The sequence below is a fragment of the Nicotiana attenuata genome, unplaced genomic scaffold, assembly GCF_001879085.1.
Source record: "Nicotiana attenuata strain UT unplaced genomic scaffold, NIATTr2, whole genome shotgun sequence".
NCBI lineage: Eukaryota > Viridiplantae > Streptophyta > Magnoliopsida > Solanales > Solanaceae > Nicotiana > Nicotiana attenuata.
Genome location: NW_017670429.1, coordinates 297,190 through 369,278, shown reverse-complemented (window position 1 = coordinate 369,278; position 72,089 = coordinate 297,190). Strand labels below are relative to the sequence as shown.

Here is a 72,089-nt window from a genome sequence, read left to right as displayed (position 1 = left end):
AACCAACCCCAAATTACCAAGCACCCTCATACCAAGCTCCACTACCATCTTATCAGTCATCTCCACCTCCTACATACCAACCTACCTCACCCAGATACTCACAACCCGCTCATGTCTACCAAACTTACAATGCTCAACCATCCCATTATCAATCACCCCCTGCACGCCAAAACTTCCCTAGACCCTGACCTAATTTTTATCCCAAACCTCCAAAACAATATACAGCTATCGCTGGACCCATCGACCAGCTGTATGAGAGGCTCAAAGTTGCTGGTTATGTCACCCCCATCCCTGCTACAACCCCTAAGAATCCTTCTTAATAGGTTAACCCAAACAAGTCCTGTGCATACCACTCCGGCATGAAAGGACACACCATCGATGAATGCCGCTCCTTGAAAGACAACATACTGTCTTTGATTGATAACAAGATCATTGTGGCAAAGGAAACCGCTCCAAACATCCGGAACAACCCTCTGCCAAACCATAAGGGTGGAGGTATCCACATGATTGAAGTGGAAGATGACTGGGATCTTGAGGGATCAATCAGGTTGATCGTAGAAGGTGATGACCCAAGGAAATCAACAATTACTCTCAATCCGATCATAGTTCAGATCCAACCGTCTGAGGACGCCTAGGTGAACATGTCTATACCTCTCGAATTTGAAGCAACGCTATCCGAAAAAGCACCGGCACCAATTGAGGCTAAATTCAAGTCTCCGGAAAATACACCCACACCATTTGAGGTTGCAGTCTTGCCACCTAAGGCACATGTTCCATTCAAAGTAAGGATAGTCGCGCCGATCCCAGTAGCGATGTCAACCATGCCACCATTCTATACATATGTTGTACCCTGGGACTATACAGCCGAGGCGAGAAGGAAGGGCAAGGTTAGGATTGAAGAAAATGTCACATCACAAGGTATGACAAGAACTGGTAGAGTCTATACCCCTGAACATCTAGCTGAATCAAGCAAGCAGGCCAACAATCGGCCACCCCTCATTGAGACAGGTCCGGACGACCTTTGGAGGAAAATACATGCCAAGGAATATTTGGTCATCGACCAATTAAACAAGACGCCAGCACGAATATCCATCCTCTCTTTGCTGCAAAATTCCAAGACACACAAGAATGCTTTGTTAAAGGTGCTGAGTGAAGCGTACGTACCAAGTAACATCATCGGCGGGGAAATAGCTAATATGGTGGGACAAGTGCTGGAAAGCCATAAGATCACCTTTTATGAGGACGAGCTGCCACCTGAAGGGCTGGGGCACAACAAGGCACGGCACATAACCGTGCAATGCGAAGACTATTTCATCACTAGGATCCTGATCGATGGAGGCTCCAGTCTTAACATTTGTCCACTGGTAACACTTAAGAAATTGGGCAAAGGGCTGCATGCGATAAAGGATGGAGCGATCAATGTGAAAGCCTTTGATGGTTCTCAGAGGTCCACCATCGGTGAGATTAGTCTATGCCTGCAGATGGGACCAATCTGGTTCGAGGTTGATTTCCAAGTAATAGATGTACCAGCGTCTTACAACTTGTTGCTGGGACGACCATGGATTCATGCTGCTGGGGCCATGGCATCAATGCTGCTTCAGGCAGTAAAATTCGAATGGAATCACCAGGAAGTGATCGTTCAGGGAGACGGTAGCAACCCTATATACAGTCGCCAGACCATTCCGGCGATTGGGGGAAGAAGGAGAAACTTACCACCACATCGAGCGGGTCAATGATGTCGACAAAGACAAATGGTGGGATAACAAAATTTAGAGAATACTAAGTTGGACTGGGTACGAACCTGGCAAAGGGCTCGGTAAGAACCTCCAAGGGATCTCTAAACCCATAAAACTCAAGAAACATGGCACTATCTTCAGTTTGGGATATAAATACACCCGGGAATAATTCAATAGCTGGTCGCCACCATGGTGCGGTCCTTACTACCCACTAGAGTAGCCAATACCGCATCTGAGCAGACCTTCCAACAGGCCGACATTATTTATGGGTCAGATGAAGAAGAAGCACTTGCAGCGGTGAAAAACTTGTTTCTAGAGGACATTGATATGGACTGTTGTGTTATTCTTGAGGAGGAGGGGGAGGAAGGCCCTTCCATACAGGCTGTGAGCAGAGGGGCACATCCCAAGAATTGGACCATCAGGACAATCAAAGCCCGACGAGCCTCGGGGTAGCAAGGCTACAACAAGCACTATTCACTGTTTTATTTACTAAATGATTTTCTTTTCGCATTTTTCAATTTCCAAAATAAGATCTTCAATGTTCAAAACAGTTATTCAATCTATCAAAAGCATGTTTGATTTTTCTTATGAATTGATATTTATTGCTATCATTTTCCTCCTTACTTTACCAATACAGCATTACTATTACTTATCTTGATGAACCAATGACTGTGACATGCAATGAGACAACGCAACAAATGGACATTGATTCAGAGGAAGATGACATACCTGACGGGATTGTCAAAGAAGTTGAGAACTTTGAGAATAGACCTAAGTCCATCATGGACGATACCGAAAATTGTCAACCTGGGAGATACAGAAAGCGTCAAGGAAACACGAATCAGCATTCACCTATCGCCATCAGAAAAGAAAGAATACACAGAAATTCTAAAGGAGTATGAGGACATATTCGCCTGGTCATATAATGACATGACTGGTCTAAGTACGTCCATTGTGGATTACAAACTGCCAACCGATCCAATGTGTCCACCGGTAAAGACAAAGCTCAGAAAGTTGAAGCCTGATATAAGTTTGAAAATCAAGGAAGAAGTCACCAAGCAGATCAAAGCTAAGGTTCTCAGGGTAGTAGAATACACGACATGGTTAGCCAACATTGTGCCAGTAGCAAAGAAGGACAGGAAGGTCAGAGTCTGTGTTGACTACCAGGATCTCAACCCGGCCAGTCCGGAAGACGACTTCCCTTTGCCAAATATACACATCCTGATTGACAATTGTGCCAAGCATGAGCTACAGTCATTCATAGATTGCTTCGTTGGTTATCATCAGATCCGGATGGATGAGGAAGATGCTGAGAAAATGGTTTTCATTACGCCATGGGGAGTGTACTGTTACAAGATGATACCATTTGGCCTGAAGAATGCAGGGGCCACCTACATGAGGGCCATGACTACCATCTTTCATGATATGATACACAAGGAGATACAGGTATATGCGGATGATGTTAATATCAAATCAAAGAGGGCCGCAGATCACATAGCAGACTTGAGGAAGTTCTTCGACAGGCTAAGGAGGTACAACCTGAAACTAAACCCGCAAAGTGCGCATTTGGGGTTCCTACTGGGAAATTGCTTGGGTTTATTGTGAGCCGCCGAGGAATATAACTGGATCCATCAAAGGTCAAAGCCATTCAAGAATTACCACCGCCAAAGAATAAGAAGGATGTGATGAGTTTCTTGGGAAGGCTTAACTACATCAGCCGATTCATAGCACAGTCTACAATTATCTGTGAGCCAATCTTTAAGATGTTAAAGAAGGACGGCGCCACCAAATGGACCGATGACTTCTAGAAGGCCCTCGACAAAATCAAGGAGTACCTGTCAACACCACCAGTCTTAGTCCCGCCCGAGCCAGGTAGACCCTTATTACTCTACCTTGCAGTGTTAGATGGAGCTTTCGGCTGCATTCTAGTACTGCATGATGAAACAGGGAGAAAGGAACTATCCATTTATTATCTTAGCAAGAAGTTCACCCTGTACGAGGCCCGGTATTCTCTATTGGGATGCACCTGTTGTGCTTTGACTTGGGTAGCTCAGAAGCTGAGACATTACTTCTGTGCCTATACTACATATCTCATATCGAGAATGGATTCCTTGAAGTATATTTTTCATAAGCCCATGCCAACTGGCAAGCTAGCCAAATGGAAAATCATGTTGAGTGAATTCGACATTGTTTACGCGACTTAGAAAGTGGCCAAGGGACAGGCACTGGCAGACCACCTTGCTGAAAACCCCGTGGATGGAGGATACGAACCCCTGAAAATGTATTTTCCTGATGAAGAGGTATCATTCATAGGAGAAGACATTGCAGAACCTTACGACGGTTGGAGAATGTTCTTTGATGGAGCAGCCAACTTCAAAGGAGTTGGCATAGGAGCAGTCTTAATATCATAAACCGGTCAGCATTATCTAGTGTCTGCCAAAATTCAGGTTCCCCCTGCACCAGCAATATGGCGAGTATGAAGCTTGCATCTTAGGAATCTAAATGGCCATTGACATGAACGTTCAAGAGCTGCTAGTGATCGGAGATTCAAACTTACTTATACATCAGGTACGAGAAGAATGGGCAACCAAGAACTCCAAGATACTCCCGTATCTACATCACGTACAGGAGTTCAGAAAGAGGTTCATAAAGACGGAATTCCAGCATGTTCCCAGAATCCAGAATGAGTTCGCCGATGCATTAGCTACCCTATCATCTATGATACAGCATCCCGACAAGAATTTCATTGATCCCATTCTAGTAAAAATCCATAATCAGCCAGCTTACTGTGCACATGTTGAAGAGGAAGTAGACAGAAAGCCTTGGTTTCATGATATCAAGGAATATTTGGCAAAAGGAGAGTACCCGGAGCTTGCTAATCCTACTCAGAAGCACACACTTCGGAGATTGTCCAATAACTTCTTTCACAGCGGAGGAATCCTGTATAGGAGGACTCCCGATTTAGGATTATTAAGATGTGTCGTCGCAAAAGAAACATCCACGCTACTAGAGGAAATTCATGTTGGGACCTGCGGTCCACATATGAACGGTTTTATCTTAGCAAAGAAGATACTCCGGGCCGGTTACTTTTGGATGACTATGGAAACAGACTGCATACAGTATGTCCGAAAATGCCACCGCTGTCAGATACATGCAGATATGATAAAGGTTCCTCCAAGCGAGCTCAACACAACAAGCTCACCGTGGCCGTTCGTCGCCTGGGGAATGGATGTTATTTGACCAATAGAGCCTGCTGCTTCCAACAGACATAGGTTTATCCTAGTAGCCATCGACTATTTCACCAAATGAGTCGAAGCAGCATCATACAAAGCAGTGACTAAGAAAGTCGTGACAGACTTTGTCCGCGACCGCATTGTTTGTCGATTCGGAATTCCAGAGTTTATCATTACTAATAATGGCTCCAATCTCAATAGCGACTTGATGAAAGCTATGTGCGAAACTTTCAAGATCAAACACAAGAATTCCACATCCTACAGGACTCAGTTGAATGGAGTTGTAGAAGCCGCCAATAAGAATATCAAGAAGATATTGAGGAAAATGATAGAGGAGTATAAACAGTGCCATGAGAAGTTGTTATTTGCTCTACTGGGATATCGCACCACAGTCCGCACATCAACCGGGGCAACCCCCTATATGCTGGTTTTCGGTACAGAGGTTGTCATTCCCGATGAGGTAGAAATTCCCTCCCTAAGGATCATACAAGAAGTTGAGCTCAACGACGCAGAATGGGTAAAAAGTCTTTATGAGCAATTAGCCCTTATAGACGGAAAGAGAATGAACGCAGTCTGCCATGGTCAACTCTATCAGAACACAATGTCCAGAGCCTTCAACAAAAGAGTCAAGCCAAGACAGTTCTCACCGGGGCAGCTGGTGTTAAAGAAAATTTTTCCGCTTCAAGATAAAGCTAAAGGGAAGTTCTCTCCCAACTGGAAGGGCCCATACATGGTTCACCGGGTTTTGACAGGAGGAGCCCTCATACTTGCAAAAATGGATTGAGAAGTCTGGCCAAAGCCGATCAATTCAGACGCAATCAAGCGTTACTATGTGTAATTTTTATGCTTTCCTTATATGATGTAAATTGAACTACGCCTGACCTGATTCCCATTTAAGAGGGGATACGTAGGCAGCCCTATGGGTTCGGTCACAATTCAATAAAATTTCATTTCCCCACGCAATTGGAAACTGGGGCAGAATTTTTAGGAGGACCCTCGAAATTACGAAGTAATTTCAGCCGATCGTCGCACGAGCAACAGTCAAAGCGTCAACCCATTAAACTGGGGCAGAATTTGGAGGAGGACCCTCAAAATTCCGCAGCAGGAGAGGTTGCAATGTCTTGAACTACGTCACAGTCGTCGGTTCATCTAAAAGCTATTTTTATTTATGCCATACTTTTACAAAATCATGCATGTTTACTATTGAAACTGCTTTGTTTAGCAACGCTACCCCAATGATACAGACGATATCACAAGACCGAAGCCGAATGCGTCAAGCAAAGCCAGCGGGTATACGAACTAACCTTCCCCCTTACAAAACTCGCAAATTTTTTTGGATGCAGGCGCTAGGATTACGAAATCATTGAACATACTGTACGCCCATGGGACAAACATTGTTCAAGAATACGATTCTCAGAACCGTTGCACTTGCTAACATTTGCTATCAGCACACACCAGTGATGTTTCGTATGTCACAATGCTCCCAGTAATCACAACGCCGGAATCTGGTATCAACTAAAAACTCTATTGTCAATTGTTATCTTATTTCTTGCATACGACTACCATTCTGCCTTCCGAGACTAAACGTTGTCTCCATCTGCATTTGCATTGCATAAGGCTACCATTCTGACTTCCAATTTGCATAAGGCTACTATTCTGCCTTCCGAGGTTAAGCTCTACCTCCATCTGCATCTGCATGGCTGAAAGATCGCCACATACTACATCTGCATGGCTGAAAGATCGCCACATACTACATCTTCATGGCTGAAAGATCGCCACATACTGCATCTACATGGCTGAAAGATCGCCACATAATGCATCTGCATGGCTGAAAGATTGCCACATACTGCATCTACATGGCTGAAAGATCGCCACATACTGCATCTGCATGGCTTAAAGATCGCCACATACTGCATCTGCACGGCATAAAGATCGCCACATACTGTATCTGCAAGGCTAAAAGATCGCCACATACAGCATCTGCACGGCTGAAAGATCGCCACATACTCCATCTGCACGGCTGAAAGATCGTCACATACTGCATCCTTCATGGGCTGAAATATCGCCAACTCATCCAAAATTCGTCATCGTTCGGAGGCACCATCTTCATAGCTCGAGAACACCATGTCATGGCCTGAGGATCTCTTTCAATCTTTTGCATATCATTATTCAAAGGCGTCATGGTTCGGAGGCACCATCCTCATAGCCCGAGAACATCATTTCATGGCCTGCAAATCCCTTATCATACAACCCATGGCCCAGGACATCATCCTCATCGTCCAAAGACAACATTCATGGTCCAACGGGAATTTGCATCATGTTTAAATTTATGCACAGTATACGCTTGCATTGCTTCTGTTTGCAGGTGAAACGGCGAGCAACGACTATCCCAGCAGGAGCGATCCCCCTCCAGTTCCCTCAGCCATATCAAACCTAACCATTCCCATAAACCATTCACTCACCCAGTCCTAGATATTACGACCGTTCTTGAAATAGCTTCATCGGTACACTCCGCCGATGGATCCGAAACTACATACGGCCTGATTCTTGTGAAACCAGGGATATGTAGGCAGCTCAGAAGCCGAGGTACAGCCTAAATCTTCCCAAATCGTTTCGCTCGGTCAGAATTGGCCATCGTTTCTTTACCCGAAAACTCTTTCATACTTCGCGGGTAAAGAGGGGCAGCTGTTGATACCCAATTTTTCCCAATATATTTTAAATATGCAAAATACCCTCAAAGTAGCATATATATGCATATATATGCATATATAAGCACGTCCAAGGATTTTATTATTATTTTTTCCATAATTTTAAGGTTTTAAATTGATTTATTTCCTCCCTTTTTATCCATAAAATCCCCAAAAATTATTCTCAAGATTATTATTTTGATAATTCATCTATTTGATTTCTATATTTATGCCAAAATATGGCTAAGGTAATTTTTACATATTTTTGTAATTACATTTAGTATTTTTAAAGCTAAATTTCACATAATTGCAATATTAGCCCTTTTAAGGTTTAATTAGGTTTTATATGCATAAAATTGGATCTTGTATTTTTAAATTGCTAATTATGTATTGTAAATCATTTTAGCATTTTTAAATTATTTTTATAAGTTATCTACTATTTTTTATAAAATTAAATGGGAAAAAATGGCTATNTTTACTGGATCCTTTTGATCTTATGGTTCTCGAAAAATTTGCTTACCTTACTGCCAATGAACTGCTTCCCATTGTCACATACGATCTTGGTCGGCATTCCGAACCGACATATTATGTGGTCTTAAATAAAATCAATAAATTCTTTTTCTTTGACTTTCTCGAATGGCTGAGCTTCAACCCATTTAGAAAAATAGTCAGTCATAAATAATATAAATTGAGCCTTATCGGGTGCCCATGGCAGGGGACCGACAATTTTCATTCCCCATTTTATGAATGGCCAAGGTGACAAGACCGAATGTAGTAGCTCCCCGGGCTGATAGATGGAACCTTATCCACCTTCTCCGGCCATCTCCTGCCTGAATCCATGGTGGTCTCACCACCTCCCAGCCTTATGGCTGCCTCTTGAACGTATGTCATCGTTTTGAGGCCTTCAAGTGAACCAGAGGCGGTTCACTCGCCTCCCATGGTTTCTCATGCCATTTTTCGGCCATCCATGGCCGTTCGAGTAAGATGTATGATTTTTCCGGCTAAAACCGGTAACTTTTTAAGGTTTTCTCACCTTCTCTGGGTTCTCCGAAATCCTAACTTTAATGATTTTTTGATTTCTTTCAGATCCGTTTTAGATCTGTGTATATTATGAGATTTTAAGTGTTTTCCTCAAAGGTTGTTCCCGATTTTTCCAAAATGACTCTTCGTCCTCAAGATTAGGGTTTCTTAACCACTTTTAAAAGACTTCTCCTCTGATTTTCAGTATTGTCATATGATTTTACTATGTTTAAACGGCTTATTTGTGTTTTTCTTCTGCTTGATTCATCATGTGGAAAACCCTAATTGTTTTTGGTTTTATCCGGGGTTCTGGAACTGTCTTTGTTTATTTGATTTGTATGCATACCTGTTTCGATTGAGTTCTTTATGGTTAGATCCTTTTCTTTGTTTATCTTGACTGATTATGAGTTCTTATCGCTGTTTAACTCAACTTTGTTAAAACCCTAATTTCTTGAAGTTTTTTTCTTCACTTGTTACTGTGAGTTTTTAAAGACTTTCTTTACTTGTTTCTGTGTGTTGGTCTTATCTTCTTTACCTGTTGCTGTGTGATAGATTGGTTTCTTCACTATGGTTCTATGTGTTAGCCATGACTACTTGACTTTGCTGATTGACATGCTTCGAGTGAGTTCTTTTGCTACTGAGTCCTCAGCCTACTCGTGTCACCTCTGTATGATTGTGTTCATCTAGTTTATTCCTCTCTTGTGGCTGAGCTTGCATGTCTGATACGCATGTTCATTCTTCTCCATTTATATGTCATGACTCCCTCTTGATTGATCCTGATTTCCTTAAATTACGGTTTGATTGCAAGGTTTTCTTATAAACCCCTAAAATTCTACTCATTTGTTTAGGTTGATTGGTTCCATTCCCTTATTTGCTGTGGTGCTTTATTCTTGCTGAATCCTTTCCCCAAATCAGTGTATTCTGTACTTAGACTCAATCATGTGCTCTATACTTTTACTACCTCTTATATGGTAAAAACAATCTTTCTCAAACTGATTTTCTTTCCTTAGTTATCCCTGTTAGTATCCATTTAAGCTGTAATTCCTTGATTAAAGGAAGTACTTGTATTAATTGGATTCTAATTGTGATTACTTCCATAATTGTGCTAAACCTTTACTTGTCACCTTATTTTCTACCTATTTTCAAAGCTATAAATACTCTAAGTCTTTCATTAACAAGACAACGAACTTGGCTTTCAAAAACCCCTCTCTTACTTAAAGAGAATTCTGTGTTATTCTATTACTATTGGTCGGCTGCAAGCCAAGGCTAATCACCTGCAAACCTTGGTTATTTCACTTTGTTTACCTCTATCTTCACTGGTATGTCCTAGTTTAATTTAAAGCCTCAACAACAACGTGTTTTATTCCTGCTTCAGTTTCTTTTATTTCTGGCCTACTTTTTCTTGTGGTCTTGTTGTGAAGTTTGTATCTAAGCATGCTGACATGGTTCCCCTCCCTTTAAATTCATGTGATTCAAGCATGCCTGAATGATTGTATTCTTTTACTTACTGTGTACTTACCATTTTGTGAATTCAAATCTCCTATCCTTCCTCTATGTGTTTCATGACTGGTTTGTGATTATACCAGTGTGAAACTATCTCTGAGCATGTCCCTACCAGTCCTAATATTCTACTGAGGTCTAGTGTCTGTAGTCAATATATATGTATCCCAATTCCCCACCCCCCCCCCACCCCATGTGTGATTACTGAATTTATTCATTTGTTGTGTGTGGTCTTACCCTGAAGTGTCTGAACTTTGTTTTACCAATACAACTGCTTTCAACCATTTCTGTTATTGATTGCTTTCAAAATGGACCTGCCAGTCCAGTTTTAAACAAACTCTTTCCAAACATGTGTCCTGCACTTTCACTATACTCTCAGAACACTAGGTTCTGCCCCTTTTATGTGAGCCTTGCCTTGGGACCATTGAGCTCCCTCTGAACTTGGACACACGAAAGCTGGCCTTTCCACACTGCACTTACTCTGTCTTGGCTATGAAATCTGGGTGCGAGCACTGCTCGGGATCCCTTGAGGTCCTTAGGGAACTCTAACACACCTAGATATGAGGAAAAGCTATGAAACAATCTTGGCACTTGAGGTGATTGATTACATAACTTAGAGAGGAAGTCCTAATCAGGCTTCCTTTAGTGTAACTTCTTATTTTCATTGCTACTTATGTAATTTATTTCAATTTTGGTCTGTAATAACTTGTTGTAAACAAGTATTGGGGTTGGCTAGTGAAAAGGGATGGGGTAAATATGCATGCTATAGTTGTTAAGGGTATAAAACATGTTATTAGTTTTATGTTCCTAATTGTGCAATAGAAACCATGCTTAGGGTTCAGACATGCATTAGAAATCATGCTCTTAGGTCTCATGTTTATTGTTTCAGCATGTGCACCCTTACAAAATCATGTGTTAAAATCTGCTAATAATTTGCGCTTTACTATTATGTTCTACGCTGCCATGTGCATTTAGAAATCCTGCTCTTAGGAAATTCTGTAATCCTGCCATATACATTTAGAAATCCTGCTCTAGGAATTCTGCATCATGAGTTTTATACATGCATCTTAGATACCATGTTTTAGGATCTTATTCGTATTTGCATACACGCTTAGTGTAAACGGCTGGTTATAAAAGAGGTAAAAATAGGTTCACACTTGATTATCCTGTTTAAAATAACTGGTAATAATCTCTGCATTCGTATCAACTAGAACAGCATGCTCTTAGGGTAAACAATTTCCAAACTGTCTTTTAATAATTCTGAATAACTGTTGCATACTATTTTACGCCTAGGCAAGCCTTAGGTAATCAATTTTAAATAAAACCAGAACCGTATCTGCGATCAGTGTTTAATTATCAACTGTTAAAATCAGTAGGCAAGCCTGATTCAGACTTCTTTTTTGAGTTATGTAATAGATCTGGTTCTGCTGTTGTCACTTAGATACCATGCATAGGGTTTAAATTTAGACTTTAATTGTGTATGAGTCATGCTGTCTATGTGCATTACCTGCGGAGGTGTATTTGAGCCTTTCGTTTATCTTCCATGCTCCCCTTTAATTGAAGTCCTACTTGTTTTGTATGTCGCCTTAATATTTTGCCTTTAAACCTGAGGGTCTGCCTAGAACCTCCTTCTTACAAGATAGGAGTCATAAATTCCCCCGGGACTGATAGGAAGGGACGGGTAACTGCATGCAATAAGGGTTGAGACCAACCCTCGCTTTACTTACCTTCACGGGGCGGGAAAGGGTAGATATGGATATGATGACCGGTGCATTAATACCATGCGTAGCCCCTGTTTGAGGAGTGTCATACCGGATATTGCATTGATGTGATCCATATTATAATCAAACCTAGGACACCCCTTTATATTCGTAAATATGCTTAACTTGTAATCCTTTTCAAAACCTAGCTTTTTCAATTAGTTATTTTCTTACGCTTGTGTGTTTAAAATTAAATCCCCTACTATTTGAGCCATACTTGCTTATATGCTAATTGTACAAATTCACAAAAATTGTCTGGCCGGGAACCACACTAGTGGATCCTGAGGGGTGCCTAACACCTTCCCCTTACGATAACTTCAAGCCCTTACCCTGCCTCAGGTTACCAAAAGTTGTTGTAGATGAACCTTATAGGTGCCCTAACGCACCTTAAATCGTTAGGTGGCGACTCTTCAAAAAATGCAAACCCCTTTCCCAAAAGGAAAGAGTTGTCCCATACAAGAATGTCATGAACCCGATTCCCTCCGCAAGGGAAGGAAAAAGGGGGGCGCGACAACATGTAAGACTGAAAACAAATAGAAGAAGGTAGTCGATAGGGGCAAAGATAAAAAAAACAAACAAAGAGGAACTCACCCTTAGGCCCATCGCGGCCACTCTACGTGACAGTTCGGCGTCACTGACGTTCTGAAGAGCTCCACTTTCTACGGCCAAGCATAGAAGATCAAACTGTGGTACAAAATCCATCGTGTCTTGCAAAAGGTTGAGATCTGACAGAATCTCGAGTATCCTAGGACCTCCCGTCGTAACCACGGTTCGGGTAAAGCTCTCCTCGAACATCCTAATATCATCATGATCGAGGTTGGATTCAGACTCGTAATCATCGACCATGACGCCTTTTCCCCTCTCTTCAGCCGAAGAAGAAGTGTGGTTTGGCCGGGATGTCGAAGGGCCGCTTGAGACAATAATGGCGGCCTCAGGACTCCATCTCTCCATCGAATCGACCTGTTGAACTCTCACAACAGGCGTAGCCTCTATGACCGGGTTGACATCACTGCCAACTTCGGGCGTCGTTAAGGAAAGGCCACCCCTCGACGATGTTTCGGTTTGAGGCGCCACTTCTAGGGCCACTCGTCGTCTCTTTGATGGGGCCTCTCCACTATCGGCATGGGATGACTCGCCCGTTGAGCGGATGGTAGAAATTGGAGTTTCAGGTTGAGGTACAACCGCCACGTATGCAGCTTCGACCGCAGGTGCAGATTGGGTAGCGGTTCTCGACGCAGGCCGGATAGCGGGCCCTCGGCGCAGGCCGGGCAGGTGGCACCGGTTGACGGAATGCGAGTGGATGGGCCCTCGTCCTTCGCGTTCTCTTGCCAACAAAGAAAAATGGTCATATAACGACAAGATCGAACCATAAGGCAAAGAAAGCAGGCCGGCTCACCAGTGAGAGGTTTACGCCCATATTTCTCGTGGAAGGACATCCACTCGCGAATGCCCCTTGTATGGGGAAGAACTACGCCTACCCACTCATGGATATCGTCAACTGGCGGGAGAGGTGATCTCTCGTCTACAAAAGCAAAAACAAGTCAGCAATATCACCCAAAGAAGAACGATAGGCAATCGCCTTGAGAGGAATCGCAATATAAACAAAGGAAAACTTACGAGCGAATTTCCATGTCTCAGGGAACCCTGCCGGGTCCGCCACAAGGTGCTCTGTCCGCACATAAAAATAGATTTCCTAGAAGCGGCGATTAGCCTTATCATGCATCTTCACCACTAAACTCTTGGTTCCTCGGTGGCGCATATGGATCATCGTGCCCCGAAGAAATTGAGGGAAAAAATATGAAACATGTGCCCGAAAGTAATCCCTCGACTGGCGACTCTACATACTTGATGAGCATGAGAAAGAGCTTGTATGCGTATAGTGAGAGCTGAGCCGGGCACACCTCGTAGAAGCGGCAGAAATCTATTACTAGAGAGGGGAGAGGAAGAGTATATCTGACAACAAAAGGATACGCATAAAATGCACAGTACCCCGGGCGGTTCAAATGTGTGATGTCCGCCCCTGTCGTCGGTATCATGTCGATATGGTTTGGGATTCCCCACTTAGCCTTGAGCGCCATAATCGCCGCTTAATCCATGGTGGAGGGGACCGATTCCGGTTCGTCTCTGGCAGGGCTGTTAAAGTCGGTCCATTATTTCCCTGGACGGGGCAGTATCTCAGCCACAGTCGGACACCCATCATCTTCCGTCACCTTCATTCCCTCTCCAAGAAGGGGTACATCATTTTTCGGCACCGGAGCTTTGACGAATCTGTCAGTCTGGGAAGAGGTGCCAGCCATTTATCTAGCTTGATCGAAATAAACAAGAGTGATGAAGAAATAAAGAGGGTGGTCACATCAAATTCTGACAAAAGCATAAATGTGAAATATGGAATAAGGTGGAAGTTTGCAAAGTTCCTCAAGTAAATCGAAAAGCGTAACAATTGAATGGTGGGTTCCCCTATATATAGGAACACAAATGCCCTGAGCGAGAAACTCAAGGGCCGCCAAGAAGTTGAAAGGGCGCGAGAAATCCGTGCTTGGAAACGTGCGTCATAATGACACATAACGGGCATTCATGGTAGCCCGAATCGACGTGACGATCCATCTCTGAATGGAAGTAAAAGTTCGGTAAAGTCCTTAAAACATCACACTGCCACGTCGCCATAAGGACCCCGTCCTCGCATAATGATCAGATTTCTCCTAAATTCTTGAACACACAGGGTCCGCCCATTGAGCTCGCCCAAAAGACGATCCCAACGGGCGGAGGGACTAACTGTATGAGTCAAAATCTAACCACCAGATTGATGTCATTAAAGGAGACGGTAAGAGGCTGACCCCGCCATGGCCGTGCCCACGAGGCGTAATGGCGACGGTCCCCACGGTCCCTACTGGGGTCAGGCCATTAGAAAGCTTATATCGCAGAACAAGCGTAATCTCTTAGGCAAAGAATGGACTCAGTCATGAGAAAGCACGTCGATCAAAGACCATTAGATAAAAGAAAAAATTGTTAGTATATATAGAGAGAGGCAGGAGATCATTAAAAAGGGGGATCGGAGATACACGGGGAAGGAGGATTTCGAGACCAAGGGAAGATCTCTCAGCTATCAACAGCTTTTCTCTTTTCTTCTTCTATGCTCTTTCGATTAAGGCGTAAACCCGCCACAGATGTAAGCTTGTCATTCCCAATTGATATATGATGATCATCTTAAGAAGTATAAAGTCAATTTGCTCTGCCTCCAATTTTGTACTCAATATGTTCAGATCAGGAGTTAATTATATTTGACTAAGATTTACCTTCTTTATCTCAATTAATTAGTTTAACAAAAGGCTTAGTACTCAAATTGTTCAAACAGTTGTTTGCCTTCATGTTTAGAAACTATATGAAGTTTAATTTTGGAAACCATATGAAGTTGAACGCGGTACTTCTGCAACTTTACAATCAATTGAGCTAAATACTCAGATATCTAAAAACTGTAAAAAAAGACTAACTTATTGATGGTAGGATGACATTTTGCAGGAATTGATGAGATCTCAATGTGTATGAATGATAAAAAATTAATCATTATCCGAGCAACTGATCCAGTGAGTGTAGTTCATTATTCGGGAAATTGATCATGTGAGTGTAGTGAGCAAACTAACTGATTTTCGGCCAGCACATATAATCTTATGAGTTGTGGATCACTCAAATTGAGAGTCCGAGAAGGAGGAGCTAGTATACTGTATTCTGTAAAATAATTCTCGAGAAGAAAAATAACGTATAAATAGAAATGTAGAAGAAACAGAATTTAATCTGAGCCCACTGAATTCATAGTGTTTTCTTAAGGAAGTTAATCCCCTCCTAGTACACGAGGTTGTGGATTATTTCTCCCAGGATAGAACAGATTACACACTGGTATAGCGGTACTTCAAAACCCAGTGTTTCAGTGAACACAATGATCGGTAGCAAATCACACTTACTGTTGCTTTCTTTGTAGTTAAAACAATGCAGAAGAAAGGAGGAGAATTCAGAATTTCGAATAGAAAATCTGAGAGAATGAACTGCAATTTATAGCTAATATGTTGGGTTCAAACGAAGAGGTGCAACTCTTCAGAAGTCATTTATGACTGTTCACGTAAAACGGCCATAACGTAATTGACAATTTGCGCAAATTAAAACGGGAATCCAAAACGCAGAGGAAAATTAATTTTCCGTACAAAAAACGGATAATTTGGATTTAACATTAATTTTTCGTTACAAAAACGGATATTTAATAATATTACGTTAATATTTACTATTAACAAATAAATTTGTTCCAAAAATTTAATCAATCAATTATTTGACCGAAGCCGAGCAACGACGACAGCGCGAGGCTTGCCTTATTCTTAACTCTTTAAGAGCTAGAAGAAGAGCAATTGTATATATACCTATCAAAAGTCTTTTCCTCTTTCAATATAGGATAATGTCCCTTTGTCAAGTAGGAAAACTCAAATATTTCATTTTGCCTCCATTTCCCGTTTATCCTCTTTTAAGCTAAAATAAGTTTAAAAAAACCAAACATGAGGAACTAAAGAAAGAAGATGGCAAGAAAGAAGAGGATAACGATGAGGAGCACAAGAAAGAAAAAAGCACCAAAAGAGGGAGGAACTAAAAGGAGCCTGAAAGGAAAGAAAAGCTAAGAAAGAGAAATCCAAAAAAACGAAAACCTGAAAAGGAAGAAGAGAAAGGCAGAATTACAACCAATGCCAGTTTCATTTTCATTCTTACAAATCAATCTACTTGAAATGATTAAGAAAAATGATCGAGTTCCAGAGCTCCTCCAATGGAGGTCTCTGAGCTTTCTAGAAGAGACTCGAGAGAGAGAAAGAGATATGTTGAAAATTTTTGATTAATAAAATGAAAAATGAATTTCAACCACCTGTACATGGTACTGTTCAATGTGTATATACACATGTGATACTAGCTACTAACTACACTAACTATTGCTGACTCAGCATACACTTGTACAAAGATAGAAATACAAAGATAGAAAAAATATAAATAGTTAGTATCTCAATACCCCCCTCAAGTTGGATGTGATGAAATCACTCCCAACTTGCCAAGAACAGAGCAGTGCTTGATCCCAGTGAGAGCTTTAGTAAGCACATCTGCAAGTTGTTGTCCAGTCCCAATGTGGTGCAAGGAAATGAGTCCTTCCTGGAGTTTAGTACGCACAAAATGACAATCTACTTCAATGTGTTTGGTCCGTTCATGGAGCACAGGGTTCCTAGCAATGTGTAATGCAGATAGGCTGTCACAATGCACAGGTACTAGTAAACAAACTGGTACAGTAAGCTCTTCAAGTAGTCTTGATAACCAAACAAGTTCCCCAACAACCTTTCTAAGAGCTCTGTATTCTGCCTCTGCTGAAGAAAGAGATATGGTTTCTTGCTTCTTGGATTTCCAACTGATAGGGCTGCCTCCTAAGAACACAACATAACCAAACACTGATCTTCTAGAATCTGGACAAGCTGCCCAGTCAGAATCACAATAGGCAACCAATGAAAAATCATCTGAATTGCTGAAGTATAGTCCCAGGGTAGGGTCCTTCTTTAAGTATCTTAGCATGTGGTAAGCTGCCTGTAAATGAGGCTCCCTAGGATCTTGCATGAACTGGCTGAGATGTTGAACCCCATATGCAATATGTAATCTGGTATTTGTGAGGAAGTTTAGCTTTCCAACTAGTTTTCTGTAAAGGGTAGGATCAGACAGTGGGACTCCTTCTTTTGCTTTCAACTTTATTGTAGGGTCCAAAGGAGAAGTCAATGCTGGGGAGTGGAGACATTCATATTCCTTCAGTAGGTCCAAAACAAATTTTCTCTGTGAAATGAGCATACCATCTGGTTTATACAGGATTTCTAATCCTAGGAAATAGTGTAGTTGACCTAAATCTTTGATCTTGAATTTATCATGAAGAAAAGCCTTGAGCTGACTGATTTCCTCTGAGTCAGTCCCTGTGAGCAGCACATCATCTACATACACTGCCACAAAAATAATAGAAGGACCCTGTTTTCATTGAAACAAAGAGTAGTCATGCATAGAGTGTGTGTACCCCCTTGAATATAAGACCTCAGTCAATTTAGCATACCATTGCCTGCTTACTTGTTTTAGTCCATAAAGGGACTTGTTCAACTTGCAAACCAAGTCTGGAGACTGCACCTCAAGCCCTGGAGGAGCTTGCATGTACACCTCCTCATGCAGATCCCCATGGAGAAATGCATTGTTTACATCCAGCTGAGAGATTTGCCACTTTTTCTTTGCTGCTATGGCAATAAGTGACCTGACAGTGGTCATTTTGACTACAGGAGAGAAGGTCTCTGTGTAGTCCACCCCAGCCTGTTGAGTGTATCCTTTTACCACTAACCTTGCCTTGTATCTTTCTACACAACCATCTGCCTTATGTTTGACTTTATATACCCACCTACATCCAATAGCTTGTTTCCCCTTAGGCAGGGGGACTAAGTCCCATGTGTTGTTAGTATGTAAGGCCTCAAATTTCTGTGTCATGGCACTCTTCCAAGCAGGATACATAGCTGCCTCTTCATATGAAATTGATTCTCTATCACTACAAATGTTATTTACAATATGCTGACTATCAGGATGTAGAACATCAGAAGTGATGTGGTGATTGTTTTGGGAAAACATGGCATGTAAAGAGAAGTTAGAGTTAGATTTTAGGTTTGGTATATTGCAAACATAATCACTCAAATGTGAAGGTAATTTATGTTCCCTTTGGGACTTTCTAGAAATTGGTGGTCCTTCTAGGGATTGATGGAGGACACTGTTATCCTGAAAGTGTTCTACTGGAAATTGTGTTTCATTTGAAGAAGAAACAGGTGAAGAAGTATTTGGTAATGCATCAGAACTTAACAGGTCAGTATTATCAGTATTCTCCTGATTACTGGAGTTGTGTGAAACACAAATATCAGTGTGGTTAGATGGATTTTCAGCAAATGGTGCATTGGGGAAAACAGGTGGAACATTGTTTACAAAAGGATTGAAAGTGAATGGGAAGATTGATTCATAGAAAGAAACATCTCTAGAAACATGTATTTTCTTAGTGGCTAGACTTAGAACTTTGTACCCCTTAGTTCCAAAAGGATATCCTACAAAAACATGTGGAGTAGTTCTTGGTTCAAGTTTGTCTCTTAGGGGCTTTGGCACAGTAGGATAACATAAGCATCCAAAATTTTTTAAATAAGAATAGTTGTGCTTTTTCTTATATAGGAGTTCAAAAGGACACTTGTTCTTTAATAGAGTAGTTGGGAGCCTGTTGATAAGGAAGGTTGATGTCAGTATGCATTCCCCCCAATACTTCAGTGGTAACTTGGATTGGAAAAGTAAAGCCCTAGCCACTTTAAGGAGGTATTTATGTTTTCTCTCCACCACCCCATTTTGTTGTGGTGTGTAGGGACATGTCTTTTGGTGGTTTATTCCTTTTGATTGAAAGAAGGAGGTTGCTTCATTATTGGTAAACTCCAGACCATTATCAAATCTTATGCATTTGATGGTGGTTTGGAATTGGTTTTCCACCATGCATACAAAAACTTTTATTACTTGTAGAGCATTGCTTTTGCAGCTCAAGAGGTGTGTCCAAGTAGATCTGCTATAGTCATCTACTAGGGTAAGGAAGTATTTGAAATTGTTGCGGGTGGCTACATTATAAGGACCTCATAGGTCCACATGGAGTATTTCAAAGATTTGTGTGGTTTCAGTTGTTCTTTTGGGAAAAGGTAGTCTGGATTGTCTGGCCATGGGGCAAATGTTGCACATAAAAGATTGTTTAGCAGAAAAAGTTACAGGGATAGTGGAAATTCCTTTCATCTTACTAAAGGGTACATGACCTAGTCTAAAATGCCACAATAGATCCACATTATTACTAAGAGATGCATCAGAATACAAACCAACAACACTGTCTTCATTATTGTTGCAAGTGGAACTATTTACAATAGGAAAGGGAATGTGGGATTGAGGAAGACAGTGTACAGCATTTATATCATCATTATGAATGGAAAGACAAGGGAATTCACAATTCTTTTTAGGTGTGGGACTACCTTTCTTCAGACACTTGGAGCAGAGGAAGTATAGTCCATCATACAACTTACCAATCTCCAGAGGCCTCTTCAGTGAAGGGGCCTGCAGAAGACAGGAAGTATCAGACAATGATGCAATGCATCTAAGATTTATTGCTAGGGAACTGATAGAGACTAGGTTAAATTTGAAAGATGGAACAAACAGGACTCTATAAAGGACAATCTTAGGTGTTAGGATCACATCTCCAATTTCAGTTACTTTGACCTTGTAACCATTTGGAAGTTTAACTAGTACAGGATATGGCAAGTATGTTATGTTCTGTAGGTGAGTTTTGTTAAAAGTCATATGGTGTGATGCCCCAGAATCTAATATCCACAAGTCAGCTCTTGTACTAAAACACTTGCATGAAGGATTATCAAAGTCAATTGAAGAGGTGCAAGTAATCATACCTGCGAAGTTTACTGATGCCCCACTAGACATATTGGCACTGGCTGGATTGTCTGCAGTGTTTCCCATTTGGAAATGCTGTAACAGGTTGACAATCTGTCCATACTGTTCCCTTGAGAGGCTCATGCCCTGAGTTTCTTCTTGATGATTTAATTCTTCTCTTGTTTCTACATTTGTGACAGCATTGGCCATTGCATTCCTTCCTTTGTTAAACCTTGTATTGTTGTTATATCCCTGAGGGTTCTGCTTGTACTGTTGTGGCCCTTGATTGGATCCCTGTGGGTACCCATGCAGCTTATAGCACTTGTCCTTAGTATGACCTTGTCGTTTGCAGCGGTCACAAAAAGGTCGAGGTCTACTACCTCCACTCTGATTTCCAGTCCCAGTTGTGTAGTTCGTTCTGAAGTTTCTTCCTCCTAGGTTGATATTCAGGGCTGTGGAATCAACACTTAGTTGATTCCTTGGTTTAAACTCCCTCTGTTTCTCCTCCTGTATCAAGAGAGCAAAAGCTTGCGCCATAGACGGCAAAGGGCTCATCATGAGTATACTTCCTCGAACCACTGTGTAGACTTCATTGAGTCCCATTAAAAATTGTATCAATCTTCTATCTTGCTCTGCCTTATGCATGCTTTCCTTTGCCTCACAAGTACATACACAACTACAATGAGTTTTCACGCTGAGAGTGTTCAATTCTTCCCAAAGTTTCTTCATTTTTGTGTAGTAGCCAGTGATATCAAGTATTCCCTGACTTAAATCATTTATCTCTTTCTGAATCTGATAAAGTTTAGCTCCGTTCGTCTGGTCATAGCGGTCCTCCAATTCCTTCCACAGCTCAACAGAATCATTCACATATTCAACACTATCGGCGATGTCCTTCGACAAAGAGTTTAGGATCCATGAAGTGACCATATTGTCACACCTTTCCCACTGGCGGAAGTGTGGAGATGACACATTAGGTCTTCCGCTATCTCCATTGATAAAGGGCCCTGAGCACACTTCTTCTCCAGGAGCGGTATCCAATTCCGTCGAATGGAACTGGAACCAGTGAGGAGCCAGGGCTATCTGAAGGACGTATGTATAGATGGCTTCCGACATCGATCACCGTCTGAGTTGCTGCCGGCGTAGTCGTCTTGTCAGTCTGTTCTGTGATTGCCATAGGGTTTTTGCGAAATCAATTGAATCGAACTTCGTGTAGCTGAGATTTTGCCTATTTTCCAATAGATCGTCACTGTATGTACCCGATTTTAGGTTTTTCCCAAACTTTGGTCGCTGAGAAAAGAGAACCCTAGATTGTTTCTCGATCAGAGAATAGTAGAGTAACGAGAAAGGGTGTGGTCGTCAATCGAACCTCCACTCCGATACCATGAAAAGATTAAGAAAAATGATCGAGTTCCAGAGCTCCTCCAATGGAGGTCTCTGAACTTTCTAGAAGAGACTCGAGAGAGAGAAAGAGATATGTTGAAAATTTTTGATTAATAAAATGAAAAATGAATCTCAACCACCTGTACATGGTACTGTTCAATGTGTATATACACGTGTGATACTAGCTACTAACTACACTAACTATTGCTGACTCAGCATACACTTGTACAAAGATAGAAAAAATATAAATAGTTAGTATCTCAACACTACTCCAGCTTTGGTAGGAACAGTACCAACCCACTTTTTTATCATCTGAACAACTTTTGCTCATGCTAAAGCTGCGGTATAGAATAGTGAAGCCATATTAGTCGAGGTGAATAAGCACCAGCAACAGCAACACATGCACCAATAGCTTGATATGGCAGTAAATTGTGAACAAATTAATTTGGCTAGAGAACTTTCTACTCTCCGTATGTAAAAAAATTGGTACAATTTCCCTTCTTCCATTTTCCTATTTCATTTTATTGCATGAAGACAATAATTAGATTATTATACTTCATAATTTTTCTCTCTTTGTTCTTTCTCTGCCATTTGTAAGTTTGTGCATAATTTCTCAGATCAGTGTTTCCTTCTAAAGTCTCAGAGCCTTTTCATTTCTGTAGAACGGTGTATGTTTTAACTTCTAATTTTTATATTGATTTTTATAGTATTTATCTTTCTTAAATATACTGCTATAATTCACTATTTGATTTTGTTTTCAACCGCGCGAAGCGCCGATAAATTTATTAGTTCGATCATAAGCATCAAATGCGTATCTGAATGAAAGAAAGAACAAGTGCTAGTGAAACATACATGGGAAATTTCAAAATTTTACCCTCTATAGTACATTATACTTGGGTCATTTATGCTTTGTCAGCAAATTGTACTATTTGCCCTTGTCTTTAAGCTTCAACGTGGATTGGATAGACTCAATTGTCAAATAAACAACAATAATAATTGCGCCTTAATCCCAAACAAATTATGGTTGAACTTCAGTTATCAAAATACAAGATCCAAATTTATTCCTCCTACTCTTGGCTATTATTTAAAATTACCTTTCCTTATCTATCTATATCTATTCTATATTATGTTATCTATATCTATCTATATTATTATAAAAATACGAATAATTTATGCTACATGTTGAACGACTAAAATATCCCCAAAACATTGATCGACTTTTATGCCCTTAAATATTTATATAATTTAAGGATCTAATTATAAATTACCTAATGATAGAATTCTTTTTCCATTTTTAACTACATATGTGCGGACCCTACAAACAAATATGTAATTGTGGGAGAATAGGAGATTTATGTAGCGTATTGTAATGTCACGACCCAATCCCCGGTCGTTATGGCGCCCAACACATTGCTAGGCAAGCCCGACCTTTCACCAATATTTCCCACATTGGATGGTTCATAAAATTTCAAAGCACAAATATTAATAACTAAGCCATTTTTATCAAAGGTTTAGAAATACTGAACAATACGCGGAAGTTTAACAAAATACTGAAAACATAAATCCCAAACTAGGACCGGTGTCACGAACATGAGCCTCTAATACAGAGTTTCCACCTAATACAGTCTGTCTAGAATAAAATGCGGAATAGAAGAGAATAGAGATAGGAGGGGGAGACGAAGGCTGCGAACGCCATGCAGCTACCTCAATGCTCCCCGATGCTGCAGTGCTGCTAAATAATCCTCACTCAGCCTGTGATGCACCTAGATCTGCACACAAGGTGCAGGGAGTAAAGTGAGTACTCCGACTCAGTGAGTAATAAGCATAAATAACAGCTGAAGATAAGAACTCACTGAAAAACACAAGGCAACTATAACAGGCAGTACCAAACCTTTAACAGTAAAACCGACAAGTCAATAAAGTAATAGTACAGAAAGAACCATAAAAGGTAACAGGTAAGGAATAATGCCATAATGCAATGCAATGCAAATACCGGTACACTCAGGTACCCACTGCGGCGTGCAGTCCGAGCCAACCATATATTAAACGTCGACGGCGCTCACTAGGGGTGTGTACAGATTCCGGAGGGGCTCCTACAGCCCAAGCGCAAATAATCAAGCCATCTCGTGGCACCAACCAGGCCCTCAGCCTCAATATCAATATAATACTGCTGCGGCGTGCAACCCGAGCCATCCATATATCCAGAAATCAATATAAGCCCCTCGGGCATTTTAAATCAGTAACTCACAGCCCAAAATATCATTTGAGTTTTCAAGTTTAGAAAAAGGGGCTGAGTTTGCAAAATAGTACTGAAAAACCTTAGAATGAGGTTAAACAATGTGCAAAGTATGCAAATCAGTGAAATCAATCCCTGAAGGATTCAAATAACCGGAACGAAGCCCAAATACAACAGTCAAATCCAAGTAACGATGATTTCCAACAAGTTCTAGTAGAAAAACACAGTAAAACATCACCGGGACGGACCAAGTCACAATCCCCAATAACCAACAGCCCCGCACTCGCGCGTGCCTCGCCTCAATATAGCGGTATGCTGTGAAATTCCGGGGTCTCAAACCCTCAGTTCATCATTTACACCCATTACTCACCTCAAGCCGGCCCAAAATCTAGCTCGCTATGCCTTTTCCTCTAGAATTGACCTCCTCGCGCGTCAAATCTGATCAAAACCACAAGGAATACATTACAATAGGCTAAGGGAATATAACCCAATCGAAAAGACTCGAAAAACATCAAAAATCACGAAGTTGGCAAAACCCGAGCCCCGGGCCCACTTCTCGACAAATTATAAAATTCACATCATCGGATTCCTCGTCTCGCCACGAGTCCATGCATATCGAATTTATCAAAATCGAAGTCCATTTGACCCCTCAAATCCCCATTTTAGACTCTCTTAAGTTCAAGCCCTAAACCACCATTTTTGACCTTTGATTCCTTGATTATTCAGTCTAAATCCATGTTTATACACCATAAAATCAAACTCTAAGTCCAAGAGTCCATACCTGATTAAAGCTCTCGAAACCTTCTTCAAAATCGCCTCAAAGTTCTCAAGGTTCGAAGTCCAAAATGTTACCCTTTCAAAAATTCGCGAAGAAGATAAATCTCACTTAACTGCCAATTATTTCCGCTTCTGCGGACCAAATACCGCTTTTCCGACTTCCGCTTATGCGGTCAACGTCCGCTTTTGCAGACATTTCACTTAAGGCCACTTTCCGCTTCTGCGGTCCCCAATCGCATCTGCGGGACCGCTTAAGCGATCCTAATCCCGCCTCTGCGGAACCTGGCAAGGGCCAAGTTTTCCGCTTCCGCGCTCCTCAAACCGCTTCAGCGAGACCGCACCTGCGGTCCCACAACTGCAGGTGCGAAACCAACAGATACCAGCAACTTGAACCTGCACTTAAACTCCAAAAACCTTCCGTTTAACCACTCGAACTCACCCCGAGCCCCCGGGACCTCAACCAAAAGCACAGACATGATCCAATACCCTATTCAAACTTGTTCCAATCTTAAAAACACATCCAACAACACAAAAATCCTCATTTTTCATCAGTTTCAAGCCTAAGTTCTTCAAATTCTTCCGAAACTCACATTCGATCAAAACCCCAACCAAATCACCTCCGAATCACCTGAAATTTTGCACGCATATCCAAAATCACCTAACGAAGCTACTGAAACTCTCGGAATTCCATTCTGAGCCCCTGATCAAAATCTCACCTACCAACCGGAATTCGCCAAAATACTAACTTCGCCGATTCAAGCCTAATTCTACACCGGACCTCCAAAATCAATTCCGATCGCACTCCTAAGTCACAAATCATCCCCCGAAGCTAACCGAATCACCGGAAATCACATCCGAGCCCTCTAACTCATTAGTCAACATCCGATTGACTTTTCCAATATAAGCCTTCCTTAAAGAGACTAAGTGTCTCATTTTCTACCAAAGCCAAACCAATTCGACTCTAACTCACCAAATGCCGATAATGGAACATGAAGAAGCAATAAACGGGAAAACGGGGCGGTAACACATGGGACGACGGGCCGGGTCATCACATGTAAAATCATACAAGATTACTCCTAACAAGGATGATGTGATGTACTTGAAAAAGGGAAAAACGTGAGGGATCTTAAATTTTTACAAATATAAAAGAAAATTTTAGTATTAAGCTCTAAAAATATTTATAATATTTTAAGCTAAGTGAAATTTTTTTTGCTACCCTAAAGTCTTAATTTATATTAGTGCATATAATGTTAAAACTAAATTAAGTTAGATATATTTATAACATACTTAATGTTCCTAAATATTAGGAGCTAATACATAATTCAAATAAATTGATTTAATTTTAAAATATTAATAATAAATAATTGAATAACAATTTTTTAAAATATGAAATTTAATTTTAAAGGATTAAAAAATATAGGGGCAAGTTTATATAAATATCTTTCTTTTACATGATAATAAAGTGGTTCTAATAATACAGATGAGATTGTGCTCTTTAATGTATTTATTTTTACTTTATTATGAATAATTCATTCTTCACAAATTTTTCAAAGCAAACCCATGCATGTTAGATTAGGTTTTCTAGAACAAGTTTGTCCAAGTCTCCTATATATCGAAGTTTAACAAATTTTATCAGTAATATATTTACTCGGGTCATACACAAGATAATTTTAATTCAATATAACTTTACAGATAATTGAGGCAACACCACAAATATGTCAAAGTAATGAAAAAGTAATACTTTTTAGAAATGATTCAATCAAGTATTAAAAGTAGATCCAACGATGTCTGAGTATGTCAATTTACTAATGAGATGTTAATTGCCAAATCTTCGGTAAAAGCGAAACCCCTCTTAAGTTAAACTCTGAAGAAGATTATACTAACAACTATTATCATAAAGTATACTTAAATACTTTAACACAAAATAGTTTTCATCACATATGTTTTGTTGTCGTGTATATCTTCCATAAGTTAGTGTTTCCATCCATATGCATTTAACAAACAAACTTTAAAATGATCTTCATTTACATACTGGTTAATTTTGAAGAAAAATGCACCTATAACATTATGGAGAAACTTAAAACACTTAAATGGATTATGTAATAGTACAAGGATGATTTGTACAAGTTTTGACAATAAACATCATATTCTTATAATGCAACTTTCATCTCTAGAAAATGAAAGACGTCCTTTTAAATTTTTCGAAAATAGTTTTAATACGCTTGTGTTTTACAATGACAATAAATTAATTACATGGCTAAACAATATCGCAATATGCATGGCAAACTATATGTTTTACTTTTAAGAGTGAGAAGCAAAGCTATAGAAATAAATATACACCAAATTAAAAACGTCATATGTAAAGAGGTATATATGATACTACCACATTGACCATTTATACACTATAAATAAGATACTTTCTAATTTAAGTAAATAGATCGTCTTTATAGGTTAAGGCGATATCATTTTGAATTCAAGTATTCTGTGAATGTAATACCATTAATTTCTAGATTTAAATGATTGTTGTATTTTTATCACATCAATTACTTTGCAATGATCATTTCCTTGTGTTAATAAATTTAGTTAGTTGTTCTTTTACATAAGATTTCTGACTAAAAATTTACGTGCAACGCACGTACATAGTGACTAGTTATTATAAAAGCACGAATAATTTATGCTAAATGTTGAACGACTAAAATAGCCTCAAAATATTAATCGACTTTCATAACCTTAAATATTTGTATAATTTGAGGATATAATTGTAAATCACCTAAAGCTAGAATTCTTTTCCCATTTAAACTACACATAAGGCAAACGTAAAAGTTTCAATGCTTCTCCGTTTTTAGAAGTCCTTTACCAAGTTTCTTATTGCAACTCCTTTTAGTTGTAGGAGTATTTTTTATTTTGAGCACTTTTACGTTTGCCCGTTCTTTTATATTCTTTTAGAGTTAGGTGCCCATAAATTTTTTTTCTCTATTTCAACTAGAAAAATTTGGATAGCTTTCGTTTTAAAGTGCTAAGCTATAGCTACTACAAAAATAAATCTCACATTGAAATAAATAGTTATTTAACAATTTTACTGATATTAGTGGATAGTCCTTTACTCTCTTTGTTTCAATTTATGTGAACTTATCTATATTAATTATTTGTGCTAAATGTTGAACGACTAAAATATTCCCGAGATATTGATCGACTTTTATAACCTTAAATATTTATATAGTTTATGAATATAATTGTAAATCACCTAAGGCTAAAATTCTTTTTCGATTTAAACTACACATACGCCAAGCCTACTAAATTAAATTTGGGTCAAATTCTTTTGGGTCTTTATCGTTTTGCATCTTTGTGACAGTAGCCTACTTCTTCTCAGACAACATAAAATTCCAATGACGTCATACCAATCCTACTTGGACTATAACCAGACAAATAAGGTTAGATTCGAATATTTATCTCGGCCACAAACATAAAGAGTAAACGAATTAAAACTCGAGTGATTCAAAAAAGAAATATTATGAAAGAACTTCGAAGAAACTAACATAAATACATTTCCTTCTTAATCTATTATTTGGCATGTGTAACAAAACTTGCTCATATTTTTTTGAAAGCAATATGACTCATTAACACACGACTGAATGAGCATCCTCTTCAAATGACTTAATTGTTTAATGTAGGAAACTTATAATAAAATTTAGGAATAAGTTTCGAAAGACTTTACAGAAAAGACAAACATTGATAACATGATTTGTTGCTTTTAAATTGAATTCCGTGTTTTGAGGCCTTAAAAACCTCTTTTAGACTCCCTCGATTTGCGTGCGCAGTCCGGGCGCGTAGCCGGAAAGCTTAAATGAGAAAATCTGTGAAAAATGATAAATTTTGACTATAAAATGAATTAATTTGACTTCGGTCAACATTTTGGGTAAGCGGATCCGGACCCGTGATGTGACGGTCCCAGAGGGTCCGTAGGAAAATATGGGACTTGGGCGAATGCCCGGAATCGAATTCTGAGGTCCCAAGCCCGAGAAATGAATTTTTAAAGAAAATTATTTTCTGAAATTGTTTGAAGGATTTGGAAATGAAATTTGATCAGAAGATGTTGGTATCGGGCCCGTATTTTAGTTCTGGCTCCCGGTACAGGTCGTATATGTGGTTTAAGATAATTCTGTGAAGTTTGGTAAGAAACGGAATCCGTTTGACGTGATTCGGACCTAAATTGCAAAATTTGATGCTTTAAGAAGTTTAAAATAATTCAATGATTTTGAGGTTTAATTCGATGTTAATGATGTTAATTTGGCGATTTGATCGCACGAATAAGTTCATATGGTGTTTTTGAGTTAGACGTATGTTTGGTTAGGAGCCCCGAGGGCTCGGGTGAGTTTCGGTTGTGTTTCGGGAGGTTTTAAACTATTAAAAAGTTGCAGGTTTTCAGCTGTTGGAATTTTGATTTTTCCTTCTTCGCGTTCGCGGGAGGACCCTCGCGAACGCGATGTGTTAATTTTGCTGAAGGAAACTCCTTCTACGCGAACGCGTAACCAAGGTCGCTAACGCGAGGCGCTGGGGGGGTATTCCCTTCGCGAACGCGGTCCTGGCCACGCGAACGCGAAGGCTAATAGCCTGGGCAGGGGGAGGGGTGCTATACCTTACGCGAACGCGACCCCTTGGACGCGAACGCGAGCCCACATACGCGAAGGCGAAGGCCTAACAGGCCTAACTCATCGCAAACGCGATGGGCCTGTCGCGAACGCGATGAGTATATTCGCCCAGTTATTTTAAAAGACCAAAACAGTAGCCATTGCGGGATTTACACCAAAATTCATAACTTCTTCATCTTAACTCCAAATTGGGCGATTTTTGAAAGGGGATTTGATGATAGGCTATAATTGCATATTTTAGTCGCTTATTACACTTGAATTTACTGCACTTTAATTGAGTTTGCGCTTTAATCGCTAGTGTTTTGCACTAATTGTGTGTTTTATGCCTTGTAGGTGTGATTCCGAGCTATATAGATGTTATGGAATGAATTTAAGTGATTTGAAGCTTTGAAGTCTGAGTAAAAGCTCAAGGAATTAAGCTGGGATCGTGTTCGGGGGTCAAATTTGATAATTAAGTACGAACGAAGACTTGAGGAGGTATATTGTGCACTGTCTAGTAAAATAGACATAACTTTTTGCTCAGAACTCCATTTGGGCTCCGCATTATATAGTTGGAAAGTTAACTCAAAGGTCTACAACTTTCATGTTTTACGTTTTTCCAAATTCCAAACGGAACAGGGTGAAAAACCGCGGTTCCACCGCGACCGCGGCAGAACCGCGGTAGAAGATGGTCGGGACAACTGAAGAATCAGAGGGCATGTTTGGCCGCATTTCCACCGCGACCGCGGCAAAACCGCGGCAGGAGGCGGAAATTTTAGGGACTTATGTGCAAAACACGGGATTTTAAGCCCTAAACCCTATTTTAAACCAAGGAAGCCGGCTAAGAAAGAGAGGGGGACATATTTTGGACACAAATTAGACCTAAGGAGGCGGAGAGATACTACTTTAGGGTTAGACAACACCCTTGGAGGCAAGAACACATTGGGAGCAAGGTGGAGAATTCTTCTACGAGTTTTTCCTTCCTCTTCCTATTTTTCATTGTTGGTTATGACTTTTAGTATTGTAGTTTTACATACTATTATGAATAGCTAATTTGTTATCTAGAGTTTTGATAGAACCTTTTGTAGGATAAATTCTTGTTATGTTTTTATATAATTGAGCCATAGCTTTTCTCTATTTGTTCAACTACGTTTATATTCTGGTTGATTGAAGAGCTTTCAATTAGCTATGCCTATTTAGTATGCATAACTCGGGAGAGAGTGCATATTTAGGTAATTGTTAAACAACACCACTCCCAGAGTATATGAGGGATCAATAACCGAGGGTTTAAAGGTGGGATTAGGGATAACGAAGTCTTGGGTGCGATCTGAAGTGAGTTGTATTAAAAGCCAGCTAGCGTAGCTCGGGAGAGTGCGTCTAGTAAATTGTCGTAATTACTCGGGAGAGATTTACGGTAATAAGAGTGCTCATGATCGGTAGAGAATACTTAGGCGAAATTATAGAAGACATAGCGGGAAGGATTCCGACAATTGGGGAAATCATAAGTCTAGACCTCCTTAATATTTTCTCTAACCCTTAGTATCGTTAGTTGTTAATTTACTATTTTAATTTGTTAGTTAATTAGTTAAACACAAGAATCTTAATATCTATAGGTTAGGAATTGTTCAAGCTTGTCTTCTTGGTGATAGTGAACAGCTGTAGCTAAACCTTAGTTCTCTGTGGGATTCGACTCCGGACTTGTAAACCGGATTATATTTGCAACGACCGCATTGTCCTTTTTATAAGGCATAGTTGGGCGTGATCAAATTTTGGCGCCGTTGCCGGGGAACTAACGGTGTAGTTGTAGGTGTACATATTGCTAGGTTTCAAGTTTGAACTTTTATTTTATTATTTGATTTTTTTAATAGTTTTATTTGTTTATTTGAGAAACATGGCATCATGGAATTATGAGAATTTTGTTGTTGGTAATTCTACTTTTGATCCTCCTTATGCATATTGTGAAGGAAACCACCCAGGGCAAAATTATCAAAATATTCCTGAGAGCGAGTTTTGTGCACCAACTCAATCTTATGTGTGGAATGTGTGTGATATGTGTGGTGGTCAAGATGGTCACTTTCACGGTTGTGCTTATATTTCTTACCTTCCCCCAACCCCTTACTTTGATGGTTCTTCTTTTTCTGGTGAAGTTAATAGGAACAAAGAACCTAGGGAAGCTGACCTAAAGAAGCTCGAAGATATGTTAAAGTGCATTTTGGAACAACAGAGTAAATTACTACTGCGGATAGAAAGGCAGGAGGAAACTATTCACAACTTGAAAGTTCACATGAGTCAACTGGTTGAAGTTTTTAATGCTCAACAAGCCAATATTGTGAATAGTATCCAAGAAGAGCGTGAATTAGATACAGAAATTGATGAGCTAGAGGAGGAGGCTAGAGTAGAACACCAACAATCAATCGCACTGGATTTTGAGGATGTCGATGTTGTAGAAGAGATACTAGAGTCAACCAAGGATATTGAGGATACATATTTAGTTGACTCTATTGTCATTAGTGTTGAGAATGTAGATAGTCCCAATGTTCATGTAGTTGAGCGAATTGGTCCTCACTCCAAGCATTTTTCCACATTGTGTTTAGATGATGATATGGAAATAGAGTCGTCCGAGCCATTTGAGGAGTCAAGGAATGAGGAACAAAGTGCTTACATTCTGGAATTCTTCTTGCCAGAAAGTCGGGATTACACACCTCATATAAAGGCCAAGAAGTGCAGAATACTACATTATTTTATTGGGCCAGTCAGATTCGTTCCACCACCCCAGGAGCATGATAATAGAACAGAATCAAAACTTGGGGTCCGATTCATAAGTTCAAAGTGGAGGCAGAAAGTGATTCACGTCGTGCCGCGACGTTAAATCAAGCGCTTGTTGGGAGGCAACCCAGCTTTATTGCTTTCTTTTATTTATTTATTTATTTTTTTAATTGTATTATTTTTGTAGTGTCAATTTTTTATTTTCTAGGAGCATGGAAAGCAAAGGTATTGGAAGGATGCAACAACAAACCAAATGGTTGGAACTAAGTGTGAGGTACCCACACGAAGGACCAAGCTTGGGAGAAGTCTGAGTACCCCATGAGCTGTAGTGCTTCGGCCTTTGGCCTACCAGGGAGTTTCTTTTACCTTCTTGTATGTATGGATGTGCATTGGGGACAATGCACAAATTTAAGTGTGGGGTGAGGAGATTGTCTGGGTGTTTTTTCATGCTACTTTAGCTGTGTTTGTTTTTTTAAAAGATTGGACTTTTCCTGATGACGGATCTTCTAGACAGTTTTCTTGAGGGAAGTAAGTCTAAAGAAAATACCAAAAAGATTTTTTGTTTTGTTAGGAAGTGTAGCAATTACCCCTTGGTTTTTCTTTAAACCACGGTTCTTTTCCAAGGGTTTTATTTAAACCGGGTGTAGTTAGTTTTTTTTTTGGGGGGAATAGGAGCCATTGTGTTTTGTTTTGAAATGAAGCAATATCTCTTGACTCTGTTATGCCTTGAGAATAGTGAGTACTTTGGCTGTGACGCTTAGGCTCAGTTTTTGACTCTTGTATAAGTACCTTAAATTGTATGATCTTAAATTTGCTTAACTGCTCTGACTAGGGTGTCTTGATGAATCCAATCCTGAGCGAGTTATGTGCCATGTGTGTGTAAGTTTTTGTGATATTCTGTGCATTGCATTTGATGCCTAGAACTTGCCCCGTGTGTTTGCAAAGCGAAATAGTAGTTTTATTTAGTCTAGGAAGTGATATAGGCATTTCTTTGTTGAGCCAGATATGTATATTTTACCCGCCTAATTATTATGTATCATAGTTAACCCCTTTGAGCCTGTAATCCTGTTTCTTTGGCAACCACATTACAAGCCTTACCCATTTGTTCGAATTAACCATCTATTTGAACCATTGTAACCTCTCATGAGCACTTGAATTGTTATGAACTTTGTAAAAGTTAAAGTGTGGGGTGGTTGGTTTCGCTTTTGAGTGGAACTAATTGAATAAGGAGAAAGGTGCACTGTTTTGAAAAAGGAAGAGCCACTTGAATTGGAAAAAAAAAATATAGTTGGATTGTTGTGAAAAAAAAAAATTCTTGATAAGTGGTGGCTCTTGACGTAAGTGTGCTTAAAGAAGTATGGGGTAATATAAATTGATGTGAAGGTGGAGTTTTGGTTTGACATAAGTATGGGGTTTAAATGTTAAAGTATATGTATTAAAGTACTTAGGGAGGTGTAGTCACTCTTATATCTAAATGTATCCTACCCGTCCCGTAGCCTACATTACAACCAAATAAAGTCCTAATTGATCCAAGATTGAATGAGCTCGATTAGTGGAGTAGTACACTACGGGCAAGCTTATGGTGCATCTTTTGTGGCATATGAATGTTATTTCTGAGAGTGAGTGAATTCTTTCTATCTTGAGTTCATAAGTGTTCGTAAATTTTATTGTGTGGAACTACTCTCTTTTGTTGTGTGAGGGCACTTGATTCATGAAGGAAAGGTAATGTCAGTGACCTCTATATTAGAGTAAGTGGGTGAGTTGTGAATAACGTGTGGTACTTGTGAGTCAAATTTTGAGGTGAAGATGTTACGCTTTTGTGCTTAGTCTATTTTAAATACTCTTGGTGTGATGAGTTAGGAGAATTGTTTAAAAAGGTCGTGTCTATAAAAAAAAAGTGTAGTTTGATTGCTCGAGGACGAGCAATGGTTTAAGTGTGGGGTGTTGATGATAGGCTATAATTGCATATTTTAGTCGCTTATTACACTTTAATTTACTGCACTTTAATTGAGTTTGCGCAATCGCTAGTGTTTTGCACTAATTGTGTGTTTTATGCCTTGTAGGTGTGATTCCGAGATATATAGATGTTATGGAATGAATTTAAGTGATTTGAAGCTTTGAAGTCTGAGTAAAAGCTCAAGGAATTAAATTGGGATCGTGTTCGGGGGTCAAATTTGATAATTAAGTACGAACGAAGACTTGAGGAGGCATATTGCGCACTGTCTAGTAAAATAGACATAACTGTTTGCTCAGAACTCCATTTGGGCTCCACAATATATGGTTGGAAATCTAACTCAAAGGGCTACAACTTTCATGTTTTACGTTTTTCCAAATTTCAAATGGAACAGGGTGAAAAACCGCGGTTCCACCACGACCGCAGCAGAACCGCGATAGAAGATGGTCGCGGACAACTGAAGAATCAGAGGACATGTTTGGCCGCGGTTCCACCGCGACAGCGGCAAAACCGCGGCAGGAGGCGGAAATTTCAGGGACTTATGTGCAAAACACGGGATTTTAAGCCCTAAACCCTATATTAAACCAAGGAAGCCGGCCAAGAAAGAGAGGGGGACATATTTTGGACACAAATTTGACCTAAGGAGGCGGAGAGATACTACTTTAGGGTTAGACAACACCCTTGGAGGCAAGAACACATTGGGAGCAAGGCGGAGAATTCTTCTACGAGTTTTTCCTTCCTCTTCCTATTTTTCATTGTTGGTTATGACTTTTAGTATTGTAGTTTTACATACTATTATGAATAGCTAATTTATTATCTATAGTTTTGATAGAACCTTTTGTAGGATAAATTATTGTTATGTTTTTATATAATTGAGCCATAGCTTTTCTCTATTTGTTCAACTACGTTTATATTCTGGTTGATTGAAGAGCTCTCAATTAGCTATGCCTATTTAGTATGCATAACTCGGGAGAGAGTGCATATTTAGGTAATTGTTAAACAACACCACTCCCAGAGTATATGAGGGATCAATAACCGAGGGTTTAAAGGTGGGATTAGGGATAACGAAGCCTTGGGAGGCGATCTGAAGTGAGTTATATTAAAAGCCAGCTAGCGTAGCTCGGGAGAGTGCGTCTAGTAAATTGTCGTAATTATTCGGGAGAGATTTACGGTAATAAGAGTGCTCATGATCGGTAGAGAATACTTAGGCGAAATTATAGAAGACATAGCGGGAAGGATTCCGATAATTGGGGAAATCATAACTCTAGACCTCCTTAATCTTTTCTCTAACCCTCAGTATCGTTAGTTGTTATTTTCATTTGTTAGTTAATTAGTTAAACACAAGAATCTTAATATCTATAAGTTAGGAATTGTTCAAGCTTGTCTTCTTGGTGATAGTGAACAGCTGTAGCTAAACCTTAGTTCTCTATGGGATTCGACTCCGGACTTGTAAACCGGATTATATTTGCAACGACCGCATTGTCCTTTTTATAAGGCATAGTTGGGCGTGATCAGGATTTCACCACCAATTCATAGGTATGTAATCTTAGACTCATTTTCTTCAATTTTCATTAACAAACATTAGATTTCTAGGCTTAAATCATGTGATTAAGGGTAGAAAATTAGGGATTTGGGTAGAGTTAGGGCTTTTTATATATTTATGATTGACCTCGTTTTGGGGTCGAATTTTGGAACCAATTATATATTCGGGCTCGTGGGTGAATGGGTGATCGGGTTTTGGTCCGAACCTCGTGTTTTGACCAAGCGGGCCCGGGGTCAATTTTTGACTTTTTGGGAAGAATGATTAAAAAGCTACAATTAAGTATTGGGATTGGATTGTTTAGCATTTATTGATATTATTAAGTCGATTATGTATACAATTGATTTGGATCGGGATAGTGTAGTTTATTGTTGATCCCTTGCCGGGACATTTGGTATGGTTGTTGCTAAAGGTATATACTATATATGGATCGGGTTGCACGCCGCAACAATACTATATATGGATCGGGTTGCGCGCCGCAACAATATTAAATATGGATCGGGTTGCACGCCGCAACAATACTAAATATATGGATCGGGTTGCACGCCGCAACAAATGCTATAGTGGATCGGGTTGCACGCCGCAACATATGTTATATTGGATCGGGTTGCACGCCGCAACAGTGTTAAATGATAAGGGATCGGGTTGCGCGCCGCAACAATACTTTATTTGTTCGTTGAAGATTCTGAGTTGCTCTATCATATTTCTCCTTAGTTCCTGCTGGATTTGGCATTTTCCCCGTGGCATGTATCCCCTCCCATTTAAATTGTTATTTCTGTTATTTTTCGCTGTATATTATTTAACTGCACAGGTTTATCTGGAGTCTGGTCCTAGCCTCGTCACTACCTCGCCGGGGTTAGGCCAGACACTTACCAGCACATGGGGTCGGTTGTGCTGATGCTACACTCTGCACTATGTGCAGATACCGGAGCAGTATTTGGGCAGTAGCACTCTGGGAGCCGGCCTTCAGTCCATCCAGGGAGCCCGAGGTAGTCCTGCAGGCGTCCGCAGGCCCGGCGTTCTCTTCTATCTATTATTATGTTCTGTTTTCACTTGTTTCCTAGACAGACTGTATTTCCTTTTTCAGACATTGTATGTAGCACTCGTAGATAGTCCGTGGATATTGTGGCACCGGTTTCTAGGTAGAGGCGTATATTGGCATTCTTGTACTGATCTTAGTATTTAATTTGACTAAGTCTTCCGGTTGATTTAATCTTCCGCAATTATTTTAATATTGATCACTTGTTAATTTAAGTTGTTAAGAGGATTATAAGGAATGAGTTAAGCTTTCTACATTTCGTGGCTTACCTAGCTTCTATGAGTAGGCGCCATTACGGCCCCGAGGGTGGGAAATCCGGATCGTGATAAAAGCATGCGTTTAATACGATGTTCATTCGTTTTGAATTCAACTATTATGTTGATAATATGATTGATTTTCAATTTAAAAGATTGTTGTAGTTTTACTAAGACAATTGCTTTTCAATGAATTTTCCTTATTGTATGTAATTTTTAATAAATCTAATTCTTTGTTCTTTCATATATTTATAATAAATTTAATTTTTGCTCTTTTATATATAAATAAAAACATTAACGTGCAAGGCACGTATATAGAGACTAGTATCTATATTATTATAAAAGTACGGATGTTCCACGCAAAATATTGATCGACGAAAATATTTTTAAAATATTAATCGACTTTTATGCCCTTACAAGCCTAAGTTCCTTCGAAGAGATAATTTATGTTGGATAGAATTGTAATATTGGACTTTAGCAACTATTTTCAATGTTTGAATTCAACTAAACTTCTGCCTACTTGAATTTTTGTCAGTCCACCGAGAATTCGAAATCGTTCCCAATTCAAATTGATAATCGTTTCCAACTCATATTTCAATGACCACTAATAAAAATACCTTAGGACTACTACTGGAAATTACTATTCGAAAAGATAATAGTCCTCCAAAATGTGTTCTATGATCACTTGACCCACTAAATAGTCAACTCTTTAAAAATTACTTTTACATAATTTCTTTTTGGAGGTTTGGAGCCTGCTGACGATGAAAACTTTTAAACTAACCTTAGAGAATGTGAAAGATATATTTGAAGTTACGTTTAAACTATACCAGAGGATATCGTTCCCACAAAGACTTGTGATTAATTGTTGACTGATTTAAACTCAATTAACGTATCCATCCAAGAGGTTTTTCACAAAATAGAGATATAACTAATTTACTACCTAAACAATCAAGCAATAATTTAACCAGAACAATTAACCAAACAACCAGCAATTTCGAATAACAATCAGTAGGAGAGGATATTCTAGGGTCACGGGCTAACTGAAAATCGTGTTGTGTTCTTGGCTTAAAATGACTAATTGATTTATCTGGATTGTTGATTGACAGGGTTAATATTGCTCATAAGAATCTGTCGAGTTCTTACTCGCCTATTCAAGTTAACTCAATGCCTATATGTCTATGGAATTAAGATTAACTAGAATGCATTTATAATTCCTGTATTTCAACCAAGCAAGGCAATTGGGTATATGTCTATCCCAATTGCTAATCCGTTCACCGATGCCCGGGTTCAAGAACTTGCTCTATTTAATTCTATATGCAATCTAAAGTTCCCACTTTCGAGTTCAACTAAAGATTCGTAGATAGTATTTCACTGTTAGCTACTCAGCAAAATAATTAAAAGCAGAATTAAATAAACAACCCAATATGATAAACCAAATTTGTCAAATTAAACTTCAAACAACAACATTCATGTTTCACCCATGACCCTAGAACAATGAGTTTTAGCCACTCATACTAGTGTTCATCACAATAAAGTTCAATTTCATCACAAATAGCAAAAACAAAGGGAAGAAAAGAAGAACTTGATGGTCAAATCTCCTCCTTGCCTCTTGCCTCTCTATTTCTTGCACTAGACTATGAAAACCTTTTTTTAATAATTCTTGGGCGAGCTTGACTTTATATAGGTTAACTGGGATTTCCTCCAGATTTCCAATTATACCCCTGAACAAGTCTTTTCGAAACTTGGACTACCGCGGTCGCACACCTGGGCGCGCATCTGGCCGTGCTAGTTGGCTGACTTTCTGTAATGGACGCGCTAAAAGTAGCGCGAGCGCGCATCTGGGCGCGCTAGCCCAGTCCCTTATTTCCTTGATTCTTTTCCTTGTCTTCGTGCATACTCAGCTCCGAGGGGTTTTTCTTGCTCTAAAATAGTTCCAATCACCTCTTTAAGGCATCACATAGGCTCCTCGTCCTGCAATATGTACAATTCACAATTAGAGCCCATTTTAATCAGTTACCCATACTATGACATTGGAACATAATCAAGCGGGAGCATAAATAATTGCCAAATTACCTAGATTTAGCCTATTATCAACACCCCACACTTAATTCATTGCTAGTCCTCGAGCGATCACACTATACTTTCTAGAGGTTCCTTCAATCAACCATTTCCCTTAGCGCATTACACCCAGAACAATTTACATACATTACGCCTAGCAGTGAACAATCCTAGCCTCAAAAGTCGACTCTCAAGTGCCATGCAATTTTCATACTTCCTCAAAGTACTCTACACAGAAGTCAAGACTTGCTTTTCCATCACGAATCACATGCCCTCACAATCAGGGTAAAGAAAATAAAATCCATCTATACATTTGAATCTCATGCTCACATATATCAAAGAAAATCGCTCACCCTCACAAAAGAAGTCACATGCATGTAATTGGTACCATAAGTGTAACGACCCGACCGGTAGTTTTGCATTTTTGAACCCCGTTCCCTTAATAATACTTCCCACACTTGCTTTAGCTAATTTATGACTTGCGGGGACGGGTGGTTTGGAAGTTAGAAGAGTTTTGAGCAAGAATAAGTCTAGTTGCTTCTTTAAGTTTCTTTAAAAAGGCCAAGTTTGACTTCGGTCAACATTTTGGGGAAACGGACCCAGAATCGTAATTTGACAATTTCTGAGAGTCCGTGGGAAAATATGGGACCTAGGCGTATGCCCGGAATCGAATTCCGAGGTCCCTAGCCCGAGTAATAAATTTTTATGTGAAATTGTTAAGTTAAAGTTTCAAAGGTTTAAATAAACTAAGAAATCATTGTTTTCCTAGGTATCGGGTTCGGATTTTGATTTCGAAACTTGGTACAAGTCCGAAATATCAGTTAAGACTTACCCGTAAAATTTGGTGTCAATCCGAGTAGTTTAAGGGCGTTTTGACCCGTTGGAGGAGAATTAAGAACTTGAAGTTCAATAATTTGATTCATTTGGTTTTGGGGTTGATTCATCGATTTAGCGTTGTTTTGAGTGTTTCGAGGGTTCGAGTAGGTCCGCCTCGTGATTTCAGACTTATCGGTATGTTCGGGCGGGGCACGGGAGCCCCGAGCGTCAAATGAGCGAGGCTCGAGTGAAGTTAGAATTTGGAAAATGACTGAAGCTTGCTGCTTCTGTCATAACCGCATCTGCGGTTCTTGGACCGCAGAAGCGCGACCGCAGATGCGGTCATTAGATCGTAGAAGCGGAGAAGGGTCAGGCCAGGGGAAACCGCAAAAGCGGCCCAGGGACCGCGGAAGCGGTTCCGCCTATGCAGCCCCCAGACCGCAGAAGCGCCAAATTCCGCAGAAGCGGATTCCGCAGAAGCGGAAATACTTCCGCAGATGTGAAAATAACTGGGGGCAGAAGGGTTCATTTAATACGAACTCAAACTCATTTCTCTAATTTTTCACTCTACACTTAGGCGATTTGGGTTCTTCCAAGAGAGGGTTTCCACATAACTTGGTAAGGTAAGTAATTTCCCTTCATCCTTAGTTTAAATACATGTATATTAGGTAGATTAAACACCAAAAATTTAGTAAAAATCAAGAATTTGAGCTAGACCTAGGGTTTTACTAAAACTAAGAATTTATCATAAAAATTTGCCATGTAATGAACTAGAAATCATATATTTGTGATCCTTAGGTGATAGAGAACAACTTCATTCGAAAAATCTCGGAATCCGGGCACTTGGGCCCGGGGTCGGAATTTAGGAAACTTGTGTTAATGGTTAGAAAATTACCTAAATAGTTAGAGTTTGACCTTGTAAGCCTTTATTTACTAGTTCTTACTTCGTTGATTAGTTTGGGATTGTTCGGCTTCGAATTAAGGACTTGGGCTCGTTCTTGGACATTGGACGTGCACTTTGGAGGGAGGTGAGTCTCCTTTCTAACCTTGTAAGAGGGAATTGTCCCTATAGCATTATAAATGAGTAATTGTTGTTAAATGCGGGGGCTACGTACGTACTAGGTGACGAGAGTCCGTGCGTAGCTACTATAATGATAATTGTTCGGGTAGTTTAGGACCCACGTCATGTCTAATTGGGGAATATTTCTTGTTTTAAATTGCCAATATGATCATTTATGATTTGCTAGAGACTTGAGGAAATGAAAAGTGAACTTATGAGTTTGTTGAGTCTTGGTAGGAATTCCCTTGTATGTAATTGAGCCTTATGTGCTTTCCTGATATTTTCTTGATGATTATGGACCGGGCCGATCGCCTCGGTGAGAATAGATGTATCTATGGTTCGTGCTGCTCGACCCTCGGCAGTGCACAATTTATTTTCTGTTGGAGCGGGCCGTCGACCTCGGCATGATTGTGCATGATTTATATGCTTACATTTAGATATGACATGATCACTTGTTTAATATGAAAAAAGGAAAACTGGTAGTTTAATTATGTCAAGAACATGAATATGACTCTTCTCTTAAACTTGAGTTATTGGAAATTCTTCATGCTGTATATCTCACTTTATTATTATATTATCTTGACCTTAGTAAGTATCAAGTCGACCTCTCGTCTCTACTTCTTCGAGATTAGACGGGATACTTACTGAGTACATGTGGTTTATGTACTCATACTACGCTTCTGTACTTAAATGTACATGATTTGAGGCAGGTGGATCTGGACATCATCTTGGTGCGCATCAGTGAGCACGCTTGGGGACTTCTACGGTGAGCTGATTCTCTTTCATGCCGATCCGCAGCCGAAGAAGTCCTTTCTTGTACTTTTTTTTGTTTCTGTCTATCCTGATTCAGACAGTAGGATAGTGTATTATTCTTTTGTGTATATTCCACTAGTCGCCCGTAACATGTGACACCCGGTTCTGGCACACACAGTAGTAGACATTTATTTGGGGTTGTATCGCTATTTTAGCACTTTATGATCTTTACTGGTCTTATCTTTAAATTCGAAAATCTAGTATAACTGTCTTTGGCTAAAGTAAAATGAGAACTTAATCACATTCTGCATCGGCTGGCCTGACAATGGTGTTAGGCGTCATCATGACCTATTATGGAAAATGGGTCGTGACAAAATGGTATCAGAGCACTAGGTTCACGTAAGTCTCACAAATTATGGGCAAACCTAATAAAGTCTTGTAGATCGGTACGGACACGTCTGTATTTATCTTCGAGAGGCTATAGGGTGTTAGGAAAGACTACTCTTTATTCATTTTCCATCATGCAGTGGTCAGTGTACTAAATTTCCTCTTCTATTCTCTCACAGATGGTGAGGACTAGTACCGCCGACGTTCCGGACCCGGGAGGAGCTGCTTTCCCCGTTGCTAGAGGGCGAGGTAGAGGTTGGGGGAGGGCACCGGCCCGTGGTAGGGGACGAGGGCGTCGCAGAGCTATTCCAGTTGCATCACCAGCAGACCCTGTGAGGGATCCCATTATTGAGGAGCAGGGCGAGGCGCCCGCAGCTGTGCCTACTCCGGTGGATTTCATGACTGCACCGGGATTTCAGGAGGTCATGGGTCGTATGCTTCGGTTCATGGACACTATGACTCAGGCTGGTTTATTTCCAGCAGATCCAGCTACCTCACAGGCAGGAGGGGGAGCACAGACCCCTACCGCACAGGCTCCAGGTCATACAGCCGCAGTTTATCATTCTCCGGGTGCACTACCCGCGGAGGGGGTTCAACCAGTTGCTGTAGTGGCACCCCAGCCCAGGCCAGCTGTGGACGGCGATACGCAAAAGTTGTTAGACAGATGGACCAGGTTGCACCTTCCGGTCTTCGGGGGCGAGCATCATGAGGATGCCCAGGATTTCATTGACAGGTGCAGGGATAGACTGCACAACATGAGGATATTGGAGTCGCATGGAGTCGACTTCACTACTTTTCAGCTGGAGGGCAGGGCCCGTAGATGGTGGCAGTCTTATTTACTTAGCAGGCCAGCAGGCGCTCCTCCCCTCACTTGGGGTCAGTTCACTCAGTTGTTCCTTGATCGGTACATTCCACCCTCTGAGAGGGAAGAGCTGCGTCATCAGTTTGAGTATCTGGAGCAGGGTCATATGTCAGTGACCGACTATGAGGCGAGGTTCTCTGAGTTGTCTCGCCATGCACTCATGATACTCCCCACAGAGGCAGAGAGAGTACGGAGGTTTGTTGCGGGGTTACATCCCACTATCCGGTCGAGTATGGCTCGTGAGGTAGAGATGGGCACTGGATATCAGCTAGTACTTGAGATTGCCCACAGGATTGAGGGTTACCGTTTGAGGGGTAGAGAGCAGATGCAGCAGGATAAGAGGGCCAGATTCTCAGGAGAGTTCAGAGGCGCCCCAGCCAGGGGCAAAGGTCACTTTGGGAGGGGTCAGCCTAGTAGGCCCCCAGTTCCAGCACCACCATCGGCTCGGGGTGCTTCAGCGCGCTCCTATTTCAGTGCCATGCCAGAGAGTTCTTATCGCCCGCCAGCTATTCAGGGTTCATCCAGTGGGTATTCAGGTCCTCCGGAGTCTTCCGGTTCTTATTTTAGTGCTATACCGGAGAGTTCTTACCGCCCGCCAGCTATTCAGGCTTTTTCTTGTGGGCCTTCTGGTATTCAGGGTCAGCTATCCGGACAGCAGGCCGCCACACCACGTTGTTTTGAGTGCGGGGACGCAGGCCACATGAGGAGATACTGCCCCAGGCTTAGGGGCAATGCAATACAGCAGGGGCAGCAGCCCATGACTCCAGCACCAGCGGCCCAGCCGCCTAGAGGTGGAGAGCAGACTGGTAGAGGTCGTTCCAGGGGTAGAGGCCAGACGGGGAGAGGTCAGCCAGCTACTACTCAGTCAGTTGGGGGCCAGACAGCCGGTGCTCCAGCTAGATTCTACGGTCTTCCAGCCAGGCCAGATGCATTAGCCTCAGATGCCGTCATCACAGGTATTATTTCCGTCAGCGGTAGAGATGCATTGGTGTTATTTGATCCAGGGTCTACTTATTCATATGTATCATCTCTGTTTGCTTGTTTCCTGGCTATTTCCCCGGAGCCTTTGGGTGTTCATGTTCATGTGTCCACTCCTGTGGGTGATTCTGTGGTTGTGAACCGGATTTACCGGTCTTGTGTGGTTACTTTTTGTGGTCTTGAGACTAGAGCAGATCTTCTATTGCTCGATATGATCGATTTTGAGGTTATCCTGGGCATGGATTGGTTATCTCCACATCACGCCGTTCTAGATTGCCATGCCAAGACTGTTTCTCTAACGATGCCAGGGTTTTTCGAGATTGGAGTGGAAGGGTTCCACAGTTGATACGCCTAGCAGGGTCATTTCCTTCCTGAAGGCTCAACGCATGGTTGAGAAGGGGTGTTTGGCCTACTTAGCTTATGTTCGAGACACCATCGCAGACTCCCCGACGATTGATTCAGTGCCAGTAGTCCGAGAGTTCGCCGATGTTTTTCCTTCCGACCTTCCAGGCATGCCACCATATCGTGATATTGATTTCTGTATTGATTTGGCTCCAGGCACTCAGCCTATATCTATCCCGCCGTACCTTATGGCTCCTAAGGAGCTGAAGGAGCTGAAGGAGCAGTTGGAGGAGTTGTTAGCTAAAGGGTTTGTTAGGCCCAGTGTATCGCCTTGGGGTGCACCAGTGCTATTTGTGAAGAAGAAGGATGGGACTATGCGGATGTGCATTGATTACCGCCAGTTGAACAAAGTCACCATAAAAAACAAGTATCCATTACCCCGTATTGATGATTTGTTTGACCAGCTCCAGGGTGCTAGGGTGTTCTCTAAGATCGACCTGAGGTTAGGGTATCATCAGTTGAAGATTCGGGATTCAGATGTTCCGAAGACCGCATTCAGGACTAGATATGGCCACTATGAGTTTCTGGTGATGTCCTTTGGCTTGACTAATGCTCCAGCGGCATTTATGGATCTGATGAACAGGGTGTTCAGGCCTTATATTGATTCTTTTGTCATCGTCTTCATTGACAACATCCTGATATACTCACGTAGCCTGGGAGAGCACGAGCAGCATTTGAGAGTAGTGCTTCAGACCTTGCGAGAGCAGCAGCTTTATGCTAAGTTCTCCAAGTGTGAGTTTTGGCTGGATTCAGTAGCATTCTTGGGGCATGTAGTGTCAGGGGAGGGTATTAAGGTGGATCCCAAGAAGATTGAGGCAGTTCAGAGTTGGCCACGTCCTACTTCAGTGACCGAGATCAGGAGTTTCTTGGGGTTAGCAGGTTATTACCGGCGATTTGTGCAGGGCTTTTCATCTATTGCATCACCTCTGACCAGATTGACCCAAAAGGGTGCCCCGTTCTGTTGGTCCGATGATTGTGAGGAGAGCTTCCAGAAGCTCAAGACGGCTTTGACTACGGCACCAGTTCTTGTATTGCCTTCCGGTTCAGGGATGTATACAGTGTATTGCGACGCTTCTCGCGTTGGCTTGGGATGTGTATTGATGCAGGAGGGGCGAGTTATTGCATATGCTTCACGTCAGCTGAAGGTTCATGAGAAGAATTACCCTGTGCACGATCTAGAGTTGGCGGCGATTGTCCATGCTCTCAAGATATGGAGGCATTATTTGTATGGTGTGTCATGTGAGGTTTACACCGACCATCGCAGCTTGCAGCATTTGTTCAAGCAGAGAGATCTTAATTTGAGGCAGCGCAGGTGGCTTGAGTTACTAAAGGATTATGACATTACCATTCTTTATCATCCAGGTAAGGCGAATGTGGTCGCGGATGCCTTGAGCAGAAAGGCGGAGAGTATGGGTAGCTTGGCGTTCATTCCTGCCGAGATGAGACCATTAGCTTTGGACATCCGGTCTTTAGCTAACAGACTTGTGAGGTTGGACATTTCGGAGCCCAGCCGAGTTCTAGCATGTGTGGTTGCTCAGTCTTCGTTATTGGGGCAGATTAAGGCCCGACAGTTCGATGATCCACATTTGGCGGTCCTCAGAGAGACGGTACTTCAGGGAGGTGCCAAGGAGATTTCTATTGGCAAGGATGGTGTGTTACGGCTACAGGGCCGTGTATGTGTTCCTAATGTTGATGGTTTGAGAGAGAGGATTCTAGAGGAGGCCCACAGTTCGAGGTATTCCATTCATCCGGGTGCCACGAAGATGTATCGTGACTTGAGACAGCACTACTGGTGGCGGAGGATGAAGAAGGACATAGTGGAGTATGTTGCTAGATGTTTGAATTGCCAGCAGGTCAAATATGAGCACCAGAGGCCAGGTGGCCTACTTCAGCAGATGCCCATTCCGGAATGGAAGTGGGAGCGCATTACCATGGATTTCGTGGTTGGGTTGCCGCGGACTCAGCGGAAGGTTGATTCAGTGTGGGTTATTGTGGATAGGTTGACCAAGTCGGCCCACTTCATTCCGGTGGCGACTACTTATACGGCGGAGAGATATGCTCAGATTTACATTCGGGAGATAGTCAGGTTGCACGGTGTGCCGGTTTCCATCATATCGGACAGAGGCCCTCAGTTCACTTCCCATTTCTGGAGAGCTGTTCAGAGTGAGTTGGGGACTCGCGTAGAGCTCAGCACGGCATTCCATCCTCAGACCGACGGGCAGTCGGAGCGGACTGTTCAGATTTTAGAGGATATGCTTAGAGCATGTGTGATCGACTTTGGAGGGCAGTGGGATCAGTTCTTGCCCTTGGCGGAGTTTGCATACAATAATAGCTATCAGTCCAGCATAGAGATGGCCCCGTATGAGGCATTGTATGGTCGGCGTTGTCGTTCTCCTATTGGGTGGTTTGAGCCCGGTGAGGCTAAGTTACTTGGCACAGATTTGGTACAGGATGCCTTGGATAAGGTAAAGTTGATTCAGGAGAGGCTCCGCACAGCTCAGTCCAGGCAGAAGAGTTACGCGGATCAGAAGGCACGTGATGTATCATTCACGATTGGCGAGAAGGTTCTCTTGAAAGTCTCGCCAATGAAGGGCATTATGAGGTTTGGGAAGAAGGGCAAGCTAAGCCCAAGGTTTATTGGCCCCTTTGAGGTGTTGAGGCGAGTTGGAGAGGTTGCCTATGAGCTTGCTTTACCTCCCAGTTTATCAGGAGTTCATCCAGTCTTCCATGTATCGATGCTTCGGAAGTATCATGCCGACTATTCACATGTGTTGGATTTCAGTACCATTCAGTTAGATGAGAGCTTGGGCTACGGGGAGGAGCCAGTTGCCATTGTTGATAGACAGGATCGCCAGTTGAGGTCCAAGAGGATTTCTGCGGTAAGAGTCCAGTGGAGGGGCCAACCGGTCGAGGAGGCGACCTGGGAGTCCGAGGAGGACATGCGGAGCAGATATCCCCACTTATTCAGCAGTCCGGGTACTTTTCTATGTCCGTTTGAGGACGAACGTTTGTTTAAGAGGTGGAGAATGTAACGACCCGACCGGTCGTTTTGCATTTTTGAACCCCGTTCCCTTAAATAAGACTTCCCGCACTTGCTTTAGCTAATTTATGACTTGCGGGGACGGGTGGTTCGAAAGTTAGAAGAGTTTTGAGCAAGAATAAGTCTAGTTGCTTCTTTAAGTTTCTTTAAAAAGGCCAAGTTTGACTTCGGTCAACATTTTGGGGAAACGGACCCGGAATCGTGATTTGACAATTTCTGAGGGTCCGTGGGAAAATATGGGACCTGGGCGTATGCCCGGAATCGAATTCCGAGGTCCCTAGCCCGAGTAATGAATTTTTATGTGAAATTGTTAAGTTAAAGTTTCAAAGGTTTAAATAAACTAAGAAATCATTGTTTTCCTAGGTATCGGGTTCGGATTTCGATTCCGAAACTTGGTACAAGTCCGAAATATCAGTTAAGACTTACCCGTAAAATTTGGTGTCAATCCGAGTAGTTTAAGGGCGTTTTGACCCGTTGGAGGAGAATTAAGAACTTGAAGTTCAATGATTTGATTCATTTGGTTTTGGGGTTGATTCCTCGATTTAGCGTTGTTTTGAGTGTTTCGAGGGTTCGAGTAGGTCCGCCTCGTGATTTCAGACTTGTCGGTATGTTCGGGCGGGGCACGGGAGCCCCGAGCGTCAAACGAGCGAGGCTCGAGTGAAGTTAGAATTTGGAAAATGACTGAAGCTTGCTGCTTCTGTCATAACCGCATCTGCGGTTCTTGGACCGCAGAAGCGGGACCGCAGATGCGGTCATTAGATCGCAGAAGCGGAGAAGGGGCAGGCCAGGGGAAACCGCAAAAGCGGCCCAGGGACCGCAGAAGCGGTTCCGCCTATGCGGCCCCCAGACCGCAGAAGCGGTCGAGCCCCAAATCCCAAAAGCCGCAGAAGCGGCCAAATTCCGCAGAAGCGGATTCCGCAGAAGCGGAAATACTTCCGCAGATGCGAAAATAACTGGGGGCAGAAGGGTTCATTTAATACGAACTCAAACTCATTTCTCTCATTTTTCACTCTACACTTAGGCGATTTGGGTTCTTCCAAGAGAGGGTTTCCACATAACTTGGTAAGGTAAGTAATTTCCCTTCATCCTTAGCTTAAATACATGTATATTAGGTAGATTAAACACCAAAAATTTAGTAAAAATCAAGAATTTGAGCTAGACCTAGGGTTTTAATAAAACTAAGAATTTATCATAAAAATTTGCCATGTAATGAACTAGAAATCATATATTTGTGATCCTTAGGTGATAGAGAACAACTTCCTTCGAAAAATCTCGGAATCCGGGCACGTGGGCCCGGGGTCGGAATTTAGGAAACTTGTGTTAATGGTTAGAAAATTGCCTAAATAGTTAGAGTTCGACCTTGTAAGCCTTTATTTACTAGTTCTTACTTCGTTTGATTAGTTTGGGATTGTTCGGCTTCGAATTAAGGACTTGGGCTCGTTCTTGGACATTGGAAGTGCACTTTGGAGCAAGGTGAGTCTCCTTTCTAACCTTGTAAGAGGGAATTGTCCCCATAGGATTATAAATGAGTAATTGTTGTTAAATGCAGGGGCTACGTACGTACTAGGTGACGAGAGTCCGTGCGTAGCTACTATAATGATAATTGTTCGGGTAGTTTAGGACCCATGTCATGTCTAATTGGGGAATATTTCTTGTTTTAAATTGCCAATATGATCATTTATGATTTGCTAGAGACTTGAGGAAATGAAAAGTGAACTTATGAGTTTGTTGAGTCTTGGTAGGAATTCCCTTGTATGTAATTGAGCCTTATGTGCTTTCCTGATATTTTCTTGATGATTATGGACCGGGCCGATCGCCTCGGTGAGAATAGATGCATTTGTGGTTCGTGCCGCTCGACCCTCGGCAGTGCACAATTTATTTTCTGTTGGAGCGGGCCGTCGACCTCGGCATGATTGTGCATGATTTATATGCTTACATTTAGATATGACATGATCACTTGTTTAATATAAAAAAGGGAAAACTGGTAGTTTAATTATGTCAAGAACATGAATATGACTTTTCTCTTAAACTTGTGTTATTGGAAATTCTTCATGCTGTATATCTCACTTTATTATTATATTATCTTGACCTTAGTAAGTATCAAGTCGACCTGTCGTCTCTACTTCTTCGAGATTAGACGGGATACTTACTGAGTACATGTGGTTTATGTACTCATACTACGCTTATGTACTTAAATGTACAGGATTTGAGGCAGGTGGATCTGGACATCATCCTGGTGCGCATCAGTGAGCACGCTTGGGGACTTCTACGGTGAGTTGCTTCCCTTTCATGCCGATCCGCAGCTGAAGAAGTCCTTTCTTGTACTTTTTTGTTTCTGTCTATTCTGGTTCAGACAGTAGGATAGTGTATTATTCTTTTGTGTATATTCTACTAGTCGCCCGTAGCTTGTGACACCAGGTTCTGGCACACACAGTAGTAGACATTTATTTTGGGGTTGTATCGCTATTTTAGCACTTTATGGTCTTTACTGGTCTTATCTTTAAATTCAAAAATCTAGTATAACTGTCTTTGGCCAAAATAAAATGAGAACTTAATCACATTCCGCATCGGCTGGCCTGACAACGGTGTTAGGCGCCATCATGACCTATTATGTAAAATGGGTCGTGACAATAAGCTTGCCCTTAATGTAAATCTCTACTAATGTAGGCTCAATCGATCTAAAATCAATTAGGACTTTTTCATGGTTGTAATGTGGGCTAAGGGACAAGTAGGATATATTTAGGAATAGTGACTAACCCTCCTAAGCACTTTAACACATCACATAATCAACTTTAAGTGCAATTTCTTCAATCCACGCACAATGTTGAGTGCGGGCGCAGAACATAAGGAAATCTCTGACAGAATTCCCATGAAAAATGCGGACCTACAATTCTAGTGCGGCCGCTGAAGATGAAATTCAGAAGTTGTATTTTTGGGCCATGAAGAAGTGCGGACCGCACCATAATTGTGCGGCCGCAGGATGTCAAGTGCGGCCACACTCATAACTGTGCGATCCGCAGAAGTGGAGAATCAGAGAGACATGTTTTTGGACAATTGAAGATGTGCGGACCGCACTATTATTGTGCGGCCGCACTCATAAATATGTGGTCCGCATATCGAAGGCAAGCTCCAGTCCAAGTTCAAGTGTGCGGCCGCACTCAGAAATGTGCGGTTCGTACAACTAAATGATGTGCGGCTGCAATAACTTGAAAAACGACTAAAACCAAAAATATTGTCTCTTAGCTTTATAATTACAATCAATAGCTTAATAGTAGAAGTAGAAACAACATTTAAAAATGTGGAAGTGTAATTTTAGGCACATTATACAGTCACACTAGGTATATACCTAATCCAAAATCTAACTCCCTATGGATTCGACCCTGACTTGCGTTAGGTTCTTATTATTGCTTCGACTGCTCACACCTATATTTATGGTGTGAGTTTGGGTGACATCATAGACTAAGGAATCATGACATTTGCGTAGCTTGAGGTTGGACCGTATATACAAGGTATGTGAGGCTATCCCCACTACAAGAAATTACCCTTATTGTGGCGACTGAAGTCGCCACAAAATCCCTAAGAGTCGCTGTTAAAAGGTATTAGTGGCGACTTTTGTATTGCCACAAGGAAACCCGTAACTAAAGGTTATTTGTGGCGACGTTTTGTAGTCGCCACTAACAGAACATATTTTGTGGCGACATAGTTGACACAAAAGGTTGGAAAAAACGCTACAAAAAATTGTTCCATAAGAACAAATATTAGATGGGTCGGCACTATAAATGTCCTTTAGTAGCGACTAAAATTGCCACAAAAAATATTTATGTATAGTGGCAAGATTATGTCGCCACTATAAATGTCATTTAGTAGCGACTAAAATTGCCACAAAAAATATTTATCCATGGAAGACACAATATTTTCTGCAGCGACTAAAGTCGCTGCAAAAGAAATTGACATTCTGTGGCAACATATACATCGCAAAAGTTACTAATTTTTTGACAAAGCTATGTCGCCACTAAAAGTTATTTTCTCAGCAATTATAACGACCAAAATTATATACATTTCCATGCCATGTAGGAACCTAATTCTCTAAAATTTCATATAGAGATATTCATATCAATTAACTATCAATATTAAAGCAACCAATAATGCTTGACAAACAACAAAAGAATTTCTCAAGCCGAATATTATAAATATTATCATTACTAAAAAGTCAATTACATATATACTACCCGACACTTCATTGTGCATTGTAATTGTACGCATATACATATCCCAAAAAAGACAAAATATTAAGTGCCTTGTAACTACTCCTTGCTCCATACCATCCTTGAACGATACTACTGTTTAAGTGCCATGTCCCTACTAGACAAAAGTAATATATATGAGGAAAACCAAGTAAATTTGTTCTATGCTATTTCAATTGTGAAATGAAATGGCACAAGTGTGAGAACATAAGTTTTCAGGCAGAAAAACAATGAGAATACAGAGGCATCATGAACAAAACAGATCAATAAATTTTAAAGAATTAATGGGTCCTAAAATAAAAGAAGTAAGAATGGCTATATACATTAGGTTAAATTCCCTATTTCCCTTCTAGTTCATCTGATGAAGTATTCCACAATGTAGAGGCATCTGAATGCATAAGGACTATATAAAAATCATTGTGCCAGAATCTCCTCCCCAAGTCATTATTGGCTGGACTGGAGCTAGAAATGCATGTTTAAATCAAGATATGTTGCAGAGAAGGGGAAATCCTTGGGAATGTGCTAATCAGCCTTTGCAGTTTGCAGTCATTGCAGAAGAGGAAATTACAAGCTTTGGTAAACCATAAATTTCAGTCTAGCACTAACATGAAAGATTGTGATGAGATATACTTTAGTCACTGATACAAACTCATTATTAGTGTATCCTGCAGGATATGCAAATTTAATACTGCTAAAAGTAATTCTAAGTTTAACTTGTTTGTGCCATAGAAAATATTCGCGGACATGTACTCTGGTATCAAGTTCCAAAGAAATTTATAAATTAATGTGCAGATGCTCATTCTGTATACACAAATGATCGATTAGAGCAGCCTAAGTTAGCAGTAAGATCCACTATATTGATTTCAATGAGATGCTTTATGTATTAACAGATTTGAGGAACCATTTTCTCCAACAGCAAAGGACACCATTTGATGGACTATTCTTCATTTTAATAATGACCCCATCTAAGTTGTTTAGTTCTGCACTGAGAATCTCTAGTGAGATCAAATAGCAAAGCTTTCACACGCTTTTTGCCTGTTACGGACAATTTTAATTGCCATCTTTCGCAAGACCAGAAAGAATTAGCTTATTTTCAAAATTGGTTGGTCGCTACCTGCCTGTAAAGACTAAAGCATAAAAACTTAATTTTCAAAATGAGAATGCATCAGAATGTGGAAGCATGTCCCAAGTCCCAACCCTGGTTTATGTGTTTATCTATAGATAAAATGTTGTCTTACCATGACTCTTAATCCCAGTGATTATGGGATACCACTCTTAAGAAAGCTGCTCACTTACCTTATGATTAATTAGTCATCTAATTATTAGCAAGCAGTTGCTTGATAAGCGCACCTTAAATGAGCCATTGATAACACCATGTAAAATGCATTTAACTAGCTCAGAATTGACACAACAATCAGTTGTTTTGCCTCCAAGCATTGGCACAACTAGAAAGAGGCACCAGATCCTTGAAAGAAAAATCAAAGACTACATCTAACAGCAAATTGATTTGTGCAATCCATTTAGTAACATTTGATTGAAAATGGGACAGTGTCAAAGTCAAGCACAACTTTTTCTGTTTCAATTCACAAAGAATAAAAGAAAGTTAATTGAGTAAATCGTTATGCACCCTCCAAGTTTGTACACTCAAGGAGTTGGTGAAAACAGAAAACGAAGTAAACTGGACAACATCAGTGAATTGTTTGGCATAACAAACTGGAGCTCCCTCTAGCTTATTTCTAAGAATGAGTTAAGCCGTGCATAAGTATCTATATTGAAGCAAGAGAAGAACATAACTCCAGAAAGAATAGAACTCCAGAAAGAACAGAACTCCAGAAATAAGTATCTAGCTTATTTCTAGCTTATTTCTACAGGACTCCAGAAAGAACAGAACATACTGTTAACAGAAGGGCAAATGAACATATCTATATTGAAGCAAATGAACAGCCTTTTCAACAAGTTAACAGAAGAACACCAGATCCAAAAAGAAAGTTCAGTGGCAACCTCAAAAGGACAACAATCAATGTGAAGCCAAGGTAGTCCAACAGCAAAATCAGAAGGTTACCACCATAGAGAACACCACAATGCCTGGTGGTTACTAAACCCCTAAACATGAAGTCACTACAGAAGGAAGGAAGAAGAAATGTCGAGAAGGAAGAAGAATTGTTAAGAAGGAGCGGAGCAAGTACCTTTGTTGTTGCATTCTGGTCAAGAAACTAGCAAATTGTTCATGCATCTTCTTCTCCACTTCTAGAGAGATCCTCTTGTCTGTTTCTGCATTTGCGTGTTGACGCTCCTCATTTGCGTGTTGACGCTCCTCTGCCAACTTCCTTTCCAACTCAATTTCCATATTTCTTCGCAACTCAGCAGCCATTTGTTCACGTTCTTCTTGCAACTTCCTATCCATCTCGGCTTGCATCTCTTGACGCACAATATCAATAGCAGAAGACACGCTGGCCTCTATGTTTGCCTGCTGAATGTTACTCTTTTTAGGAGGCTTCTTTCCGTATCCTTTTCCACGAACATAGCCTGTTCTCTCACCAACAACGGAGGATAAAATCTCATCTCTAGTCATGGGATGCTCGATATCCTCAGATTGTTGCTGAGTGACAACTTCCTGGAGTTGACCCTGCATTTATGCATAATTTAAATCAAAACATAATAAAACATATTAAATGAAACTTACAGAAACAGAGAACTTTATAAGTGTTTTTAGATAATTACATGAATTTGTTGGGATTGTGAATCCAACCACACCAGTTCGCCTCTATCATCCTTGCGTGTATGTTGGATCTCCCAAACTTTATCTGGTGTGTCCAATTCTCCAGTAATAGGATTTCTCTATAATATAGTTACGGAAAAAAATATATAAGCAAATATATAAATATGTAAATAACAAAGAAGCATATGTGATAGTAGGGGATTAAATATATTTTTACCGTAGATTCCTCTACTTCTGCAAAAGACTTTGTACCACAAGTATGCTTAATTATTTGTTTTTCTCTATTTCTTTTATTCCTCTCACTTACAACCTGTAAGTAAACAGATTAATAAATCATCATTCAAAGAGACAATCTTCAGGTATTAAGTTAATACCTTAAATTCCGGACTTTCAAAATATTGTATTAGGTATTTCCAAAATAAGTCTCCACCCGACCCATAATTCTTGCAACTCTTCAATCATTGGTTGTAAATATACATCGATATCATTGCCTGGACACTTGGGGCCCGGAATAAGAAGCGTCATCATGAAATATGGATTTTTCATGCAATCCCATGGTGGCAAGTTATACGTAGCTAGTACGACTGTCCAAATGCTATGATTAGAACTCATGTTCCCATAACGTTGGAACCCGTCACTCGCTAAACCTAATCGAACAATTTTTAACTCAGCTGAAAAGGTGGGATGTCGTGCATCAAAGGATTTCCATGTTATTGAGTCAGATGGATGTCGCAAGACACCATTTCCCTCCTTGTGCCACCTCGTCTTTTTAGCTGTTTCTCTTGTCATGTACAATCTTTGAAGCCTTGGTTTGATTGGAAAATGCCGCAAGATTTTATGAGCTACTTTCTTTCCTCCGTGTTATTCGGACTTCCATCTAGACTTACCATACTTAGGACATGCTTGGACATCAGCATTATCACGCCAATATAAAATACAATCATTTCGACATGCATCTATTTTGGTGTACCCTAAGCCGAGGTCATAAAGAACTTTCTTTGCTTCATAGAAAGACTTAGTCACAAATGACCCCTCTGGAAGAATTTCTTTGAAGAAGCTCAATAATGCATCCATCGATTTGTTGCTCCAATGGTTAAGACACTTCAAGTGAAGTAGTTTAACAACAAAAGACAACTTCGAAACTTTTTTACAACCAGGATAAGGTTCTGTCTCAGCATCTTCTAACAATTTGTAGAACTTTGTTGCATGTACATTTGACTCTTCATTGTCCTCTGAATTATTATTATTATCCTCCACATTCGTATATCCACAAGCATCGTGAATCATTTCAGTAATATTATCCTCTTCAATGCTATCATGTTCCGCTTCATCACTAACTGCAGTATTAGAAGTTTCAACTCTAACTAACACTTCTCCATGCAAGTTCCGCACTTTATAAGAATCACAAAAACCCTTCTTCAATAAATCTCCTCTTACACCAACCCTTAGCTTGAACACGGTATTCATACACCCATTACAAGGACACCGAATCATAGTGTTCACCGTTGGTTAACTGAATGCCCAATTAAGAAAGTTGTCTACTCCATCTCTATATCTTTGGTCGACTCTATTCCTAATATTCAACCAACTTTTATCCATCATATCTATATTAAAAAAATAAATAAATTAATTTGCTAATTAAAAGGGGAAGGATTATAATAATCAAAATATATATAATAATTAACATATACCAGGGGTATTCAGACAAGCAGTCACAAAAACAGATTATTCAAACAAGAAGGAAGTAGTCTATTCCAGAATTACTTATACGGATTGTGTGCAATGAAGAACAAGTTCAAACCAGGGTACGTAACACTCTATGAAACTACAAAAATACATGACCTTAGTAATGTGTTGATTAAGTTTCTGCCAGGTAGTATGCAAGACTGACAACTTCAACAAACGGTATTCAGAAATCATATAACAAAATTTCTTTCGCTGGACGGAATCAGAAGATAGTTAAACGGGCAGAGAAATTACGAGGAAAAAGCATTTCTGGTGATCTTCTGCTTCTTTGATCACTGTCAAGTCTTTAGGTAATTAACAATATCAGATTCATACTAATCCTTTAAATCTCAAACACGACAAGGAAGAAGCACGCTATAGGGTACAAACTGAACAGGACAAGGAAGAAGCACGCGATGGGTTACAAATTCAAGAAAAAAGCAAAAACAACAAAATTACCAACTAAAATCATTAAACCTATAAAGCCAACCAATGTATATCATTCAATCAAAGGCCAGGCAAATTAAATACATTGTACCTGCTTGAACCATACAAATTTCTTACCTGAACAGCTAGAAATAAGCTGCCTCCCTGATCCTTACGAAATTACAGGACAACAACAAAAACCCCAGTGTAATCCCACAAGTGGAGCCTTGCGAAATTACAGGGCTTATGCAGAGAAATATCAAACTCGGTCGGAACCTAGTCACTGCAGTGTGAGACGGACAGTGATTTTTTACTTGAACACATTCCTGCAAGGCATAAGTACAGTAAGATACAATATTAAGGAAGCAGATGACATCAAATAGGAAACTGATAATTTGAAATTTATCTAGTCTCATTAACAGATATGTATGATGATATTTTTAGATTAAACGAACTTAAAGCAAGTACTTTTTCTCAAAGTTGAAGAAGCTTTGAATCGACTTCCGCAGCAGTGGTCTTCTTCTTCGCACACTCTGATTCACAAATTCAAACCAAAACTCGTCAAACCAGCTTCCAATCTTGAGATTTAGCTTCAAAATGAAGTTTCCGGCAAGTATCAGAAACACCCAATCGAATTCACATTCTGATTTGAGGGATTTCGATTTGGGTGAGATTTTTGAGGGATTTCGATTTGGGATTTCTATATCTGGACAGATTTCTAACTAGAGAGGACCGATTTTGGGTTTCAATTTGGGATTTCTAGCTATAGAGGACGGATTTTGGGCGTTTCACTGTTCTTCACATCGAGTCGATGTGTTCGAGATGAGAGTCGATGTGTTCTTCACTTCTATCTCTTGACCAACGATTTTAGTGTTTCTTTTGTTATTTTAATTTCTAGCTTAATTCTTTTGTTATTTTAAAAGGTAACAGGAGCGACCCGGTCGCTGCAATTAATATTTAGTGGCGACATCACAATAGTCGCCACAATAAATATGGAGCCAAAATTTTAGTTTTAGCGGGAGTGAAAATTTTAGCCACTTTAGAGGCGACCCATAAATAGTCGCTGTTAAATATATTCAAACTGTGGCGACTTTTGAAGTCGCTGCTGATAATGTATATTTTGTAGCAACTTATAGGGTTGCTGCTAAATGTCGCCACTAATTATCCAATTTCTTGTAGTGCGCTTTACATCTTCTACACAACTCCGATTGTACATAATATAGTGAACGAGCTTCCAAAGATACTCCACTCTTAGAAGCTAGCAGTACTTACATTGTTTCCCTTCTTATGGAACGATTGATGTTGCTGTTACTTCTCTTATTCTTATCTTATCAATGTTATTGGTACTTCCTGATTCTTATAAGATCCATGACGAAGAGTTAGTCCTAATAACGTGTACGGAGGCTTCCCACCTTACGCCACTCCGAAAGGTTCAGAATGTGATTCCATGAGTCCATCATGCATTATATATATGTACCTATTTTACTCTACCGAGTTGCGCTATAGTCAGCCGGGTATGACACCTATTGTGCAACTACTGATCAATTGGATTTTACCGAGCTCCACGTGGCCGTGTACGATTCTGTCAATCCTTATGATGGCGGGTACGTTTTTACCGAGCCTATTACGACTGGGTACGATATGATGATGATGCCCACAGAGGCGTTTATTTTTAAATATATATATATATATATATACACACACACACACACACACATATATGTATCATGCATTTCATATCAGTCGTCCTCAGAGGCACTCAGATGTTACAGGTAGGATATTTTCTTTCCTTGCTTACATTACTAATCTTATTTATGCTTTCCTACCTTACATACTCGGAACTTTATTCGTATTGACGTTCCTTTTATTTGTGGACGATGTATGTCGTGTTGCAGGTCCTGATAGATAGTTAGATGCAGCTCCCCCCACCACAGTAGGCTACCCAGTTCAACGATTATTGGCGAGATCCCTTCTCTGGACTTGCCGTGGTCTTGGTATGCACTTTTGTTATAGAAATTATGGGTATGTCGGGGCCCTGTTCCGGCAATCATGCAGCACTTATGTTCCTTTAGAGACTCATATACATGTGTTGACTCATGTATAGTTTGGATTGCCCTGTCGACTGATTTTTGTTGTATAGTCTCATGGCAGCTTGTCACCTCGTATCTTATATATAGCTTCATGAAAGCCTTGTCGCCCATGTTATATATGTTCATGCCATTATTTGTCATTGTTGGTTGTTTAGGATTCATGTCTACCATTTATATTGATCTTGTCAGCCCTTATATAAAATGAGAAAGGTTAGATAAAGTGTACGTTGATGCTCGGCAGGTATGGCCCGGGTGCCAGTCATGGCCCTCCAGTTTGGGTCGTGACAACCCCAAAGGTAAAACGCCCACAAAATATTACACAATTTAGGCCAATTAGCCTATGAAATACTAGATACAAGACTATTACAAAGATTATAGTAAATCGAATTACATCCCTTCTTAACAATATAATCAGTCCTAACCAGTGCAACTTTATTCAGGAAGGAGAGCCATTGACAATGCAATAATTATCCAAGAAGCAATCCACTCATTCAGAAAAACTACTGGCCGCACTGGAAAATGATGCTAAGATCGACCTTGGAAAGGCGTTTGACATGCTTGAATGGTCCTTGTTAGAAATTCGATGCAAGCTCTAAATTTTCCAAATGATCTGATAACTTTAATAATGAATTTCATATCAACGACTTCCACATCTATCATTGCAAATGGTAAATCAACTGATTTTTTCAAACCCTCTAGGGTATCGTCNGTCGTGTTGCAGGTCCTGATAGATAGTTAGATGCAGCTCCCCCCACCACAGTAGGCTACCCAGTTCAACGATTATTGGCGAGATCCCTTCTCTGGACTTGCCGTGGTCTTGGTATGCACTTTTGTTATAGAAATTATGGGTATGTCGGGGCCCTGTTCCGGCAATATTCCAGCACTTATGTTCCTTTAGAGGCTCATAGACAGTTGTCGACTCATGTATAGTTTGGATTGCCTTGTCAGCTGATTTTTTTGTATAGTCTCTCATGGCAGCTTTCAGCTCGTACCTTATATATAGCTTCATGACAGCCTTGTCGGCCCATGTTATGTATGTTCATGCCATTATCTGTCATTGTTGGTTGTTCATGATTCATGTCTACCATTTATGTTGATCTCGTCGGCCCGTATAGATAATAAGAAAGGTTAGATAAAATGTACGTTGGTGCTCGGCAGGTATGGCTCGGGTGCTAGTCATGGCCCTCCAGGATGGGTCGTGACACTTATTAAAAACTTAGTCGACTTAGGAGAGAATTAGTTAACTTCACTTTATCAGCAGGTTTGATTTGCAATGGAAATAAATTGCGTGGAAATTAAGCTAAGAACACAAGAGTTTTATACTGGTTCATTACCAGTGTGGTACCTACATCCAGTTCCCTTGGTCACAAAGGTTCTCTTAGATCTTCAATAGTTTGTTACGACAGTTGTGGTTTTTGTATCGTTTACCACCAACGATTTTCAGCAACAATTTTTTTCAAACTTGACACAAATCTTATTTTGTTTCCTAACACTTCCTATCTTTCGAGACACTAGTAAACTCAGAAATATAGTGTTTGTGCTAAGAACTAGAAAGGTATAGAAATAGTGATAAGTTGCATAACAGAATTCTTGAGTCTGCCAGTCTTCTTATACGAGAGTCTTGAGTACCCATTGCAGATTAACCCTTGATTGAGGCACAAAATATTCTAAGAGTTTTTACCCAAGGGGTGCCTCAGAATTCCGCTCAAGAGATGGGCTAGATTCATTAACTTCCTTCCTCTTCGCATTCACAATCAAGGGAGTGATTTGTGATTTGACTTGATCGATCGATCCTCAGAATCTTCAGATTTCTTTTCACCAAATCGATCCTTGAAGTAAGGTTTGTCTCCCTATAGCGACTGCACTTGATCTTGTTTCTGTTTTGTTGGCTTTGACATCCTTTGATTTGGTATTGTCCTTGCTGTGTTTGATCTTGTTTCCTTTCTGTTGTCCTTGACATCTTGACTTCCTTTGATTGAGCATTGTTATCCTAATTTCCTGCAATCAAATAGATACAATTAGATTTGCACTATTTTCATCATTAAAACTTAAGTATATATATATATATATATATATAAATAAAAGAAGTCCATTAAGTATACAAAGATATTAAATTTCGAATCAGTTATTAACACAATGTTTTGTTATAAAATCCCTAACTCATAATGTTCAAATGCTTGATGTGTCATTCCTTACCAAAAATAAAATACAAATCATAAAAAGAAGCAATAGGTTAATTTCACACAGCATGGGAAGCTTAACTCTTTGCCAGTTATGCCTTATTGAAGTTGATGTTGCATGCAAGTCAAGTATGCTACCGATATCATATTATTACTCCTCTTTTATTTTTTAAGAAAATTATCCAATAAAATAAAATAATACAAAGTCGTTGAAAGGTATGTTTCCAAAGGGACAATAAAGTCAACTTATCAGGTCCTTTGGTCAATTCACGTGCTGTGTTTTATGTTAACTGCCAGCAGCAGCTTCCTATCTATGCCTTTGTATAATTAGTTGCGTGCGTACTTATATGGCTTAGAAGACATATATTTCCTCATCCAATGATACTGAATTTGAGAAAAAAATGTAAATTCTTGAAACCTGTGGTCATCTAAAACAAATGTTAGATATTTATATCGTTATAAATTATTTCATTAAGGTTAAATATAAATAGAGATAGAAAGGTACAAACGTTTTATATGTAACAAACTAAAAAGAATAGCATACCGTATAAATCGGGATAGAAAAGAATAATAACTAATCCTCTTCATAGATGAAATAGACCCCTTTATGCATAAATTAGTAAGGCGTTGAGCTACCTTGAAAGGTACAGAGTTTTTACCAAAAGTCCAACCTAAGTTCATTTTGTGCGATGTGTAGTTTAATTGCCATATATACTACTGCATCTCCGTTAATATTTTCAATATGTCATGATTCCATAATTGTTGTTTCACATTTAAATTTCTATCACTTTTTAATAAATTCAAGTCGAATACTTCACACCTATATAGTCTCAGAGGCATTTTTCTATTGAAAGGTCAGTTCTGATTGTACTGAATATATTGATGAATTTTAACGGATGATGTCAGATTAGTTATCATTATTTTAATCACCAATTACTATTTAAATTTTATTAAGAGATTTATTTATAATCACGTAATTATATAAATATTTTTTTCACCATAAAGCTTAAACTAAAAAGAGAAGAAGTAGAGAGAAATTAAAGAAGTAGGCTGGTAGTTGGACTCTTAGGGCTCGTTTGATAATTAATACTGGGATTAACAATCTCGGGATAATTGTTCCAAACGAAACGACCCCTTAGAGATATAGTAAGACTCATCCATCAACGAGAATAGAAAAAGTAACGAAAGGACAAAATAGTTATCAGCACTTAGTTCCAAGTGGCAATTCAATAAAATATAGTGTAGTATGTTGTTAGCCATAAACAACAAGTAGCACAAAAAGGTTTATGTATTAGGCCACATGATGCTTCGTTTCTCCATCCCAGAAGGCTACTGTGAAACCTCTTCTCATCTTCTTAATGGAGTCTCAAATTTCTGAGCTTTATAACAATCCTCACCACACTCTCTTTTTCCACTTAATTTCAAATTACCTTCCACCGTCTTAAACAATTCTCTTGTTTTCACTAAAGGATCTAAACTAATGGCATCACCACAAGAGAATTGCACTACATGATCATTTGATATGATTATGGATTATTACTGCTCCGAAACTACCACCCTTTATTCCCAAAGCTCCTCCTCTTCTGAATCTCTTGACCAAACGTGTCAGCTGCTCATATTAGTTCAAATTCTCCCAAGCAAACATTGCGATACCAATGAAGCAGGTTCAGAATGTGGAAATTTCCAACGACACCGAGAAGAAGCATTACAGAGGAGTTAGGCAAAGTCCATGGGGAAAGTTCGCAGCAGAAATTCGTGACCCGAACCGAAAGGGAAATCAAGATGAAGATGAAAGAGTACTCCCGACGCCGGCGGCAGCTCCATTAACGCCGTCAAGTTGGTCGGCGACTTGGGACAGTGGAGACGGAAAGGGAATTTTTGAGGTGCCGCCACTATCACCATTATGGCCTATTCTCAGGTTGTGATGATATGATCAGATAAGGAATGATGATATAGACTGAGGTGTTAGTATTTGGTAGATGAAGAATAAAATATTGCACCTGACGGTAAAAAGTATGTGGTGATTAACTTCTCAACCCAAAAAGAAATATGGGGAAGTGGGGTAGCTACGGGAATTAGTTATTCAAATGGTGATAATGAAGATGGTGGGTTTGTTTGGTCTCCTCGATTCTTTTGATTAAATTTTATTGTTTACGTAAAGAAACGTCAGTCAAAAATCTGTTTGATTGTTTATATTGTTTGCTAAATAGGTCTTCGCCCTTACGCCTTTATATATAATAGAAAAAAATTAGATAGTTGTATATAGAATTAGCCAGATCGTCTGAAGCATGAACAGAATCGCCTTTGTTCTGAAGGCCTAGCGAGTTCCTTTTTTTTTTTTCAAAGGCGGTCCTTTTCTTTCCTCGGACCGATGACTCGCTTGTTCAGTACTGCTAACTATTATAGGAGGATGTCGCCCCCTCGGGACTACCAGTAGCTTCGGTTGTTGAATCTCGTGCAAGTTAGGTTGTGGTTGGGTGTGTGTTACTTTGGCCTTTTTTTAGTGGTTAATTTTCATGCCTAAGTAAATCAGTTGTACATTGTTGAATTGAATGTTCTTTTTGGTTGTTTTCAGTTGGGTTGGATATTTATCTTTTGTGTTTATAAAGGGAAAATGTAAAGGTAGCTAGGTAGGCATTGAATATGCATAAAAATATAATTTAGAACCCAATAATTTAAAAGGATTGCAACGCCGAACCCATAATCTTCAAATCATGGCTCCGCCTCTGGGCTCGAACCGTGACCTCCTGATCACATGGCATCAACTTTACTAGTTACGTCAAATATCCCTGGAACAACTGTAAAATAAACTCCATCTTAGTCTACCCGACTTTGACTTTGACTTGAAAGAGTAAGTTTTCGCCTCTGTTGTTGAAAAGCCAGGACCCGTTGGGGAATCTATTCTAGACCCGCCTGCCAGCCCTAAATCTATCTTACTCTTCCTTGGTCTCTTCCACGAATCGGTGGATATGAAATAGAATGAATTCAAGGACAAAGTCGCCGGTATACCACATTCCACCAGTCATATTGATTTGATTAGCTTACTGTTCGCGACAAATTTCGTGTACGGAAATTAATAACTGCAATCACGAAAGAAAAATTCTTTTTTTAATAAAACTTGTGAGTACAACTCTGTGTATCTCCTGATTCTTGTCTCTAATTTGTTTTCCTTGATTCTGTACTCTTTGTTAAACTAAATAAATGATAACTGAGGTGAAAGGTGAATTTTAGTCAAGCATAATAAATCTTAGATCTAGCTTAGAGTTTGGGTGATACCGTTTATTTAATGCTCATAATTGTGTAATCAATCATTAAATATGCACTTTAGAGAGTAAAGGAAGAGTGAGTAATGAGCAATAAATATGAGAAACGACATAAATGTAAATAGGAAGAACACTTCACCCAAATATCAAATGATGTGGAAGATTCTTCCTTCTGACAATGAAATATGGCAGTAAACAAGAATATAAGCAATGATTTCTTGGATCATGTGAGTGAAAAGGAAGAATAATCGATAAAATCAATCACTATGGAAAGGTGAACTTTGTATTTTCTCTCAAGGGTAAACTCTTTACAATAGTTTTCTCAAATTCAATCTCACATGCCCTTTTCCTTCTCTCTCTCTTTCTATTTATATGAGATATTCTCTAAAAACCCTAAAAAGTACAACAAAGGGAATATCCAGGAGAATATTCTTGTCACTAGTTCCAAGACTACACTAGCCGTTATTCCTACACTTCGCTACTCGTCCTCGACCTCTACGACTCGCTCAGCGAATGCTCGTTGTTGGGCTTTGGTCGACCTCGTCCTATCCGCCCAAATCGGAACACAATCTTTTCACCTTACGATCTTTCCACGCCCAACTTCCGCAGCAAGATTTTATTATAGTTAGTCCCTCCGCTAGTCAGGGTCGCCTTCTAGTGGGCCCCAATGAGCGGACCTTTTCAGTCGGCGATTTGTAAAGAAATTTTTGGCGTGGTGATCGAGTGGAGGTGTCCGTTGCCGAAGTAATGACGTGTCACTTTGAGATTCGTGGGTCATGGGGTTGGTGCAGGATGATGTCACAACGCATGCGTCATCATTGCGCATCTTCCCGACGCGTTGCCTCGTTCCTCGAATCCCTGTCATTTCGATTCTAGGGCCACTAGCGGTTGCTTGCATCAATTCGAACGCCCCTGAGGTCTGTAAATAAAGAGGGGGAAACTTCTCAAAGAAACTTTTGCACTCTTCTAGTATCTTCAGCCCTACACTTGCTTCCTTTTCTCCTCCTTGTGTTCTTGCTTCCTGTAACCGCTGCCATTGCCACCCCTTCTTCTTTTTTTGTCTCCTCATATACACATTATAGGAAAATAGCTACCGTAACCCCCAACGCTGAGATAGTTTCCGACACTACTCCATTATTGGTGTCCATGCCTTCTGGTGGCGGAGAACCAGCGGTGGTAGAGGATGAAAGCTTTCCCACTGTGGAGGAGATAATTCCTCGTAACCCTACTTCCAGGTCTGACTTCTCTAAAGAACCCACCCTTGAACCGAAATCTGCGAATTCGGAGGTGGAGGCGAAACACCTTGCCGCCCTTAGGGCCAAGTACGGCATTCCGGCCCACGTTGACCTGGTTCCGGCCGGAGACGACGTGATTCAAGTTCACAGTCCTGGGTATTGTGCGTTTTACGCCTACCCTTTCCATAAAGGCTATTCTCTTCCTCTTCCTCCGTTGGCGGAGGAGTTCTACCGCTACTACCGTATTTGCCCGGCACAACCTACCTTTACAAATCCTTATGTTGCCGAAGTTTGCAGAGCTAGCCGGCTGCGAAGTCTCTATCTGCCACCTTCTACATCTCTTCGGGCCGAGCTTCCATAGGGGCACGATGATTCACCTCCGCTACCGTGGAACCAAAGGGTTGGTGGCGGGGATAGATGACAGGACGAACCGCCATTTTTGGGCCTATTATTTCTTTGTTAAAATCGAGCACGTGGTGGCAAACCCTAGCGACTTTCCTCAACAATGGAATTTTGCTCGTACGTATCATTATTTGGGGTACGTTCTTCCCTTCTCTTCATGATTTGTGACCTGGTACGTCGTTTTTCCCTTTGCAGCTGAGAGGCATCCCCGCATCTCTGGTCGCCGATATCAGTGATTGGGTGGCCCGCATTTTACCTCACACCATTAGGATCCGCGACTGGGCGTCCTTCAACAAGAGATTCGAGCTCAAGCCGTCGACCGCTAAGTCGGGTTTCTCCCTTATAACTATTTCGCTTTTGTTGAGGTGAATTTTTTTTGTTTACGATTTTTCCTTTGATGCTAGGTCGGAGAACTTCTAAGAAGGCGAAGGCTCCTATCCCTGCATTCCGTCAGGCCGTTGCTTCGGGTGGGATGCAGTTTGTGTTGGCCGAGTCTGTGCGAAATACTTCTTCCCAGACTCCAGTATTAAGTGAGCCTGGTCGTCAGACGGCTATTCCGTCAGTGGAGATCCCAGCTTGCCCGGTGGTTCATTTAGTGGATAACTCTTCCCCTGGCAAGGAGGACGCGGCGCCATTGAAGAGGCGATGAGTGGAGGCCGTGGTCGCACCTGAACGGGCCATGATCGTGGATTTGGAGGCGACATGCACTTCAGCCACTGGGACTGCTCCCCCACTGGAGATTGTCGCGAAAGCTAAGTCGTTGAAGACGACGGAGCTAGCTGCGGAAATGGATACAACGCGAGCAGCCGAGGCTGGCTCATCATCTGCTGGTGGTAGAGGAAAAATGGTCGCCGTGGAGGATGAGGGGTATGGTTCTGATATCGACCCCGAGGAGGTACGGGCTTTCGAGGAGAGATTTACTCGGGTGGAGGTGAGGACCGAAGGGTCCACTCGAAATATTGTCATCCACATGGATTTTAACTTGCTGGTCAACTCGGAGAGCGTGGTTCCAGCTTTTGCCCCTCCACACGCGGAGCCCGAGAACAGGACCTTGCAGACGCTGAAGGAGGCGGACCTGTTCTTAGGCATTTCTAGGATAGCCCTGCGAGTAAGCCCCCTTTTAGCGTTTCAATTTCTCCTTCCTTTTATGTTATTTTTCTTTGTTGACCCTTCTTCATCTGTTTATCAGACCCTCATCTTGGATATTGAGAGCGCCCGTCGGGAGGAGAAGAGGACGAGACTCTACAAGAAGATGGAGTCAAAATACAGAGAGTACCGTACCAAGCACAAAGCCCTGGTCCGTATGCTTGGCGAGAACGCTTTGTTCCCAACCCTCCGTGACGATCTGAGGCAGAAGAATGAGGAGTTGAAGGCGAAGGATGATGAGTTGAGGGAGAAGGATGACGAGTTCAAGGATTATTGGCAGGTGCAACGAGCTCGAAGAGATGTTAAGGACCAAGAACGATGAGCTCGAGGTGAGCAAGGGGGTCATAGCTGAGTGTGTCGACCTCCAAGCTCAGGTGACGTCTTCATGGGCCGAGCTTGAGCAGAGCGCAACTGTAGTTAACGGCTTAAGGGACGAGCTGGCTACCAAAGCTGCGGAGTTGGCGCAACTTGAGAGAGCTAGATCGGCTGCTGTGGCAGAGGAGGCGACACTAGCGGGCACCCTCTGCGTCTTCAGATCAGAGTGGGCTAGCGATGCAGAGATCTTTGCTCTTAAAGAGGCGAGACTTGAAGAGCGGATACGCGGACAAGAAGGAGACGTTCAAGATTTTTACAAGCAGATAGCTGTCCTTAAGGCCGGGAAAGTGCCTTAGCAGGCTCAGCCGTCTACAGACATGCTTCCACTTACCCCAACATCGCACAAGACTTGTACGAGAAGTGGGTCCATGTTGAGGCTCATCTTGACATATGCCGAGGTTTGATGGCGGCCGAAAAAGCCTCTGAGGCGGAGTTTGAGGATGCCCATGTTAAGGCACGTGCAGCTCGTGCCGCTTGCGGCTATGACCCCGGCACGCCCGGGATGGACAATGACGAGAAAGGCTTGGACGAGATTGATCCAGATCTTTGGTACGAGGACGAGTACTTTAATAGTGAGGGTGGAGATGGTGCTGCTGGGCCGGGCAGAGATGATGCAGTGTGATTTTCTTGTACTTAGTTTTTTCCTGTTTTCTCTTTTTTTTGGAGGGGTTCTTTTTGGCCCTTTGTAAGATATTCTTCATTTTGGAATGGAATGACTATTGTCCTTTTGTTGTATGTTTTGTCTCTTTTCATTTTTCTTCATATGCTTTTTTCCTTTGCATGAGTTCCTGACTTAGTTGACGCGACCGAGGTTGAATGTCAATTAATTTGAGATAGGTCGAACGCTGGTTGGTTTGAGCAAGGTCGAATGTTAATAAATTTCGAATGGAGTCGAATGTGAGTCGATTCGAGCGAGGTCGAATGTGAGTAAATTCGAACGAGGTCAAATGTGAGTAAATTCGAACAAGGCCGAATGTGAATTGATTCGAGCGAGGTCAAATGTTTGACTCTTTAAGTGATCCGAACGAGGCCGAATATTTGACTCTTTAAGTGATTCGAACGAGGTCGAATGTAAATAAATTCGAACGAGGTCGAATGTGAGTCGATTCGAGCAAGGTCGAATTGAATCTTTGAGTGATTCGAACGAGGTCGAATGTAAATAAATTCGAACCAGGTCGAATGTGAGTCGATTCGAGCGAGGTCGAATGTTTGACTCTTAGCGTAATGTATGAACTTAGTGGAGATGAAAAACTCATGTGTTTGCATATATCGCTTTGTTTATACATTCATCGGAGAAGTTTACATACATTGGAGTTTGCATGTTTTTCTGAAGTCCCAGTCTGTCTATCTAGTCCCTTCATTGGTCGAACTAAAAAGTAGTTGACATGTCGAGCGATGAACTTATGCTTAAACTCTGATGCTCTCTTCGTCGCCTTGTTAAAAACCTCCCCGAGAAAACCAATTGGGACAAAACTCGGATAAGGGAAAAAAGAGTACGACTCGGGAAACGTCTATCCTTGTAAGTTGAAGTATTTGAGGTGGGAAAATTCCAATTGTTTGGTAGTAGTTTTCCTTCCATTGGTTCCAGCTAGAATGACCCTTTGCTTGCTGCCGCAGTGATTTTGTATGGGCCATCCAAATTGGTTCCCAGTATGCCTTCTCATGGGTCTTTCCTTTCTTGTGTTTGGCTTTGAGTACGTAGTCCCCGACTTTGAGTGGCCAGATTTTGGATTTTATGTTGTAGTACCGCTTTACCTATTATTTTAGAGCTATCATTCTTATGTAAGCCATGTCTCTCCGCTCTTCGGCTTCATCGAGGTCTTGCCTTCTGTTCTCGTTGTTTCTTGGCCCGCTTTCATTTGAGTATCTCAGAATGGGCTCCCCGACCTCAACTGGTATCATTGCATCAGCCCCATAGACTGTTGAGTATGGCGTTCTCCATGTGCTCGTCTTTGGCGATGTGCGATATGCCCATAACACTTCTGGTAGCACTTCTGGCCACAACCCCTTTGCGTTTTTCAGTTTCTTTTTCATGATATTCAATATTGTTTTGTTGGAGGATTAGGCCTGACTGTTGCCTGCGTGGTGATATGGTGTGGAGAGTATTCTTTTGATGTCCCATTTTTTGAAGAACTCGGCGGTCTTTTTTCTAGTGAACTGGGGACCGTTGTCGCAGCTGATTTCTTTGGGGATGCCGAAGCGGCATATGATGTTTCTCCATATGAACATGATTACTTCTTGCTCGCGTATTTGGGCGAATGCACCTTCTTCTACCCACTTGGAGAAGTAGTCAGTTAAAACTAAAAGAAATTGTGCATTACCTCATCCCGCCGAGAAGGGTCCGACGATGTCCGTTCCCCTTTTGATGAAAGGCCAGGGCAAGCTGACTAAATGAAGGTGTTCGCTTGCTTGGTGATTCATGGGGGCGTATCTTTGGCATTTCTCGCACCTTTTGATGAAGTTGGTGGCTTCCTTTTTCATCGTGGGCCAATAGTAGCCTGCTCGTATGAGGCACCTGACAAGAGCTCGGTTACCGGTGTGAGCTCCGCAGTGGCCCTTGTGTACTTCTTCGAGGACGCGCGGTGTCTAATTTAGTCCTAAGCACTTTGTTAGGGGACCACCAAATGTTCTTTTGTACAAGCCGTTATTGATGATATTATACCTGGCTGCCTGCATTCAAAGCTTCTTGGCTTCTTTTTTGACGGGTGGGAGCACTCCGTCCTGCAAGTATGAGATAATACGATTGCTCCAGTCACAACTTAGGTTTATTGTTCGTACCTCGATTTGGTCCAGTGATGAATAGAGGAGAGTGACCACGTCCCCCTCTCCGGTTATGCTTTTGGTGACAGCTGCCAGTTTGGCGAGGCCGTCTGCTTCGGTGTTCTGCGTTCAGGGTATTTTGTCGAGTTGACATTTGTTGAACTCCGGTATTACTTTGCAAATTTCGGCCTGATATTTCTGCAGCCGTTGCTCATTAATTTGGAAAGTCCCTGTGACCTGATTGACTGCGAGTTGCGAGTCGCTTCGAAGGATGATTTGCTGTGCCCCGTACTTGAGAGCTAATTTTAACCTTGCAATCATGGCCTCATACTCGGCCTCGTTGTTAGTCATACAAGGGCATCGTATGGATTGGAAAACCATTTCGATTGTTGGGACCTCGGGCACGAGTCCCAGTCCAGATCCACATGCGTTAGAAGCACCATCGGTGTACAAAACCCATTGGTCGTGTACTTTGGCGAAGGTAGTGGTCGTTTCCCTTTCGACTTCGGACATTATCTTCGCACTAAATTCGGCGACGAAGACGGCAAGAACTTGCGACTTTATCGTTGTTCGCGGCTGATAGGTTATATCATGCTCGCTCAGCTCTATGGCCCACTTGGCCAATATGCCCGACAATTCGGGTTTGTGGAAGATACTCCTTAATGGAAAAGTCGTGATCGCTGAGATGGGGTGGCACTGGAAATAAGGTCTAAGCTTCCGCGAAGCTACGGCCAGGGCCAGAGCTAACTTCTCGAGGTGGGGGTACCTCGTTTCAGCGTCGACCAAAGTTATACTTATGTAGTAGATCAGATTGCGCACCTTTGTTTTTTCGTACTAGGACAGCACTTACTGCGACGTCGGACACATCCAAGTAGACGAAGAGGCGTTCTATGGGTTCTGCCTTAGCGAGCTACGGTGGCGAAGATAGGTAGGCCTTTGGTTATTTTAAGGCGTTGATGCACTCGGAATTCCGTTGGAGTCCGTTGTCTTTTTTTAGTACGCCAAAAAATTTGTGACACCTATCGGAGGACCGCGAGATGAATCTTGACAGGGCGGCTATCTGGCTGGTCAGCTTTTGTACTTGCTTTTTGCTGGTTAGATTTTCTAGGATTTCTTCTTTGGCCTTGATTTGGTCGGGATTGACCTCGATGCCTCGTTGTGATACCAAGAAGCCGAGGAATTTTCCAGATGTCATGCCGAAAGCACATTTTTTGGGATTTAATTTCATGCCGTACCTTCTGAGTATGTCGAAGGCTTCCCTCAGGTGGTCGATATGGTCTTCCTTTCTTTTTGACTTGACCAACATGTCTTCTATATATACTTCTATGGTCTTGTCGAGTTGATCTTTGAACCTTTTGGTCATCAGCCTCTGGTACGTTGCCCCCGCATTTTTTAAACCCAACGGCATCACTCTGTAGTAGTACGTCCCCTGATGGGTGATGAAGGTGGTTTTTTCCTGGTCCTCCTCCTCCATTAGATTTGGTTGTAGCCTGAGTAGGTGTCCAAGAAACTCAGCAGTTCGTGCCCGACTGTGGCTTCGATGAGTTGGTCGATGTGGGGCAGCGGGAATAAGTCTTTTGGGCAGGCTTTGTTCAGATCTGTGAAGTCCACGCACATTCTCCACTTACCGATCTTCTTATTTACCATAAATACATTGGCGACCCACTGAGGGTACTTCGATTCTCTGATAGAACCATTCACTAATAATTTCTCGACCTCTTCACGAACTGCGTCATTTATCACGAATTGAACTTTCGTCTGGTTTGCCTTACAGAGGGTAAAATGGGTCGACGTTCAACTTGTGAGTTGCTATCTCCTTTGTGATACCTAGCATGTCTTCATGGGAAAAGGCAAATAGATCTATGTTATTTCTTAAGAATTGATGAAATTTACCTGGGTCTTGGAGTTTATGGCCGATGAAAGCTTTCTTGTTGTGGTCGTCGTCGTCTAGTTGGATGGGGTCGAGGTCCTCTACAGTTGACCCTGTGGCTTCTATGATTTCAGGGTCACTGATGATGTCCTTCTTTTCATCGCCGTCTGACCTCGACTTCGTTAATTGCTATGCTTCCTTGGCCTTTCCCTTCAGCTGTTGGGTGTACGTGCAGTCTTGGGTGATGCGGTAGCATTCTTGGGTCGTGCGTTGCTGATGTTTTAAATGTCAATACCACACAAGAGGGGGG

At 41.0% G+C, this 72,089-nt stretch overlaps 2 protein-coding genes across 2 annotated transcripts; one reads left to right on the top strand and one right to left on the bottom strand.

Annotated features, from left to right (window-relative positions):
* Positions 1 to 53,537: 53,537 nt before the first annotated feature.
* Positions 53,538 to 55,096, bottom strand: LOC109239276. Its single transcript, XM_019405820.1, has 5 exons — positions 54,785 to 55,096; positions 54,525 to 54,617; positions 54,310 to 54,426; positions 53,775 to 54,214; positions 53,538 to 53,691 (listed from the first exon to the last, which is right to left on the bottom strand). The coding sequence occupies exons 1-5, from the start codon at positions 55,094 to 55,096 to the stop codon at positions 53,538 to 53,540; spliced, it is 1,116 nt and encodes a 371-aa protein (XP_019261365.1).
* A 6,738-nt stretch (positions 55,097 to 61,834) lies between these two features.
* Positions 61,835 to 63,273, top strand: LOC109239281 (ethylene-responsive transcription factor 5-like). The gene has a single exon (XM_019405824.1). It carries the CDS (start codon positions 62,384 to 62,386, stop codon positions 62,651 to 62,653), a length of 270 nt encoding a protein of 89 aa, XP_019261369.1. The 5' UTR covers positions 61,835 to 62,383; the 3' UTR covers positions 62,654 to 63,273.
* Positions 63,274 to 72,089: the final 8,816 nt, after the last annotated feature.

Bases quoted from the DNA above. Each gene is read 5' to 3' on its own strand.
- LOC109239276 (XM_019405820.1), bottom strand. From the start codon at position 55,096: ATGACAAGAGAAACAGCTAAAAAGACGAGGTGGCACAAGGAGGGAAAT. The intron at 54,215-54,309 runs GTAATTATCTAA...GCATAAATGCAG, and splicing joins CACAATCCCAACAAATTCAT to GGTCAACTCCAGGAAGTTGT. The intron at 53,692-53,774 runs GTACTTGCTCCG...CTTCATGTTTAG, and splicing joins ACCAGAATGCAACAACAAAG to GGGTTTAGTAACCACCAGGC.
- LOC109239281 (XM_019405824.1), top strand. From the start codon at position 62,384: ATGAAGCAGGTTCAGAATGTGGAAATTTCCAACGACACCGAGAAGAAG.